Raw genomic sequence first — 64,288 nt, forward strand, 5'->3', positions numbered from 1 at the left:
TTTAACATTTTAGCTGTAGTATTATTACAAGTGATTTTTGAGACAGGATCTTACGGAGCCCAGGCTGACTTTGAACTCACAATGTAGTCACGGATGACCTCGAACCTCTGATTCTCTTGTTCCCTTTCCTAGGGCTAGGATTACAAGCATGGACCACCATGCTTGGTTTATGTAGTGCGAGGGATCCAGCTGAGGACCTTACGCATTGTAGGCAAACACTCTCCCAACTAAGCTAAATCCTCAATCGCAGACATTATTTTCAATGATCAACCACATGAAGATTTTAGCATATGCCCTAATATGCTTAAACAAATATAGAGATATGCTGTCATAAACTTCAATTTTATACTACAGTAGTTATTTCTCTACCTATGTCCATATACAAAAGAAAACTTTGTAGAATTTGTTGTTATCCCTCTGTAACTGTAGCACTAAGCTCTTCACCTAGGAATATATCCACAAAGCCTTATGTCATTAAAATAAATTTCCAGTAAAATTTCATTTTATTGAAAGTTTATTTTCTGGGTCCAGCAAGACTGCTCAGTAGGTGCAGTTGCTTCTTACCAAGCCTGATGACCTGAGTTCAACTCCCCGAAACTGCACAGCAGAAGAAAAGCATCAGCTTTTACGGTTGTCTTCTCACCTCCATGCACACACCATGGCACGTGTACACACAGGCGCGCGTGCGCACACACGCTAATAATAAATGCATTAGAATTATTTTAAAATCTGGACAGTTCAGATGTTTTGACGTCTTAATTTTGGAGTGCTCAGGACACTTGACTATTTTGTATAAAGTCAGTCTTTTCATTTCACCTCGTCATGGGTCATTACGTTCCTTTATTATGTGGACAACTTCTAAGTTTTACTCATACCCTTCCTTTGATCTACGGAACTGTGAAGCCAATGACCACGCCAATGTCCCCTGTGTGGGGGATGGCTTATGTTCCCAGGTCTGTCGGAAATCCTGCCCCACCAATGGTTCTTCCCATAGGTTGAGAGACGCCCTATCCTCCCGGTAACTTGACTTCCACACGTGCATGACTGTACATTTATACCCCGCGTCCACCCTGTCAAGGAATCCTATGAATCTGGCTTTTGGTTTACACCTAGAGACTGATGACTTCCCACTCGCTCCCTGCTGACAGCCAGTTCCATTTCCTACCTTTCTCGTCTGAATTAGTACAGTCATTTTTTGCCAGTGTCCCTGAAGCTGCGTCTGTTACTCCAGCTTGGCTTCATGCGGCAGCCAGAATCACGCAGTAGTTGACACTGCACAGTGCTGTTCCCCTTGGAATCCTGCAGGGCTTCATGTCACACAGCATCCTTCCCGGGCCACTGAGCCCAGAGAGTTGGCAAAATATTATTCCGGAGGTTTCCTTCAAGGTACTTTTAGATGAGATTAGTACTTAAATTGGTGCACTCAAGTAAGACAGAACTCATCTTCCTAATGTGGTAGGCCTGCAACAACCATGAAAGCTCTGACTAGAATAAGTCACGGGTTCTATCCAAGCAAGGGGGAATTCTGCCAGGATCTTCAGACTGGCCTTGCAACTCTGACTAGATCTTATCTCTAGACTGTGGGATTCCTCTGTCACTTGTCCGTCTGCCTGTCTGTTTTCATACTTAAGCAATATACATGCAATGTGCATATGCCGCATGTGTGTCTTAGGGTTTCTATTGCTGTGAAGAGACAACATGACCACGTGACCTGGGCAACTCTAATAAAGGAAAACATTTAATCGAGGCTGGCTTACAGTTTCAGAGATTTGCTCGGTGATCATCATGGAGGGAAGCATGGCAGTATCCAGAGCTGGAGAAGGAGCAGCTGAGAGTTCTACATCTTGATCCACAAGTAGCAGAAAGAGACTGTGTGCCACACTGGGCCTTGCTTGAGCATATTAGACTGTGAAGCCCACCTCCACAATGACATACTTCTAATAAGGCCTCATTCCCTATGGTCCAAGCATTCAAACATGTGTGTCTACAGGGGCCTCTCCTATTCGAACCACCACAATGTATGTACATAGCACATATACATGCATAATGATTATATATTTACATAAACATACCATATGCTGAGAATTTCATATATATGTATTATAGATTAAATAGATAGATGAAGAGAGGATTCTCTATACATATACATTTTATTGGTTCTATTTTTTTAGGTTATTATCTTTTTTTGCTTTTATATTTATTTATTTATTTAAACAGCTTTTGACATAGGTCTCTCTAATTAACCCTGGATGTCCTGACACCCTGACACTCATCATATAGACAAAGCTGGCCTCAAACTCACAGAGATCAACCTACCCTTGCCTCCTAAGTGCCTGAATAAAAGTGTGTGCCACTACACCTGGCTTTTTAAAAAATTTTATTAGTTCTTTGGAAAAAAAATGCACAGTGTGTTTTGATAATATTCAGCCCTCCCCAATCCAGATCTACTCTCCCTTCTCTGTACACTCAGTTTTATGTCCTCCCCCCCCCACTCCTTTCCATTAAGACCAATTTGGGCTGCCCAGATATTTTTGGATGCATGTCCTTCTCCAGAGCATAGTCAACTTACCAGTGCTATTTTCTTTCTTTCTTTTTTTTTTTTTTTTTGGCTATTTTCTTAGAGAAAATTTACTGTCCCTCTCCCAGCAACTAACAGCAACTAGCAGCTCAACAGCTAACGGGTGCGTTTCGTACTCTATTCTGCTCTCCATCTGATGTAGGCTTGTACAGGCCTTGTATATGCTATCACAACTACAGTGAGTTCATATGTGCAGGTGTCCTAAGGTGTCCAGAAGACACCATTTCCTTATTCTTATTCATCATGTTTGGCTCTTCTAGAGGCTAGGATCCCTATCATTTTATCATGTGTTTATTTATACAGTAAGATAAGGAAGAGATCTGTTAAAATGAATGTTTAGGTTTTTATTTTCTAGTGATGTTTGCTTGTATAAGTTTTTGAAATTATTGATATAAATATAAATTTTAATTTTCTATTGCCCCCCAAATTCTACCTCATCTTCTATTTGGGGGTAATCTATACATGATTTGTATTTATATTTTTCAGTATCTGGCTATGTAGCTCTCAAATGTACTAGTTATTAGCTATTGGGTTATTTGCATTGTTCCCTATCTGATAATATTAGCTTCTGGGTTTGTCTATATTTCCCCTACTATACACAGATCATTTATCTCATTACTTTCAAAGTTCTCACTAGTGTCATATTCCGATTGAAGCCCCCTCTCGCAACTCCTCTCATTCCCAGCCTCCCTCCCTCTTCCCCCCTAGTCCACTGTTGCCACCTGCCCATTGCTTGTTAAGTTTCATCAGGACTGCCTAGATCCTCTTCCTCCATGGCCTGGCAAGGGTACATCATCAGGAGCGAGTGATCAAAGAGCAGTCAACTGAGTTCATGATAGAGGCAGTCCCTGCTCCCCTTACTCAGAGATCCACATGGAGACTGAGCTGCCCATCAGCCATATCTGAGCAGGGGGTCTAGGTCCTCTTCATGCATGGTCTTCCGCTGGTGCATCAGTCTCTGCAGGACCCCCCGGGCTCAGATCTTTTAGTTTTGTTGTTCTCCTTGTGGGGCTCCTTCCCCCTCCATGTTCTTCTATTCCCATCCCTTTCTTCCTCCATAAGACTCCCTGTGCTCTGCCCAAAGACTAGCTATGAGTCTCAGCATCTGCTTCAATTCCCTGTTGGGTGAATCACTTCAGAGGACCCTCTATTGTAGGTTTCCATCTGGTTTCTTCCCTAACACCATTTCTGGTGTCTACCCTCTTTGCCATTCTGAATGTGATTTAAGTATCCTCCCTAAGGTCCTCCTTGTTTAGCTTCTTTAGGTCTGTCTATGGCTATCCTATATTATATGGCTAATATCTGTTTATAAGTGAGTATATACCAAGTCTGTCTTTCTGTTTCTGGGTTATCTCACTCAAGGTGATCTCTTCTAGTTCCATCCCTTTGCCTGCAAATTTTGTGATTTTCTTGTTTTTAATAGCTGAGTAGTATTCCATTGTGTAGATGTACCACAATTCCTGTATCCATTCCTCTGTTGAGTGACATCTAGGTTGTTTCCAGATTCTGGGTGTTACAAATAAAGGTGCTATGAACATAGTTGAGCAAATGTCCTTATTGAATGGTGGAACATCTTCTGGATCTATACCCAGGAGTGGTATACCTGGATCTTGAGGTAGTGCTATTCCCAATTTGATTTATATTTTGTAGTGAAGAAAGTTTATGTGTCATTCGTTAGGTTTATATGTAGGGAATTTGTGTTTTTAGATGCTATTTTAATTAGCACTGTCTAATATTTTAAAAGATTCCTTGCTACCATATAGAGATACAATGTAGAGTTTTATATTGATTTAATATCATACAATATTGTGAAATGACACTTATCAATTCTGGTGGTTCTTTCACAAATAACTTGGGAATTTTTACAACTACAAAAAATATTTTTAAAACTTTCTGTGATTATTTTCTTTTGTCTGGTTACACAATCCAGAAACTTCAGCATAAATTATCAATAAGAATATCTAGGATGGTCATCTTCATTCTGTTCTCAGTGTAAGAAAAATATAATTTAATTAATATTACATTTTGTTTCACATTTTCTCTCTAGTGTTTCCTGCAAAATAGTATAATTATGTCAAATGGCTTTTTTGTATGTATTGAAGTGCTCATAGAAATTTTCTGTAGTAAAATAATGTGAAAAGTTACTCTGAATATTTATATGTTAAATAACTGTTACATTCTGGTGCCAAACAAAATTCATTGTGGTGTTCTACACTTTTTACATATTTCTGGATTTAATTTGCTAATATTTCTCTAAGGGTAACAGTCACCTGGGCTGTCAGTCTTTTGAGAAACCTGTGAATTTCCAGATGGTTGTCATTAGATTACCTTGTGAAGTCAAATTTAGCTTTTACTTTTCTCATTTGTACTTACCATTTATATCTCAGCCCAATCATCATTTCCCTAGGGTTCTGCTAAATTTATAAATTATGAAATGTGTTTGTCTTTTCTGTCTACAGGTTTTTGCTCTCCTGTCATATTCATATTATCCATTCTGTTTATGCTTGTAAAATGTCTAAGGTTTCCAGAAGGCAGAGATTAAACCTGTTTCAGTCCACTGTTAGGCTCCCTAGCCCAGCAGTCTCTAACTTTAATCAGCACTCAAGGAAATGTTAGTGGAATTCTACCGAAATTCTTACTTGATAACCTGGGAGGTAGTTTTGGTTCCCTGTTGAGTGATAAAATGGAGATAATTTCATTTAAAATTTTAAGCGTATAAACCAAATCTTGATAGTGCCTCCAGAGTTGGAAAAAGTATTATCTCCTTCCCCCTAGGGTGTCTCTGAGAAGGCAATACTTCTTTGAACATGGGACTATGGTCTCTGACATTACAACTTGTCTTTCTTGTCATCTAACGGCTGACTGGCCACGGTCAGCTATAATAATATAATGTCTCGGGATTTCACATTCTTTATCCATTAAATGGGGTTAGTAAAACCTATGTTATTAGTTGCTATGGTCACTAATTGAATGAATGTATTTGGAGAGTTAGCATCTAGTACTCACTGAGTTCTAAAATGGGTTTTCATTTGCTTTTGTTGCTCTCTTTCCTCTTGTTTTCCAAGAATGGATGAGGAGGGTTAAGACAACAGGCAACTATGCATGTTCCCTTTCCAACAGTATGTTTTTGGATTGTTCCTTTTCCTTTTCTTTTCTCCTCTTGATCTCATTCTAACAACCCCAAGGTCACATACAAGTGTGTTGATATCAATCTCATGAAAATTAATCAGGACCATTCCATCCATGTTGTGGTTCTGCTATTTAAAAGGATTACAAATAACCCAGGGGCCTTAATTATTTATTTAGCTGGGCTTACATGTTCTGTGTGAGCCCTGGGAGAGGCTTGCTCGCCTCTGGACCCTGGAGATTTCACCTGAAAGCTGCACAATCTCTGTAAACCTCTGTAATATTGTTGGATGCTTTTCCTTTTCTCAGAATCTCACCATGGACCCTGGGGTACAGGTAAAGAGGGCTTCGAATTGACTATTTGCCTTGTGCCTATGACAATACACTTTGCAAAGGAAGCTTAAGGCAAGTCCAGTTACTTTGGCTCACAGTTTCCGAGGATGCAGGGATGTCATATGGGCAGGTGCAGCAGGCAGCTGGTCACATTGCATCCACAGTGAAAAGGTAGAAAGGCAACAGGAAGTGGGGATGGGATATAAAGCCATGAAGTCTCCCCGAAGTCACACACTTCTTGTAGCAATTCTCTAACTGGTAAAGGTTTCAAGTTTAGACTCTCCTGCTTTGCTACATTACCAGAGGACCTTCTCTTTAGTGGGCACAGAACTACCCACTCTGAAAAAGACCTAGCAGAAAAGAGCTATGACATCCCTGCTCTGCTTTTTATTTATTTATTTACTTATTTATTTATTTATCTATTTATCTATCTATTTATTTATTTATTTATATATCCTTCCATAGTTAGGAACGATGGTTTCCTGAAGAAGGACTACACTTCCCAGGACTGTGGAAGTCATTCCTGTCCCTTTAAGGCTGCATCTCCTCTTCGCCTGTAGGCATTTTGGCCATTGGTTTCACAGTCTCGAAAATGGTGCCAGCACATGGAGACCAAGTGTTCAAGCACGTGAGCTTATGAAGGATGTTTCACATTCAAACAATGGGCTCTGTTTGAATCCAAGGATGTCTACCTGTGATTTTCTTATCCTAGTAGATCCAGCTTTAATTTCTTCTTCGTCATCATTAGCACCTGATTTGACTTGTCCAGCGTAGTTTACCTGCAGAGACATGCTTAGTCACTTTTTAACAGCAGCTAATCAATACAGGCATGGTACTAATATGGGAGAAAAATGTGGACTGGGGCAGTACTGACAGAAATGGTGTCATGTATGGTGAACCAGAATCCTCAATCAACTAGGGTGACCCAACTTGGATAGCCATACTGGCCTGAGATAAACAAGTATCTGAGGAAGTAACAACTGGCAACAAATCGGAGGAAAGCCAAGAACACCGGGAATCAGATCAGGTTTCCAGGCCAAAGTTAGGAACATTAATGATAAGAGTCAAGTTGCAAAGGCAAGGGATAAGCACAGAAAATCAGAACAGAGGATGGCAGAGGAAGTAGCTTGTTCAGCTGAGGCCAGGAGTTCCTCAGCATCAGAGACAGGGAAAAATTGACTTAGATTTTCAGGGCTGCATAGCTTCAAAGAGGTAGATCACAAGTAAGAACAGGGGAGTTTTAAGATCTTCAATACGTGTTTATTTTTGGAAATAGTATCAGCATCCATCCCTTATTTTTCCTTACTTTCAATCTGCCTTTCTCCCTAACCTTTCTGGGAAAAAGAATAGAAGAAGTAACATTAAGTATCTGTCTGCCCAATTTAAGCAATTCCTACCTCAACCCTAAGTATCTTTTTATACTTATGAACTACATGGTTGCCTCTAGGAAGACTTTATATTAATTCTCACATCTTTGTATGAAGGTAGATACATCACAGTAGTAGAGAAAATGGTGCTTCACTAACCCACTTCATTTCTGCCCTTAGGCAATTCTTTTTAAATTTTAAAATGTCTTCTTTGACAATGTCATACATGTCTATAATGCATTTTGATTATATTTATACGCCATTACCCTCTCTTATTCCCCTTCTACTTTCTTTCTATGGGCCCTCTTTTCTTTTCTTTTTTTTTTTTTTTATGTTTGTAGCAGCTTTATTGTTTGTTTGTTTTTTTTTTTTACTTTCATGTCAAATCTGATTTAATCCAGACATTCAATTTATGAATGGTTTCCTTTTTTAATACATTTTTAAAATTATTTAAAATTATTTTTATTAATTAAATTGTATTCACTTTGTATCCCCCCTGTACCTCCCTCCGTCCTCCCCTCCAATCCCACCCTCCCTCTTCCCCACCCATGTCCCTCTTCCAGTCCACTGAAAAGGGAGGTCCTCCTCCCCTTCCCTCTGACTCTAGTCTATGAGGTTTCATCAGGACTGGCTGCATCGTCTTCTTCTGTGGCCTGTTAAGACTGCTACCCCCTCAGGAGGAGAGAGTAGTTTGTAACTGGTCCTTTTTCTACATTAATATCTTTTTTAAGTGACCCACTGAACTTAGAGATACTTGTATGAGCATGGGTGTGAGGTTGTTAATATTAACTGAAGCACGGGAAACTTACCAGTTGTTCTACTGAAGAACGATTCTCCATCACACCAGCAACCATGAACTCCCAGTAGATCCTCAGAGAAGGGCAGACCTTTGTAAGGCTCACTCTTATTCATAAGTAGGCTCAGTATCATGTAGGTCTTGTGGAGGTGACTAGAAGTCTAGGGACTTGTACAGCCGCACCATGTACAGAAGACGGTGTTTAAAGGAGTCCCCTCATTTTCTGGCTGTTACCTTCTTTCAGCCCCTTCTTCTGTGACGTTTCTGAGCCTTGCTTGGCGACCCAGAAGTCCCCGTTACCAGTGAATATTCAACAGTCATGTATTTGCAACCTTTTGGCTAGTTGTTAGTCTTTGCATTAACCACTGAGGACTACATATTGCCAAAAGAAACTTCTCTGATAAGGCTGTCTCAGAGTATCATTAGTCTTTGTGTATGAACATAAATATTTAGAAGGCAGTCTGACCCATGTCCTTAGCAAACAAACAAACAAACAAACAAACAAAGAACAGTAGTAGATAGATACCTCCCTGCTCAGAAGCCTGTGTTTACAGTGCTAGGCACAAGTCCCCTCTGATGGCACTTAAGGTCTACAGCTTTGTAAGACATAGTCACTTTTTCTTCCTAAAAGAGCTGCATGGCACCTTCTGGCACTATGAAAGCTGGGATAAGAAACTGTTTTCATTAGTTTTCCTGCACTTGCCTGCTTATTTATAAATAACAGGTTTCTTTTCCTACTCCTGGTTAATTTGCAGTTTGAGGTTCTATTAATATCCTTGTGTTGGTAGGTGAAGACAGTTTATTTACATCCCATCTTCTAGTCCCACTTCTATTTTCTCAAGATCTTACTCTGATTTTTAGTTCCATATTTGTAACAATGTGATTATTTAAACACTACTAATACCTGTACTGTGTGGTTATACAGAGAACGTTTTGTTTTGACTTAGTTTTTTCGAGACAGGGTTTCTGTAGTCCTGACTGTCCTTGAACTCACTCTGTAGACCAGGGCTGGCCTCGAGCTCAGAGATCTACCTGCCTCTACCTCCCCAGTGTTGGTATTAAAGCTGTGCACCACCACTACCTGGCTAAGGTAGCATTTAAAAACTCTTTTAAAACAGTTTTCACCGAAATCAATGTATACCTCCTGTGGTGATTTGTATGAGAATGACCCCCATATGCTTATATATTTGGATGCTTGCCTCCCAGTTGGTGGACTCTTCAGAAGGAATTAGGGGGTGTGTCCTTGTTGGAGGTGTGTTGTGGGAGTGGGATTGCCCCGGCCTGAGGGGCTTCAACGAGGTTCCTAAGGTGGAGAGATTGGAAGGAATGGGGGGAAAAGGAACAAGAGATGAAAGAAATGAAAGCCAAGTCTGTTCATCTGATCAAGGCTTCCGTTTATTAGAAATTTTTACCCAACTTATATAGGGAGAAGGCAGGAAAGGGGGAAGGTTAATCTACTGCTGCAGAAAATAGGAAGAGTGCTTTCATGGGTTAAATATTGAACCTGCAAGATGCCGTAAGGATGTTTTTTTAAGCTATCTCACGGATGCTCTAAAACGAACAGACGGATGTTCTCACAATCTATCACCCATGATTTCGGGTCCTAGGTAACTCTTTAACTAAATAGCTTTAGGTCACCACTAAATGACCTTTGCTCACTACTTGGCTTTGGCTTCAGTAACTACCTTTGTCTCCACTAGATAGTTTTGACTTTGGCTTCCGTAGATACCTTTGTCTTCACCAGATAACTTTGGCTTTGGCTTCCATAGATACCTTTGTCTTCACTAGATAACTTTGGCTTTGGCTTCTGTAGATAGCTTTGGCTCCCGGCATGGGATCAGAGTTTTCAAAAGCCCACACCAACACCAGTCTCACTTGCTTTCTGCCTACTGTCTGTGGATCAGATATAAGCTTTCAGCTACACCTCCAGTACCTGCCTGCCTGCTTGTGGTCATACTCTCCCCCACAATAACAGACACGCCCTTTGAAACTGTAAGCAAGCCCCAGTTCAACACTTTCTTTTATAAGCTGCCTAGTGACTCTTCTCAATAATAGAAACAATAGAAAAGTACCTCCCTTTTAATTTCTGGTATGCCTATCACAAACTCATCTCTACACTGCAGCATTTTATCCTCACTATATTTGATATTATTAATCTATGTGATTCCTCTTGTGGGACCCCTGATCCCTTTGCACCAAATTGGAACGTTACCTCTCTAGAAGTTCTGCATTCCTACCATTAGGAGGTTCTTCTCCTTAAGCCCTCTTCTGTGAGATCTTCGTTTCTTATTTGATGATTGACTCTCTGTTTTTCTGAATCCTGAAAATTAAAACACCATGTGTCCCACAGTTTATTTTAGAGCAATCACATTCTGCCTTTAATTTCCATTACATGAGCTTTGGCTTACAATAACCTGCTAATTATTTTTTTTTCCCCCTCAGTGCTGACTAATGGAATTCCAGTTCTTTGCTTTAAATACTTTTGGCTTTCCTAACTGCTGGTGAAAGAAATCTGAGGAAAATAAAAAGGGAAAAATGTTCTCTCATTCATCACAGTTGCCTAAAGTAGATACTTTTCTACATTATGAAACTCACTCTGATTAAATGATTGGAGGAAGTTTACAACAGCACAATTTCATCCTCTTCTCTATGATTAAGATTTGTATATAAATATGATTGCCCACTATGTTTTTTGCTTAAAAAAGCAGATACAAAGGAATTTAAATACCCTGACATGAAAATATGTGGTGAACCCTATGAACTATTATGCATTATTTCTAAAGTCTACAAGTATCACTGATTGTCTTGCAAATTTATTTTCCAGACAATAATATTCAAGTGGGCACATTATTTTGTGAAGTTATAAATACTTCAAAATGTGTGGCTATGAATGAAAAAAGTAAATGACTCGTGTTTCTTTTTCATTCTAACACATTATAAGATTTTTATCTTATTGAGGATTTACTCTCTGTCTCTTCTTGATTTATTTTTTCTTTTTGGTATTGCTTACTCAATAGGATCCTCTGAAGTGGTGCACATGAATTTCTTTTGCCTCTTCACGCCAAAAAGTCTTTATTCTTATACTCCACCATTGATCAGGTGCCTTAGTGGACACATATGCAATTTTATCTGAGAATTTTAAAAACCTCAATCGCCTCCCAGCTGCCAAAGTTAATTTTATTTTAATTCCATAACAGATAAGATATAAAATGAAATGACTCTTAATAGCTAATGCCAATGAAAATATTTTAATTGAATTTAATGTTTTTCAAAATAATTCATTTTTAATCTAAAAGCTTTAACTTAGAAAGCTTGAATATCATAGAGATAAAATATTTATTTCCATTCAACCTAGAGAAATGCCAACACACTCAAGTTTATGCCTATCAGTTAATACATAGAAATGTTTGTATGCATTGAAAAATAAACAAACTTATACTGTTCTTAGGAAATTGATTACTTGGCTCAGAACCTAGAATAATCTATGAAGCAGAAAAGAACCTTTTCAGATTGCCTTATTAAAAATTTTGGTAGTTTGTAAATAACCTTATACCCTTATGGATACCATATGTATGACATAACCTCCATTCATGTTTGGGTTTATATTTCTTAGTCCTTCATATCGGCTAGTATGGAGAACTTTTTTATGATTTTAAAAAATTATAATTACATCATTTTCCCCTTTCTCTTTCATCCTTCAAACCCTTCCATATAACCTTCCTTGCTCTCTTTCAAATTCATGGCCTCATTTTATTAATTTTAATATATATATATATTATAATATGTGTGTATGTGTGTGTGCATGCATGCATGCATATGCACATATATGTTCCTAAGTACATAAGTATAGTCTGCTCAGCCTGCATAATATTACTTGTATTCATGTTTCTAGGGAAGGCCACGTGGTATTGGATAACCCTGAGGAAGACCATTTCTTCTGCTCTCTACATTCCTTAGTTACCTAAAGCTCGCAAAGAAAATCTTGAAATATAGCAGTCCAGGAGAAAGTATAGAAGTCAGACGCTGACAGAATCTCCCTCATTTTAAGCACAAACTTGAAGGAGTAGAGGGGTCTTCCTTTCAGGGTTCTGGTGGAAAGAACACTAGCTAAGGAACAGTTAGCACAAAGTCTTTATGGTGCTGGGAAATCTGTTATGTCTGAGGAATCCTGTGGGGTTTGGTATGTCTGGACATATCCCAGAGAACTCACATGGCCTACAGTGTTCAAGGGCTTTGAAGGCCCCTGTGAGCCCCTATGAGACAACATGAGTTGTCCTGTAGTTGGAGAGAGGAGTAACTGTAGAAATTTTGTTTTTGTTGGTTTTGTTTTGGTTGTTGCTTTGTTTTTCAAGACAGTGTTTCTCTGTGTAGCCTTGGCTGTCCTAGACTCACTTTATCTAGGTTGGTCTTGAATTCTAGAGATTCTCCTACCTCTGTCTCCCTAAGTGCTGGGATTACAGGCATGCAATCATGCCTGGCTATTGCAGAGATTTGAATAGATGAGTGACATAGTTCGACCACTTGGCTAAAGTGTTGAAACCAGTTTATAGTCAGGCAAGAGTTGAAGAAAAGAGACCGTTTAGTATGCTCAGTTAGAACACAAGGAAGAGATGATGATGGCCCAGCTGCCAGCTTTGAACTTCTGAATGTCAATGTAGCTTGCAGACAATAGAGAAAAGCTGCAAGAGTCTGAGATAACATGGTCTGTCAATTTTGTCACTAGCATGGCCCCAGCACCGAAAATACTTCATAATTGGTGCATCTTCTATGCAATATGACAGAGAGCCTTTATTTTAGAAATATTTCTAATAGAGAAATTATGTAATAAAACTTTTCATAATTTTACTGCCTCCATCTGTTTTCCACATTATAGATAATCTTCCCAAATGTAAACCTGATGAGGTCAGCTCTTCTCCATCCCTCCTTCTCTGTATTTAAGACACCCCAACTGGCTGTTTTTGGAGTTAAGACGGAATTCTTTGACATGGTCTCTAAAGCATTTTGTGGATTACTTTTTGCGTAAACCATAGGGTCTTTTCATAAACACTTTTTCTCACTCTCTCCTTTTCTTATTTTTATTAATTACAGTTTATTCACTTTGTACCCCGTCTGTAGCTCCCTCCCTCTTCCCCTGCCAATCCCACTCTCCCTTGCTCTTCTCCATCAATGCCCCTCCCCCAGTCCATTATAGGGGAGACCTTCCTCCCTTTCCATCTGATCCTAGTCTATCAGGTCTCATCAGGAGTGGCTGCATTGTCTTCCTCTGTGGCCTGGTAAGGCTGCACCCTCTGAGGGGGAGGTGAACAAAGAGCAGGCAAATCCGTTCCTGTCAGAGACAGTCCCTGTTCCCATTACTATGGAACCCGCTTGGACACCAAGCCGCCATGGGCTACATCTGTGCAAGGGTTCTAGGTTATCTCCATGAATGGTCCTTGGTTGGGTATCAGTCTCAGAAAACACCCCTGTGCCCACATGTTTTGGTTCTGTTGCTCTCCTTGTGGAACTCCTGTCCCCTCCAGGTATTTAGAAGTCCAGAGCACTATCCATTGTGCCACAGAGCCAGGACGACTTCCTCTTCTTCTTCTTCTTCTTCTTCTTCTTCTTCTTCTTCTTCTTCTTCTTCTTCTTCTTCTTCTTCTTCTTCTTCTTCTCCTCCTCCTCCTCCTCCTCCTCCTCCTCCTCCTCCTCCTCCTCCCCCTCCTCCTCTCCTCCTCCTCTTCCTCCTCTTTATTTTCCTTCTCCTTCATCTTGTTTAATTAACTGCAGGAACAAAACCACATTCTGAGGGATTGGGAAGGGCATGGGGAAAAAGCCTGGAAAGAGCCTTATAAGACACTTGAGCAAGAATTTGTCAAGGAAATATCATTTTTTAAAATGGCCCTGCCTATCCACAGAGCTTTCTCTGTTCCCTTTTCATCCTTACTCTTAAATTTGCTAGTTAATCAATTATCTCTAAAAATCCTGAAACCGTGAGAAAATTACATGGATAAGAAGTTGCCTCCTCTCTGTCCAGCACTGGTTCACTCTTACCTGTTTCTCATGTTTGAGTTCTGCGGTCAACTTCTTAGGGCAGATATTTGGGTAGATCCTTACCAGTCTGGTAGGCTATCCATCCATTATGTGCCTCTCCTTAGAAGTAACTATAAAAACCTGTGTTTACACATGTTTGTACGATCTGGTTGATTTTGTTGCCCTCACTAGACCTCGTGCATATATGGATTCAAGGCTAGCCTTCTTCTCAACTTATTACCACTTCCTAGTGCAATATTCAAATCATAGGAGGTAATTATAAAGGAATTTTCATGAAGAGGCTATAGTGAAATAGACGAATGTAGCACCATCTCTCAGTAGATATTAATCCATGGACCACCGTTGCTGGTTCCTACTGCTTGAGGGCTTGCTCATTCTTCTTGAGTGGGTGCGTACTCTACTCTATAAAATTTTACCTGAATCATGCACACATCCTACCATAAGTCTTTTTCATGTTCTTAACAATTGCCAGCGTAACTCTTCAAATCTGAAATGTGTATTCCAATCAACATATTGAAATAGCTGTGTTATTTTGATATCATCTTAGTTAATATTGATATTAAACATGATATCTTATCCCTACCTACCCATTATCACTGTCTTCTGAAACTGTGTGTTATAAACTTTAGTTTAACAAAACTTTTCTGAGTACACGTAGAACTTTCATATTAGACAAAAGATCAACAAAAAATCTTCGGGGTCTAGGTAGGAGAGGAGGAGGAGGTGATGACAGGAATGGAGATGAGTGATGCCAAAACAACAAGGTAAGCAGGAGCCTTATAAGCAAATTAAGGCCAGGGCTTTTTATTCACCAGGGCTGTAAGCTTCATACTACAAAAATAGATAAAAGCAGAACAACAATGACCCTTTTCTGATAGCTGGCTTATGACATTTGGTTTCAGGATCCGTTTGACTTGAAATGGATATTTTTCTGTATAATGATCATTCTTCCAACTTAGTCGGCTAGCCCCGTCCTTTTTCCCAGCATAGGTGACAGGTCTGCTGTGTTTTAGTCATGCTTCAGTACTCATTCTGGCAGGCTTTATAGATTCAGTAGAGAGATATAAGGAACCCAGCTGACGGTTATGAAGAAGAAGGAGAAAAGAAAGTTACTAGATTTCATTTGGCCCAAGTGTAAATTGGCTGTGCCTATTTTCCAGGAACCCTGGGTGTATGCACAATCAAGCAGAGAAATGCATTACTTTAAATTATGACTCCCAATCCAGCCAGTGTTCATAATGGGACAAAACACATATGCTGGCCAAAGTACTCATAAAATCACCCTGAAAAGTGACTCCAGGGAGTCAAGGAGTTTATGACTTTGGCTGTCACTAGATATTTAATTCATCTGAAGCACACTTTATAAGTAGAAAGCTGGGAGATTGCACAGTAATCCCAGAGATCTGGCGGCAGTGAGGGTAAACTAGGGGTGGCTTTTCAGCCTCTCAGAGAGCCAGGGGTTGAGTGGCCCGTTGAGTCTGTGCTGGGAAGGACTAAAGGATGAAGTCTCAGGGTTGCTCAGGTCTGAGGATGGCCTGACCTGGGATATGTCCGCGCTGTTTGTGCAGCTTAATTGCTGATGTCACCAGTCACGAGAATGTACATAATGACTCATGTGGACATGGCAGAACCGAAGAAATACAAATACACCAGAACAAATAGGCTCTCACTTCCAGATGATCTAAAAACAACTGCAGATAAAAAACTAAAAACACAGAACACGCTTAGTAGTAAGTTATTCTGTGTGAGGAAGGAAGGACGTCCAAGATGTATAAATCACGGTGACTTTCCTCTGCAGTAACCACTTCCCCCAGCCCCAGAATTATCATTTTATAATCAGAAAAGCCCCAGAGTTTAAAGTATGCCTCGTACAAATGTCACTTCCAAGCTTCAGTGCTAATCCAGAGGAAATATTATCCTAGTGGTCTCCAAGGCCCAATGTCTAGGTGTTGGCTACATGATAAACTTACGTGGGGCTTTCTTAGTGAGATATAGTCCTCCAGAGGATTGAATTTTTCAAGGCTTAGTACAACCCAACCCTTTAAAATAAGATTTAAGCTTTCCTTGTCAAGTTCTTTTAAGAGCTTTTTAAATTTTTTTTATTTGCTGCTCTGACCAGGTTCTAATCCCTGGTCCCCGGCGTCAGCTTTGGATCATCTCAGGCACTTTGTGTCTGCCTTCCCGGAGAGCAGAGAGCAGAGCAGTTTGCACAATGAAAAGTGTTTTCTCTTCCCCCACAAAAGACCCTCGGGGAAATAACTTGAGACAGAAAACGAAACATTTTGTTGTTGTGGATGATGCTGTTGTTGGCTAAGAGAAGATATTTTTGCTACTTTACTGATACTATCATAGACCTTTAATTCTTTTACTGTCTTATAGACAACTTTCTTGAATAGGTTGAATAATGACTGAATAGCAGGTATTGGAAATACAGAATAATCTGCCAAGTTGGACATTCCGGGGGTTGACTAAAATGTAATTTTACTGAGCATGTACAAATGGCATCCAAAGATTTCTAGGAAGTCTAGCAAGAAATTGTAGGTAATTACACAGATGGTCATGGACTCGAAGAAATCAGGGCTGTGCACTTACTACCTCAGCAAATCACATTAGTTCCCTGAAAATGATATGCAATTCAATTAAACTGCCTTCAAATTGCTTATAATTGGGAAAATAATGACACAGTGACTCATGCTTTAGCTGGCAGGAAGTTCTTTTCTGTTCCCTGAGGAATCTGAAGCAGTCTGTACAGTGAAAGCGGGAAGTGGGTTTTCTTACAATAAAATCTCAGGTGCTCACTCTCTCTGTGCTGCTGGAATTAGTTGTATCTGGGATTCCTTTTCAGAGGGCCCTGAGTCCTGGGCCAGTACTGTCTGACCAAAGCATGTGTAGGGAAGGAAATAGTCTCTGTCCTGTCCATGACAGTAACCACGAGCCAAAGGAGCCTGTCAAGCCCTTGACAGGTGGCTAGGCGACTCTGAACCTGAACTGAACATTTTATTTAGCTTTAACTAAGTTAATTTGAAATTATTAGATACACAAAATGAGTTGGAAACAAGAAGTCTGCGTTTAAGTTTGGAATATTTTCCAGACGAGCTGCCTGTTCTTTAGGGAGGAGCCAGGTCCAACTCCATGCTGCAACAGCCCTTCCTTATGTCACTGCCTCACACTGGGGCACACCCAGAGCTGGCCGTGCATTGGGCCCCTCCCTTCTCTTCTCACTCAATCCCATTTCCTCACATCAGATGTGAGTCTGAGCTGACCGTCACACTTACTCACCAAGACAAATGGAAGCCCCTGATCAGATCCACAGTATCGAAGGGCTCAGAGGAGCCTACTAAAGTTTGGTCAAGAAGGTTGTCTTTCTATTGACACAAAAACTGCTTTTCTTAATATTCTTAAATTAACTGCTAAAATCATGCTACCTGTTGCACGTAATAGCTAAATATGAGTAAAAAAAAAAAATGCTTCGTGTGCTGTACTGTGTATATGGAAAACAGACTCATTTTGGCTAGTTCTAAATAACTTAAGCATCACAAATTTCAGCTGCTTTGAGTGTGTCGTTGAATGACTAACACATTGAGAACTGTGCTACTATAATCACAACCCTTAGTGAGTAATCGCTAAGTGTTTGTAACCTAAACTACAGTCCTCACGCTTGGAATCCGGGATTTTAGGTCATAGGCGTAGTGACAGTTTTCTCATGTTTGTATAATGTGTTCAATTATCAGGTTAAACATATTAAACATATCTCCTCAAACATTTGTTCACTGTTTTATTTTTAAAGCTTTTGTACATATACACACCACATATGTGTATGTGTCCACTCAGACCTCCTTAATATTCTAAGCTCAAACCACAGTTCACTGTTAAAATCACGCTGCCTGTCGCACAGAATAGCTAAATGTGATAGTTCGCGCTCTTTTCTCTCCCCTCCCACATTTACTAGTATTGTGTTTGTTTATTTTTATCTTATGTGTTTGAGTGTTTGCCCGCATGTATGTATGTGTGTACTGGCCTCCAAGACACAGTCCTGTGCTCACTTTTATGACCTGCTCTTGTCTTGTTCTTCAACTAGTGGAGTCCGACTCTGTCACCTGAAGGGATGATGGAGACACCCTGGCACCTGTCTTTTGCAGTTCCAGGAGGTTAGTCAGACACACTGTCCTGAAAACTAAGCCTAGTGGGGGCTTTTTCTAGCACTGGCTTTTATGGGTACTAGGTTTTATGTCTGAGTCATGGTCTTAATTCTCTTTCCCCTGGGAAGGTGGAAAAGCCTGTGCAGCTTAGATTTGGGGAGAAGTAAAGCTAACTCTCCTTTCCTACCTGCATTCTTCAACGTGTGTTTGTTTTGGTGCCTGGGAAGCAAGTGTTGTGGTTTCTCATCTGATTTCCTTAGCTCTTGTGGAGGTAGTCTGGCCTATGTACGGTTGTTTAACTAGGTGTGTTGTCTGGGAGGAGATGGTCTAGGCTCTTAGCTACCATCTTGTTTCATGTCCCAGTTCTTTTCATCCTCTTCCATTTTCTCTCCTCTTCCTTTCACCCTTCCGGGACAAATACCCAATCACCAAACTATTCCTTGGTCTATAAAATTTTATTTAATCCTTTGGTTTATTTAATTATTATTTAATTTAATTTTCTTTACTTAATTCTCCAGAGCACTTTCCATTCTAGCACAGAAAGAATTTTAAAACAAAGATTTTTGAAAGGGAACTGGACATAATCATACTTCTGCCACCATAGTTTCTTTGAGATGTGATAATAAGCTGTTTGCTTAATACATATAAGCTTTTTTTTCTGCATCTGTAGAGTGGGGATATTATTGATGCCTCTGGAACGCTAAAAGCATCAAGCATGCATCATGACTAAAAGTGTTTGCTATTGAAACGGCAGGGTCAGTAAAACTGACAGTGTGGCCTCATTAAGAAAATAACATTTGATTTTTTTTTTTTTTTTATACAGAGTCTGAGTAGTATGGTGTATGAGAGTGGCTCATAATTCTTTATAAAAAGAAGTAGTTCTATAGAAGAAAAAGCAATTCCATGGATTATATTAGTTGCAAACACAGGCCTAGAAATCTTAATATTAGTTACCAGTATTGAGTGAGTCCTGCAAACAATTTTATCTAAGGCCAGTTTTAAAGAAGTGGGTTTGCCAAGTGGAAGAACCTAGTTCTAGTTTCGTTCTGTTGTGACAAACACCATGATGAAAAGCAACCCAAGGGGCCTGGAGAGACGGCTCAATGGTTAAGAACACTGTCTGCTCTATCACAGGTCCTGAGTTCAACTCCCAGGAACTACATGGTGGCTCATAGGAAATTCTATAATGGGATCTGATGCTCTCACAAACCAAATAAATATATAAATCTTTAAAAAAGAAACGAAAAGCATCCAGAAGAGGAAAGGAATTGTTTCAGCTTACAGACTACCAACTACCATGCAGAGAACCCAAAGCAGGGCCTCAAGCAGGAACTTATAGGCAGGGCCTACTTGGTGTTCTATGCGGCAATACCTCTGACCAACGAACTCCCAGCCCAGGAAACACAGCAGAAACTCTGGAGGAAGGCTGCTTTCTGGCTTGTTCTAGGCCTGTGCTCAGCTCGCTTTCTTAGGCAGCCCAGGAAGTGCGGCTGCCACAGCGAGCTGGGCCCTCTTGGAACAATTAACAAGAAACATAATCCCCCACAGACCTGTGAGACTGCACTGCGGTCGCGGTGATTCCAGGCTGGGTGCCAAACTGACAAGTTAACTAGGACACACTGGGACCTCTGTGGCTTTCTGGGCTAAGCCAGTGACTACTAACACAGATAGGTTGTGAAGGTGCAGGTGTGTGGGAGGAGAAGAAAAAGAGGAGCTTCGCGTTACATATTTCCTCTGCAATGCCGAGCCACTGGACGAATTTCCATGAGGAATTAATTTCTTTTTGTTTATGGCTATTATAGACTGATAGTGCATAATAGCTTATAGAATATTAATGCTTATATATTTTATTATTAATTATTTATATTTGTAATTGATTCTTGGTTCTGGTTCAAGATACATCTCAAACCGGACTCCAAAAGAATCAACCTTTTGTTTTTTTTTTTTTTTTTTACTTAGTTATGTTTTTGAGTCAGGGTCCTGGAACAATCTACGTAGCCCAGGGTGACCTCAAATTTGCTGCCACCCTCCCGCTGCAGTTTCTTCAATGCTGGGATGTAAGCACGTGCCACAGTGCTTTTGACCCTAATGACTTCCACATAAGCTACCATGGCCCAGTTCTTAAGGTATCAGTCAAGTCCAGGCTTCGACCCATGGCCTTAGGCATGCTTTATGGCTGATGCCACAGCTGGCTTACTATATCACACATCTGCAATCACGAGATCTGCATCAAAGGCTTTCTGACTACGACCAGCGTCAAGGCTCTGTAACATCACATTCCCACCTTTGTCCTTGTCCTTGAAGACAGCATGGGCCGCTGCTTCCTCAAAGGCATTGGTGAAAAGTTCTCCACTAGAAATGTCACGGTGGCTCTCCAGAAAGTCACCAGCTCTGATAGGCGGCTCTGCTCTACACCTGCTCCCGACCCTCTTTTGGAGTGTTTGAGGAATAGGTTTTGTGCCCATTGGCCTTTGTTTGCATGACTATTTAACAAAAACAAAAACAATGCTTTCATGTAAGAGACTAACAAAGTCAATAATATATTTGTGTTTACAACTTAGCTGCAGGCTCAAGCATCGCCATGGCTATAATAAGTCCCTTAGCATTCTGTTCTGGCAGATCATCTGCCTTTAAGGCAGGGTCTGCATTGTGTTTATTTTCCTTTTAAAGTCACATTGCTCGGGCTGAGGGGCATGGCTTAGTCATGGAGCTAATTTGAAGGAGGCAGGGGGTTCAACACTTAGCTTGGCAGTAAATGAGTTAATTAATTAATCAAAATTGATAAATTATACTTTTGCATGTTTATACTTTATATGCTTAATAACTAACATGCAAGCATTATAACTTTGCAAATTGTAGTTCATGTAACGCTGTGGTTTTGAGATTCACCCACACACATGGACAGCAGTAGTGGTTATTACATACAGAAGGCAAGGCGACCTTGTCAGTCAGAAGGCTTGATTTAGTCACTTAAGATCCCTGAGCCATTTATAGATCCAGACAGTCTTTTTACTTGAGAGTGGCTGCGGAGGCCAAGCGCTGGTCTGTCCTACATGCCCATGCTGGTGCAGCACGAGGGGCTGGTGGGCTGCAGTACAAGTTACAGAGCATGTCACTAGGACGCAATTCTGGGATACAGCTAAGTGGTTTTGTAGCTGACAGTTACACCTCATGCTGCACTAGCTCCTGGGAAATGGCACAGACCTGCTCATGGTATTACCTTGTGGAAGAGAAGAGGCAAATGGGAGTGTACCCTCAGCCCCAAGCTACTCACCTTCTTTCCACAAGAGAGGGCCACAATATGCTACAGGATTCAGATGAGCTGTGACCCCAGCCCATGAGGCCTGTGTGGAGCCTGCAAGCGTTCCTGGATAGAGCAATTTAGCCATTCTCAACAGTGCCTTGCTAATTTTCATCACTATGCCTTGGCATGATATTCTGTAAATTTATGCTGTTTATCAGTTTAATGCTGTTCCATATCTGGGTTGCTATAATGTTTTTGTTTGTTCATTTATTTGATATTCTAAACAAAGCTATACAAAATGCTCTTACATTTTAAAAGTATAGTATTTATTTGTTTATTTCCTCGTGTGTGTGAGTGTGTGTGTGTGTGTGTGTGTGTGCATGTGTGTGAGTGTGTGTGTGTATAAAAAGACATGTGTACTACGGAATGTGTGAAAAGATGAGATGGAGTCAGTTTTCACTACCATGTGCAAGTATCAAACTCAACTCATCCGGTTTAGTGGCAAGTGCATTTATCTGCTGAACCATCTTACCAGCCTCATGCCCATCTTGTACTTATTTCCTGGTGCAGACATGTAAGGACTGTTTTAGGGACTGTACTCAGCCATGGGATTGTTTGGTCTAGGACATAGGCATCTCAAAGTTTGTAAGTGATGGTCCTGAATTTCTTGTATAAATTCTCACTGACTCTCAATTCATAACAGCGACTTCTGCTGCTCTATATTGTCACTTCACTGGGCATTTGGAGCCTTCATTTTTTTTGAAAACCTCTTGCTATGCCTTATTATGATTCAAATCTGTATATCTCAGGCAATCGGTAAGTAAAACATTTTTAATGTTTAAATGGCATTTATGTTTACTTCTCTGAAAGGTTATATAAGAATATTTTTTCTTTTCTATAGAATTTGTGTTATTCTTGTTTACTTGTAGGAGTTATTCACACATTTCAGGTTCTAAGTTTTGATTGATAGTGAGAGTAAAAATGCTGATTGTACATTTTTGGTTGGTTTCATTCCATCATTCCTTCTATCCTAATCTTGATGTAGTTACATGGCTATTATATTACAGAGCAAATATATTTCTTATATGGCTGTTGTGGGCATTAATATTTACTATTGATATATCTTTTAGTTAAGCAGTGGTTAGTCCTAAACCAGCTGTATACCCAAATCACCACACAGAGACTGGGATTTATTTAATTAATCTAGAGCACAATGCTGGGCAATAGTTATTTTGTCCTAAGCCTCCAAGCCCATATAGTTTCCTACTATTCAGATTTCACCCATTATACTTGCTTTTAGCCATATCTTAGGTCCAGTCCATCTCTCCATGTGGTTCTAAGACCTCTCCTGCGATTCTCTCTCCTCCTCCCTTTCCGGACCAGGATGTCCCACCCTATCCTCTCCACTGCACAACACTGTGGCTGGTTGTTTAATTGACAATATAGATAACAAATGGTGGCCTGTTACACAGACTTGAGACAGGTGATGCTTAGAATAAGCATCACAAGGCAATGTCCGAAAAGAAACCAGATAGTGGGGCAGAGAAATCAGCATTTGGATGAACAAGGACAACCTGGATACATTCCACAAGAACATTATACCAGCATATGGTTTGTCTTCTAGTTGTCCCTTCCAGGATGGTACCCCATGAGAGGAAAAGCAAGCAGATGGACTCACTTTCTTCCTTCTCTCTCTGAGACCATCTTTCTCTCTTCTACTTCATTGTTTTTCTTCCCTGCCTAGAAATTCGATGCCTGTGGCAGGCTTACATTGTAGAGCCATAACCTCACCCACTGGGTGTAAATGTAGCCGAGAATGGTGTGAGGTTGGCAACGAATAGAGTGTTTCAGCCGTAAGAGAAAAGTGATCACCGTAAGAAAGCAAATGTGATGAGGTGTAAACTCTGAGAAATAGTCACAACATCTAAGGTGACCGTAGACACAAACTAAGTTGTGTTAACCAGTCTTTCATCTCATTCAGAAACTACTGGCCTGAAATATAAAGATATTGGGATGTTTAACAATCCTGTCCAGATATAGAAAGTATGGAATTCCCAGAGGACAATTCATTCTGTAAACGCTGAAAAAACTTGCCAAGATTGATTGTCAAAAAAGCAATATGAAGAGCTGGAGCCAGCCAGTTCTCTCCTAAGACCAACATCTCACTGAGGATTAAGAATCAGCTTCCTTTTGGAGATACTAACACAAATGACAAAGGGATGCACACGCACTGGCCCTAGGAACTCAATGCATCATGATACAACTTGTCATATGCAATATTCACACTTAAGAATCACACAACTGAGTCACAACAGTCTATACATGCAATGTTAGTGTGTGTGTTCATATCCACACCAGTGCACACTTTCTAGCAGGTAGACTCTGAGACAACCTTCTTAGTCTTCTGCTTGGTTATCTAACAGAAAGATCCAAAGGACACAGGAATAAATGCCCATAGTACATTACATTTGGATTGCCCTTCAGTTTTTAACTGCATTGAATAGAACTCATCCCCTCAGTATGTGTGTGCTGAGTTTCTTGACTATAACCTAAGAATATCCAGATAGACAAGGTGTTTTGGAGGCCTGAAACTCATTCTTGGCTTTTTAACCAATGAACATAATGATAACGGTTAGTAGTTATTGAACATGTGTTCTAAGCACTCTCATGTTGTAGATGGAGTACTCATTTAGAACCCGTGTCACATATCGCTTACACCATTATCATTTATCTTGGAATTACAGAAGAGGGAGGCTCAGAGAGGCTACAGAATCAGTTTGTTAAGGTTACCTCATATGTGCGTCAGGAATAAAATTTCAGCTCAGCTGTATCTGGTTCATCCCAGTTAATTGACTTTCTTGGGGTTGGACAAATGGCCCAGCAGTTAAGAACACACACTTGAAGAAGGCTGGAGTTCAGATCCCAGCACCCACATCAGGCGGCTCAAAACTCAAAGAGTAGATGCAGGGGATTTGGTTCTCTTTTCTGAAATCCGTGGGCATCTGTCCTCTCACGTGCACATCCCTTTAATGTATACGCACACATGCACAAGGGCACACACGTAATCAAAACTAAAACACATCTTTCAAAAAAATTCTTTTTTGCGCATTGTAAAACAGTCCTTTTTGAAGTTCCCCTGCCCTGATTTGATTCTGCCAAGCATGTCCAGCATGCAGTCCACATGTAGCTGAGGATAGCTATAAATCTGAACTAACACAAAACTGTAAATCTGCTTAAAAGTCTTATGAGATACTTTTCCTTTTTTTTTGTAACTCTGTTGTACAGTTTTCAAGTGTGAACTTTGTTGATGTCAATTTTGTGTTGCAACATCAAAAAGTTAGACATGCTCTTAATCTTATGAGAATTTAATGAGTAAAAGTTATTCGTGATTGTGTTTTCACTAGACAAGATTTCATTTGGTAGCACAGAAAACCCTACCTTGCATGAACAGTGACAGACAACATGACTGTATTCTTGTGAAAAATACAGCCAAGAGAATGCCATCTCTCAAGAGGCCCAACCTTGAAAGAAGTACCTGCTCATGAACTGCAAACTGTGGGAAAGGAAAATTGTACCTTGACTTCATTATCACTGTCTCCTACAGCACTATCTATTGGATGAATCAGAGGTAATGGGGTCAACATAGGTTGGCCTCTAGAACACATAGTATCATGCAAAAAGCAGAGGAATTAGTTGGAGCGATAATCAGAAGTCAGTTCGTAACAGAAATGTGCTTGAAAGGAAAATTATATTCATAGAAGACAGAAAGGAATGAATGGACTTGCATAAGTAGGCACTGATCAGAACAGGTTAAGTGGAAGAGCTTGCTGATAGAGAAGGGTATTTAATTTCAAAAACAGGCTTTCCAATAATTGCCCCTCTGGAATAGCTTTAAACATTGGAAACACATACCCACCTCTATAAAATGATTTGGGGAAAACTGTACTGATGAAAGCAATGTGAGTGGCTAAGATGACTTTGAAGGGCCCTTGTAATTTGAGGATTCAGTGTTCCAGGAGCAATGGAAATCAGGGAATCGGACCTCCTGCAAAATATTCACAACTCTTTGAAATGGAAATTAGGCTGTTCCAATTTCAGAATCAAATTAAAGAGAGTATTCAGGGTGTTAGCAGGCAGTGCTTGAGCCTGTTTGAAGCAGCCTATAAAGAAGGGAAGCGTGCTTTTCCCTAGATGAAGCAGGATCTCTCTCAGCCTGTTTCCATCTTTACTTTTAGCACCTGCTGGCTTGGAGTGGTGTCGCGCAAGCAATCAGACGGTGGGTGGCTGTGCCAAGAGCCTGACCTCCCCATGTCTGCTACCCCTCCCCCCACAGCCCATGACAGCCTGTCCTGATATAGATGGACCTGGGACTGGTTTAAAATGACAGTCTCAAGTTCTTTGAGGAAGAGAAGACTAATTCAAAGCAACAGCCAGACGAGCTTCCTTTCTCTGCAGGAATCATTATTATACCCCTTCACCATGGCCCACCTGGGAGCCCATTTTGCCTTTAGATCCCGCTGGCAGAAGACTGATGATGAACTCTGTCGACATAGCATGTCCTTTATCCTTCACAAAGCCATCCGCAATGACTTCTTTCAGAGCTATCTCTACCTGCTGGAAAAAATTCCCCTGGGTAAGTGAGCCAGAGCTGCTCAACAAGGGACAAAAAGGGACTGGATAGGCTGTGTGAGAGAGGTTAGACACGGGTGCTTTTCAGCTAAGGGTGAATCCAGACAATGTCAGCGGGTGAAATGCTTCAATGACATTCTTCTATTGAGAGGGTAATAGCAAGTGCTGCCTGGCAAGGCCGAATGCTATTTTAGGGTTTTCGTGCCCCCTTAGGCATAGTGACTTGCTGTTCCAGGTGTGAGCGTGGTGACTATGAGGCTTAAAGAAACTCAATTCTTGGGTTGTCAGTGTTGTGTTTTCTAATTGCTCAAGGTGGAAAATGAGGTAACTTGGATTTGTGAATATTGATGGAATACTATGCTAAGCAAAAAAAAAAAAAAAATTCTAAAACAAAGATCACATAAGAAGGTTCAAAATGTGCTTGGGACACACGTGCAATGTGTCTGGGTGGTGGTGATGGTGATGATGAGCCGTGCGTGTGTCCGTGTATATACATTCTGTTCTGGCTTCACTAAGTCGCAAGTATCATCAGAGACCCAAAGAAAGCTGATTTTAGCTTGGACTTTTGATAGCAAGAGGTAGTAGTCTGCCCTTCATTTTTGTTCCCCCCCCCTCCAGTTTCAGGGAAATGGGACAGAAGAACAAGGAAAAGCTTATCAGGTATGCTCATGGCATGCTTCCTCAACCTCTGTGAAAGTAGCACGTGTTGACACTCCCACCAGCACTAAAGAGGAAGAAATTTAGGATTAAAAAGTGAAGTGCTCCCTTCCTGCCTCTTTGATTTATATTTTCTCCCAGTGAAAACAAGAATGCTATTTCTCAGCCTTGGTCTGTTTGCATAAGGTTGTCTGAAAGCCTCATTGTGCACTTGATTTGGCCCCAGTTTCCTGCCGTGGAGAGAACTGCATAGTCCTTTGAGTTACATTAAAAAAAAAAAAAAAAAAACAAACCCCTGGATGTTAGCAGCTATCAAAGTCTTGTTTTAGAAATTTCCTTCTGAGGGTTCTTTAATTTCATCCTACAGATACATTTGCATTATATTTAAATGGCTTTCACATGAGAATGTTTCTCATCTGTAACTTTGATCCTCACAGCTACAACTCATGGGTAAATATCACTATTCTTCCTCTCAATTTCCCACTTCCTCCCTACAATTTTATTTTTGAAGTGAAACAGGTAAAATTCAGAGATGCGTTATCTAATTTAGAGAGAGCAAGCAGAAGGCTTCTTCCATCATGACGTGTATCTACTTTACCTTAAGAGAAAAAAACTGGGGTGATCGTTTGGAAGGTTATCAGTCCCTGGTGCCTCCAGGCCTGGGCAAATCACTGACTTCTGAGAGACTGCCTGTGGGCTACAGCTCTGAAAGAGTCTTGAGCAACACTGTGTGATATAGACTGGAGAAAGCAATCAATTATCACAGCGGAGAAGGGAGTCATTAGCGGGCAAATGACTGACAGACTTTAAAATGCTTACAGACAGAAAAGGGGCTAATTTCCGAACTCAGCTGTCAGTCAGTTAAGAACTAAACACTCTCTGCTCAAAATCAGATGAAAATTAATTAAAACAAGTAGTCTCCAGTTACATTTGGCCTTAATCTTTTTTTGTTGTTGTTGGTTTTTTTTTTTCTTTCTTTCTTTCTTTCTTTCTTTCTTTCTTTCTTTCTTTCTTTCTTTCTTTCTTTCTTTCTTTCTTTCTTTTTTTTTTTTTTCTGTTGTTGTTTTTCAAGACAGGGTTTCTCTTTGTAGCTCTGGCTGTCCAGGAACTCTTTCTGTAGACCAGGCTGGCCTTGAAATCACAGAGATCTGCCTGCTTCTGCCTCCCAAGTGCTGGGATTAAAGGTGTGTGCCACCACCCACCCAGCTATCTTTTCTTAATCTAATGTAATCATTCTGATTTTACAGTGTTTTTTTTTTTAATTTTATCAATTTTTCTCCTTCAAGATTGTGAGAATGGTTAATTAATGATTTGCAAAAGCTGATATTTTAAACAAAATAGTCTGTGGGAACCCCAACTAAAATGAAAGAAGTGCAACTTCTATTCTTGCCTCACCTGTGGCTTCTGAGAGACTTAGAGGGTTCCCTTAGTGAGTGCCACTGGAATAGAATCAGCCTACTCCAGGCTGAAGCTGGCTTTATCATCACTTAACTTTCCACAAATAACACTCCTTATTTTTTCTATTCTGAGAATTCAGCCCAAACATTAGTTTTCCCTGAGAATTAGTAATACTGAGAGTTGCATCTACAATACCTGCATGACAGTGTTAACTGAGGATAATATTAGTTGGTGTGGGTTAAGTTCTGCTGCAGTAACAAACGGATTCTGAGATAGCATTGGTTGCACCCATGTATTTACTCTTGATATCACTTTTGACATGCCGTATAGGCATATGGGTATCTAGGGTGATACGGTCTCCATCAGCCAGCTAACACTGCTCACCAAGGCAAAGGGAAGATGTAGTTAGAGGCCTGTTTGGTAACTTTAAAGACATTAGCCCAGATGACATGCTTTACATTTGTTTAGACTTCATTGCCTAGAAGGATAAGATTATGGGGGATGGTGAGTGTCATTAAGTGCTTCTGCTATGAGGAAAAACCTTTTTTGGGAGGGGGTGGACAGTTTCTGATCAAGCCAGACATAGTTAGTGCAAGAGGCAGTTACAGAATTACATTTGAATATGTATTATGATCTTAGACTGCTCAAACTAGAGAAGTGATCTTTTTGCCAGCTAAATGCTTATGAGCATCATTTTCCTCAAAATGGTGACAGGAGGACTAGAAGAATTTACATGCGGCATACATGTAAAAGCCATCAGTTTTCAGTGGGTGTTAGGTTTTTCCTGTACTTTCCCTATGCCAGGCCTTGTCTAATGTCAGCATTTAACATTTTTTAAGAGCAGGCTTTACCAAAGACGATAAACTTAATATGTGCAAGTTTTCAGGCTCTAGCGGATATTATGCCTTTTTGGTTGGAAATAAAACAGCCAGCAGAGACGTTACCTCCCAGCTCCAAAGAAGTGTTTTAGTGTTTGGCTTCCCTTGTCCTTGATGACTTTAAGGCTTCATAAAAATGAAAATAAAGTCTCTCTTTTGAAAACATTAGGGAACCCTTCCTGTAGGGTCTGCACAGAGGGCCTAGTTGTTTAGGGGTAATTATGGAAAGAACCATGGTTAACCTGTCTTTGATTCCTTCTTCCCTTTCGGCGTCTCTCCAATGTCTGTGTAAGGCAGCCAGTTTTATTTCAGCTCACTCTGTGGTAAGGTCTGTCATGGAGAACGCCCCCCAAACATCCTTGACTAGCTTCAGAGATGTGTGGAAATGTTAAGACCCAGCGAACTGAAGTATGAAATGGAAGATGAAGCAATGCTGTTTACCTTAAGAGATTTTTCAGGAAAAAGGGAAACAAGCTTGCTACTTTTAGTGTTTTGCATTTTTAAAAACTGCAGTTCATTGTCACATCGTCCTATTAGGTGTGTTCTTACTTTCCATAACTTTTCTTTGTGGATCTAGGCACAGAGGGGGCCCAGATGGGTGGGCCACTGAGTAGACCCATATAGCTAAGTGATATCAACCTGTAAATTCATCTGGAGATTTGGGTTGAGAAGTTTTCTAAAGATGGCTATTTATGAACAAACAAAAACTAGTATAAGAAAGAAAATGTTACTGTAAGTCTTTAGTTTATCGGTTCTTACAGAACCTGTAAACAGCTTAGTTGGAGACGTTCAGCTAAGTTAACCATCAGTAAATAGTCTAGCACGACTGTATTTTTCAGTACGTGAGAGTCAGTATGTGCCCGTCAGTTGTTTTATTCAGAGTCTGCACCTCCTGGCCATTGTTACTTAGAAATGGTTTTGGGTGACTTAGCAGAAGGACAAAAGCTTTGTTCAGAGGGACTTGTCTTTTGACCTGCTGTGATACTTCTTTTGCTAAGAAGTGCTGTTCTTTTACCGCTCAGCTAAAAATCGATCACTCTAACTCCAGTCTTCTAAAATATTAAGAGTCAGTCTTAATGTAGGATTAAAAGAAATAATACAAAAATACCGAGGATAAGGCCATGCATGTAAGAAATACCCAACAGGTACTGTTCCCCTTCTGTCTTTGAGCCCTTCTAGAAGAATCCGTCTTTGAGGATGAGCTAAGAGCTGTGGTTACTTATTTACCACCTCAGTTAAAGAGACAGTTACTAAAAGCATTTCCACTAAAACACTTAGAATTCCCGCAATGAATTCCCCACTTCCTTATTTCTCTTTATTTTCTTCTATATAACATGTATCTTACATTGTCAGTGAGATGCATTTCTTGCCTCTATATAGATTTGATTAACTACAGATAATATGGGTCAAGAAATAAAGTGCCACTTTGACCTAGCTTCTTTTGCAAACTCTCTCAGAATTTACAGAGACATTACAATTCTGTGACAGATTACCACAACATGAACTTCTGCAGTAAAAAGACATAGGCTAGTGACTAGTTTGCCTTATTTAATCCAACATGAACGATGCAGGAGCCATTGAGGGGGCAGAACTGGGATTGGCCATGACACCTCATATATCTTTCTTAGAGAAATATATGTCAGTTAGGTGAAAATGAGCACACAAGCCTGTGACCATAAAAGCCCACCTAGTGGAGCTGAAACCTGCTGAGCTCTGCACTGACTTGAAACCGAACTGTTTCTGATGTAATGAACCATGCGCACTTCTAGAAGAAGGCTTTTAATACACCCTACCAACTCGGTGACTTAAGCATGTGATGATGACTGTGGCTAATTTGCTGTTTTACCTGGATCAAAAAACACTGAGGAGGGTCAGTGAGATGGCTAGGTAGGTGAGTAAAGATAACAGTTGCCAAACCCAATGGCCTGAGTTTGATCCCTGGACCCTCTGATCTCCATACATGCACAATTTCTCTCTAACAAGAAAGAGAGAGAGAGAGAGAGAGAGAGAGAGAGAGAGAGAGAGAGGTCCATGGCTCATTCACATTCCCAGAATGGCACTCATTACCGAGAAGACTCTCAGAATTGTGATTTTCTAGCTTGACGTTTTGAGGAGTCCAGAAGAATTTAGAAGCATCATAATGTTGGAGTGATGGTGCATGAATTTTCCATCTCTGTTCAATTTGGAAGAATTTGTTTATCTACTTGGATTTTATATAAGACTTTACCTGGGGAACTGAGGGAAGTGGAAGGTCAGCAGTTCCTTTTGCTTTGGAGCATGAGGTCCATTCTTTCTCTATATTAACAGCTTTAAAAGATTTGTATTTTAAAATGAACATACATGTAAAACAGTTAATATACATTGAGGAGACCATATATAATACTGTTTGTCTCCAATCGATTTAGAAACTGACTCCTGAAAGCCTTTCAGAAAATCCATGGTCATTTGTGACGTAAACATTAGTTCTGGGGTCTACACGTTGGAAAATCTTGATGTAGCTCCACAATGAGGTGCATATTCTTAGTCATATGCTGTCTATTGCAGTTTTAACTTTTAGGATAAAAATTTGGGAGTGTGTTCTCATTGACTTTAGAGTTGAGTAGTGTCCTGCTTTAATGTTACAGTCTTTGCAGTTATCGGAAGAAAAGTAAACGTTCCTAGTGAAGGCTAAATACTATTTTTTTCTTTGACTTTTTCTATTTAAAATTATGCCATATTTTGGTATAATAATAGCAGTTTTGAGCCATTGTATATTTTACTTAGAGCTTTCAACTATATTTCATTTCTGGTGACTGAACCAAAACATGTCTGTTTTTGGAACTTCACCAACATGTCCTAGATTCTTGGCCACCTTCTCTATTGGCCAAACTCCAGCCTATAATTTCTCTTGCAGTATGAACAGCTTTATTCCAGATCTGATAAACTGTTGTCAGTTACAGATTTCTTTCCATTATTTTCATTCCTGTGTTAATGACATCATTTCTCTGCATACATTTTCTCTTGATTTTAACATTTGCTGGGTTGAAATACAGCTTCAAAATACTTCTGAAAAATAAGTCCATAGGAAATGAACACTTACAATCACAGTTAACTGGATGTTAAATTTAGCTTCAAAATAAATGGTCCTCAGAATACTAATGCCCCTAAACCATTGCTTTCAAGTGTTTCTTTTTCTTTCCAGATAACATTAGGGTCATTTTCTTATTCTTTCTGTTTTAAAAAAATTAAACTTATCTGTAAATCTGCATTTAAAAAAAAGTCTATCCTTCCTAGCACTGGTTAGATCTTACATTCTTTTTCAGCTCTAGGATTTTTTTTCTGTTGTTTCTTTAATAGTTCCCCACACATACACTTGTATTACTTTAGAAATTTTTAGCTTTCTAATTGGTTTGTTTGGAGACCTTATGAATTAAGGCATTTTTAAATTTAAATTTTAAAAATGTTTTGAGAATTTCATACATTAGTACTACATTTAAAATAGAGCATACCCATATTTATTACTTTAAAAGAAGTGAAAATAGAGATTGGCAGCAAGAATTAATGAGAAAATTTCCATAAAGCACTCATAGCTAGGAGTTAATGGTGTGATGAGGTTTATTTTTCTATTGTGCAAAATACTGTAAGACTTTTTTAATAAGATGGTAAGTCAGGTTTATGAAACTAGCCATTCAATTACAAATTCAAGTAACTGTGATTTATAGATAACATTCTTGAAAACTGTAGGGTTTAAATAGTTTTCTCAATGTTATATTGCATGCAAACCTCTGGGCTAGAACTCAAATGCAGATTTTCTGATTTAAAACCTAGAACCCCTACACAGATGTAGCCCATGGCAACTCAGCCTCTAAATGGGTTCCCCAGTAAGGGGAACAAGGACTGTCTCTGACATGAACTCAGTGGCTTTTGATCACCATCCCCTGAAGGGGAGACAGCCTTACCAGGCCGCAGAGGAAGACAATGCAGTCAGTCCTGATGAGACCTGATAGGCTAGGGTCAGATGGAAGGGGAGGAGGACCTCCCCTATCAGTGGACTAGGGGAGGGGCATTGGAGGAGAAGAGGAAGGGAGGGTGAGATTGGGAGGGGATGAAGGAGGGGGCTATATCTGAGACACAAAATGAATAAATTGTTATAGTAATTAAAAAAAAAAAAACCTGCACAGGTGTAGCCCATGGCAGTTCAGTGTCCAAGTGGGTTACATAGTAATGGGAAGAGGGACTGCCTCTGACATAATCTGATTGGCCTGCTCGTTAATCACTTCCCCCTGAGGGGGGAGCAGCCTTATCAGGCCACAGTAGAGGACAATGCAGCCACTTTTGATGAGAACTGATAGACTAAGATCAGAAAGAAGAGGAGAACCTCCCCTATCAGTGGACTTGGGGAGTGGCATGCATGCAGAAAGGGGAGGGAGGGTGGGATCGGGAGGGGAGGAGGGAGGGGCTTATGGGGGATACAAAATGAATAAAGTGTAATTAATATAAAAATTAAAAAAAAAACCAAAACCTGCCATGTAGCTTCTCTGGGTCCTCCTCTCTGATCCACTGTGCTGGTGACAGTGGAGAGACAGAGCTTAAGCCTTAATCAAGCTCTTGAAATAAATAAATAAATAAATAAATAAATAAATAAATAAATAAATAATAAATGAAAGTTCACTTATTTGTGTAAAAAAAAATTGTCAGTGCTGGGCATTGCCTTGCATGCCTTTAATCCCAGTACTTGGGAGGCAGAGACAGGCAGATCTCTGTGAGTTTGAGTCTAGCTGGTCTATATAGCAAGTTCCAAAACAGCCAAAGCCACATAGTGAGACCTTGTCTAAAATAAATTAAGCCAAATCAAATCAATGCCCTTTCTTCTACAGACAAACACATGGAGTTTAAGAAAGCCATACTTTTTTAAAATGAGCTTGTTACATCCTATACATTTTAATAACTTTTGATAATATTTTCTTTGCAGTAAAATTGTATGCTTTAACAAGCCAAGTCATTGATGGTGAAATGCAGTTTTATGCCAGAGCCAAACTTTTCTACCAAGAAGTACCTGCCACAGAAGAAGGCATGATGGGAAATTTCATTGAACTATCTAACCCAGATATCCAGGCCTCTCGTGAATTCCTTAGGAAATTTGTTGGGGTGAGTTTTCTGACTGTCACTTGAGGAGGGAAGGACAAGTCCTTGCAAACTCAGAGCTCGCATGGTCCTGTGACCTAGCTGAGAGGTCAGCCAGAAAGCCTATCTTAAGATGGTCAGAGTGATGGAGTTGAGCAAACCTGGGGCTTATCCCACTTGGCGCTGCACTGCCATGGCACCAGCTAATCTTGCGTGCTTGGGGGAAGGGGGACGAAAAGCGCAGACATTTCTGTGTGAGGATTACAGAGGCATCTCCTTCAGCAGCTCAGAGGCAAACAGCTGACACCCAGAAGACTGCTGAGAATCCGTGCCTCATAGAATTTCAGACTGATTTATGAAGTCTCTAACATACGAATGAAATGCATGCTTATGTTCAGTTTAAAACAAAAACAAGAATGATAGAATCTCTTTATGATTTTTATACATAGTTCATCTTGCTACTTGAAAATATGTGATTCTTTTGTTGCTCTGGATTTGATTAAACATCTTCCTTTTTGTGGAAGAAATTTCCAGGTCAGATAGAGACAAGATGGTAGAATGTAAAAGCCAAAATTCTATGACTTTTAAAGCATTGTGGTTCTTCTACCTAATGTATAAACACCTCCAGGCATGCTATTTACCTGTATTTAGCTTTAGTTTTCTAGTCCATAGCTCAAGAGTAACAACAGAATTTGTCTGACAGAAGAAAGCAAAGATGAAAGAAGACTAGAGATGTTGAACACTTGCTTTGGTGAACAAAATGAACATAACATAGTGGATATTAGTAATAATACCATGATGTCTTATCATATATTCATCTCATATCATAAACTTTATCTAGTTTTCATACTATCTTAAGCCAGACAATAAAGCTTCTGTTGATCTTATTCAAGATAAATCTCCTAATTGCAAGCAAAATTTGTTGCAATTCAAAACAATGTCATTTGATTAAAATGCGGGTACTGTTTTATTTCGATAAAGGAAGTATTATCAACATTAAGTTTTAGAATTGAGCTGTCGACTTACTCAGAAGGGAAACATGAAGACCATCCTTGGTGTTGAGGTGAAGTTCTGTTCATTATAAGCTTCTTGCAGCACCCAGGATCTGAGTCATGAGTCTGGCTAAGTCATGCGGTCAGCATGAGATGTCTACCAGACCAAATGTCTATCCGATGTAATTTACAGCCACAAAGGTCTGGAGCATGTAGGGTTTGTTGCCATGGATGTTTACATGTCAGAGTAATCTGCAACATTTCTAAACTAGTATCAATGGCTGATTTCATGGTATGCTTATTATAAGTAGCTCAGTTATTTTGCTAAGCCTTCTAGGAACACTTTTTACTCTTGACAATTCTTAAAGGTAAGAACTGTTGTCAGTTCTCTTTTTATAGTTGTGGAAACTGAGGCTCAAAGGGATGAAATAAATCATTAAGATTACACACACTGAGATATTAGTCCAGCCAGGTCAGTCTTATACCAAATTCCTTACTCTCAACCACAACATTTTTCCCCATTTGTTTCATGAAGAAGAAAAATTCCTTTTCTTTCCCTTTTTTTTTCTTTTGCTCATAGACTATAGATCTCAACTCTATTCTGGTCTTTGCCTCATGGTGAGGCTGACTTTGATCCCAAGGCATTTCAGAAGCCTAGCTAGTAATCCAGCTGTCTTGTCACTCCGTGAGGAATGCCAAGCTGACCACAGGGATTCTACTCAGACAGAGCCCAGAAGCACGCCTCTGGACCTGGGAAAGGAAACACTGCATGCTGGCATATTTATGTTGGAAAAGAGGCAGGCTTCCCTTTTCAAACAAATACAAGATCCCTTCTTAGTAGACAAGGCTCATTGTAAAGCTGTGACCTTGAACTAAGAACAAGCAGTCTGCTTAAAGGAATGATATTTTAGCACTTTGACCTTAATAATCTGCTAAATTAGTATCTAGGTCAAGAAACAAGGACTTAGGGGATATGAGTATCTGACATGATTTATTCTTGTGTCAACTGGGAAAAGGCAGACTGTTTAATTTAAAGCTTTGCTTTCCTTTCAACACTTGGTGACAGGGGACAGTAGGAAAAACTGTTTAATCTAGTTGTAAATGTATTTGCTTTAGACAGTCCACAAATGGTACCAAGATGATGGCGGCATACCTGATAACTAATAGGGTAAAGTTGTAGTACATAAGAAGGATTTGCTATTTGACGCATTTGTTTCTTGGATATTTGTCAGAGATTGGGTGACTAACATGGTAAGTTTTGATTCATGTGTCATGGCTTACATACAGTGCCATTAAACACATTTTAGTTTTCAACTTCATTAAATGGCTTAAGATAATGCTGTGCAAAATAAAACAATTAGATGGGTAAAACAAACAAACAAACAAACCAAAACCAGAAATAATTAGAAGTGTTTTTACTATTTTGTATGAATCCATAGACACACAATGATAACACAATGAATGAAAATGAAAATAAAAATCACCTAGTTCTGAAATCACACATTGTACGAGATTGGACTCACATCTGTCAAGGGCATCCAATTTCAATCCAGTCACAGCTTCTCCAGTCAGTGAGCCCAAGACGTGAGAGCAGATTCTGATTGCGGTCTTTAAATATCTCTTCTCAGAGGTGCTGCCTGTGAGTGACAGAACGGAAGAGAATAGCAGTGCCACGACAGGGGGGCGGGGCAGTGCCAACTACCTAGGGTGAAACAGAACAGAGCAACTATGCAATGGTCGGAGAGGCTGGAGCTTAGGGCTTGAGTGAAAGAAACATTTGTGTCTGATTAACAACAGTTTCAAGGATAGGTGCGGCCAAACATCACACACTTGAATTGACCAGACATAACTGAAGAGGGTGAGAATCATCCAGAACACTGGTTCTCAACTTGTGGGTCGTGACCCCTCTGGAGAGGGTGGGGGTTGCATATCAGATATCCTGTATATCAGATATTTGCATTACGATTCACAACAGTAGCAAAATCACCGTAATGAAGTAACAATGGATCATTTGTCATGGCTGGGGTTTATTACAACATGAGGATTTGTACTAAAGGATCACACACACAGCATTAGGAAAGTTGAGAACCACTGTTCCAGGGAGTTCTAGTTCGAACCTCCTTGGCCTCAGTTTATTTGTATAAGATGCAAAGGGATTAAATATTACTTACTTAAAAGCTCGAGGCTTTTGCTGACATCCTTTAAGGGTTTCCGTAAAAAGTGATGGGAAGGCTGAGAGGGCAAGACCCCTTCACTTACCAGCTCTATGTTATCTGTTCATTGAACAAAAACGCCTTCAACAAGTTCAGTCTTAAGGTCTCTTGGCTCTGTTGTTCCATGGTTCTACTTCTAAAGCCACTTGTTACACTAATGAGAGCAGCATGACCAATAGAGCTGCTTAGAGCCAAGCAATTGGCAGGAAACACTTTAAATGAGAATCTATCATTTGAACAGACCAATTTCTACTGAAGTCATTGCTGACAGCTTACAATAACAACTCCATATTTTCTCCTTTCCTTTATATAAAAGATTACAGCTTTCACAAGACTTTATATCAGTCAGTATTTATGCTGCAATTGACTTGACCAAGGGAGGCAACCATAGTGAAGGTGGAGATGGTAAGCATACGGCAGGGTCCTACTGCTTCTCTTCTTGGACTCAAGGCAGAAATCACCCATCAATCATAAACCCCTTTTCTTTGGAGTCTGAATGAAGCCTATGAATCCCTTTGAATATATCACTTTAGGTGGCCCCGAATCGAAGGGGTCAGAGTCAGCGCTGTGCATGCCATTCCTAACGCGGACTGGCTCTGCCTCTGATGGTTCCCGCTCCGATTCTAGTTCTGCTATCAGCTGTGTAATACGAGGAACTAGAGGTTTCTCACCTACAAAATGGGAACCATCATCATCGTCTTATGGAGGTTTTCCTGATCGTTGTAATTGTTGTGGCTATAAAGAACGTGCAACATATAAATGCTCATGCATTTACTCCATTTGGAAAGACATTGAAATTGCCCCTCCCTCCTTGTCACTGTACCTTCCTAGCAAAAGGGAAGCCCTTTGGACATACTGGAAGGCACATTTTTTTGATGTTCCCTTCTGCTCATGCTTACCTTTGATCCTTAGCCAACTGTACTTTTCATCCTCAGTTCCTGAGAAATCAAGAGTAGGCTTTCTCCATAAGATCTTGATTGTCAACCCCCAGTATCCTATTACTGTAATTTCTAGCACAAACCTACGCAGCAGCCATCCCAATCACGACTAACTAATTTAGACCAGCTGAGTCTTTCTTCATAAATCCAAAGCTCTTCTTTAATTGTGTGGAAGCAAGTTTGAGAATGTTTATATTAACTAATTTCTCCATCTCCACCACCTCCCCATCCCCTTTTCTAGTTAATTTAATGCATAGCCTTACTTAAAGTTTTTTTTTTTCTTCAGTAAATATGAAATTTCTGGCACACACACACACACACACACACACACACACACACACACATTCTTTTAGCATTAAAGGAGACAAAGAGACTGAAGAAACTATCCTCAATCTGAAAGGATGGGTTGTATGTCCCCAGAACTCTATTTACAATACAATCCTGGTGAGACAGACAATGGGACAATGTCTATGGACAATGTCTATTCCTCAACTCGGGTCTCAAAGTTTACCATCCACAGAAAAGGAGTAGATGATTAACAGCACCCCCAATTTCAGCTTAGAAAAGCTAAAATTTCAATCACCCCAATATGAATTTGAATGTTTCATGAAGGACATGTTTAGTGTAGTTTTGAAACTCATCAAAACTCAGCGATGGGCCCTACCCCACCTCCCCATTTTTTTCAAAGTAATAACCTATTGGCCAAGTTCTCCCAGCCACTGTGGTCATCAAAGTTATAGCTTCATAGAGCTCTCCATAGCTCATTTCTGGGAGAAACTTACCCTGTATTGGAAGCAAAGATAATAGTTTGCGATTCTTTTTAAAGAATTAAATTTGGCAGAACAAAGTAGAACTATAATTTTGGGGAAAAAAATCATTAAAGGTTTTATATATTGATGTGGTGATAGATACTTACCAATGAGCATTTGTATAAACACAGTGAATCACACACATAAATGAAACATCTTATAGTGGAAAATGGAGCCAATTAAACTTGACTTAAAGACATGAGCATAATGCCCGGGCCTCAGTCTGCGTCTCTGTACTTGAAGTGGTCCACAAGGTATCTCTCTGCAGGGGCCGGGGAGAGCGGGAACTGGCTGCGCGTTGGACTGCGGTTCTGGAATAGGAAGGGTCAGCAAGCACGTCTTGTTGCCTGTTTTCAGCAGTGTCGAGTTGGTGGACATGATGGAACCCTTCCTCCTGGAAGCCCAGAGCTACTTGCGGGTTAACGAAGACAAAGTTGAGAATTACCACTGCTCCAGTCTGCAGGAGTTCACGCCCCGCTTCGGGAGTTATGACGTCATCTGGATCCAGTGGGTCTCAGGTCAGGCTCCGTGTCATAGCTTCTGCCCTTCCTCCTTTGCAAGCTAGGAAAGATGGCGTAGGGACCAGCAAGATCACAAGCAGGAAAATGGAGCTGTTAGGTGCACTTATAGCACTTTTTGCTAGCTTTAGCTGTCATGTGAATCCCAACAACTCTGTCCCACCAGAGTTCTAACGTTGCTGTACAAGCCTCCCAGTTCTTACCCCTAGGGATAAACCAAGTGCTTGGGAACAACCTACGTCTTTGCAGAAACATAAATACTTAAAAAGACTTAAAAAAATGGGCCCATAAATGGTTAATCCTCATTATTTATTGGTGGAACTAAATGTTCTGAGACTTAAATCCTTAGGAAATGAAACAGCAATGAATTATATTGTGGTGGCACACACACACACACACACACACACACACACACACACACACACACAGAAATTATTGTTGTACAAGAACATGAAATGGCTCCTGGGAAGGGCGGTCATGTCTCGTGCCTCTCAGGTACAAGGTCCAGTTAGCATGATAGAAAGACAAGGAGTTAAAATCCCTGAAAGAGGACTGTATCTTTTTGGTTTCATCTAAATTCTCAAAGTTTTTTGCAACTAAGACAATTCAAGCTATTAAGCAGTTTGTGTGAGTGGACAGGTGGCAGCATCTTGATTCTTAGCCTGGTTTTCCTTTCCAACTCACCTCCCTCCTGCATTCGTTTTCTCTACCAACCTGGCCCCACTTGCAGGGTACCTGACTGATAAGGACCTTCTTGCCTTTCTTTCCCGGTGCCGAGATGGCCTGAAAGAAAATGGTGTGATCATACTGAAGGACAATGTCGCACGGGAGGGCTGTATCTTCGACCTGTCTGACAGCAGCGTGACTCGGGATATGGACATCCTTCGAAGCCTGATTAGGAAGAGTGGACTGGTGGTTCTGGGCCAGGAGAAACAAGAGGGCTTCCCAGAGCAGTGCGTTCCAGTGTGGATGTTTGCGCTGCACAGCGACAGACACTCCTGATCAGCAGTGGGAATGAACGGCCGGGCTGCAGAGTGGTGCTTCAGGACTGTGTGTATCTCCAACGTGCCCTATGTGACACAGAGAGACATGGGAAGAAGGGATACAATGCATGTCTAGAATGGTTGATGATGTAGTGTGTACGATCTGCTGCTGAGGAGCACACTGTGATGTGAGAATCTTTGGATTTATAATTGCTGTAATGAGACAGTCATGGATGCTGTAGATTTTCCGAGACATGGAGTGAAACACCAGGAAGGTACCTTAACAATGTGCTTGTTTGCACCTGCACCGCACACGTGTGTATATGTGAAGACCTGAAAATGAAACAATGCTCACAAATTGTAGTCTGTGTTGGTCACTGATGATTTGTGTTTGCAAATCTATCACAGCATGGGGTAGAAAGTCCTCACTCTTTTCCCTGTCTCCGTATCAGCTACGTTACACTTTTCTTTTTCTTTGCTGCTACAGCTTCTCTCCTCCTAACTACAATGGTACTGGTGTAATAATCCTATGAAAACAAGGCTATTAATTTTGTCTTTAGCCCTTCTTTTGGCAGAAAAAGTATATGGTTTCCCTCTCTATTTTGGGTCAGTTTTACTACCAATGATGTAATACGAATGTAATCTGATAACTGACGCTTGAATTACCATGAGGTAGAAGTGTCTCCTTTCAGGAGAAAATGTTTTACACTGAAATTTCACCTCAACCATATAAGTAAATGTTGTCAATGATCTAATTTTAGCCACTGGCTTTCAACAGCGCCTGCTTCTTTTCCTCTTTGCATATGGTCTTCATTTCTTGAATGAAATGATTGTACCTTGAGAGAGAATTACCAAAAGAAATAGGCAAGCAAATTGGTACTTAAATACTGACTTAGCTGGGTTTAGAAAAGGCATTGGTTTAAATAAAATAATCTATAATTTTAAAAAATAGAAATGAAATTTAGTTTTTATTAGCACAATGTTTAAATATGACTACTTTGTCTTCAAAACACTTTAGCATCTTCATGTTGAAGCACAGTGATGATTTTGACCCTAAAATTGAAAGAATCAATTTAAATGAAGAAGACCTACTGCATGGCTGTGGTACATTGCAAAAGCCTTATTTTAAAAGTCATAGCTCTAGAATAATAGAAAATTGTTATAATATTCTCATAAATGCATCATTGCCTTGGTAGTTTTTATTTTGTACTCAGAAAATTACATCACTTCTGTCCTTGATACCTTATCCATTCATGCACTTAGAATGATGTAGAAGAAAATGAGTCAGAGAACAGAACGAAATCAAGGAGCAAAACTATTACAGAGTACAACAAAACTCAGGTTTCACACTCCAAAAGTTTTGGAACAAATTAGCAATACCTTTATTTGAGGCTGATTTAGGGGATTCCTTTACACCAGCATCTTTTAATTGCTTTATCTCTTAACTTCTACTTTTCCATGATTGACATTTGCCAATCTTCTTTGTGCTTAGTCTTCAGAGCTTATTGTATAAAGATGATTGATTGGCCTATGGTTACCTCTGTTGAGCCTTTGACATTGATAATAAACCTTATCTTGCTGAATCAAATCATTATACATTCTACTTAAAAAATCTTCAGATTTGTATTACCCTGCAAACATTCCTGAATTCTTTGTGCCCTTAATTTAACCAACAAAAAGAAAAAAAAACAAAAAACAAAAAACAAAACAAAAACAAAAATTGAAGGCAAACATTGTCATTAGCAGCCTTGTGTATTGTTAGTAACAGGTACAAGATAAAAACAAGAAAACAGCAGCAACAACAACAACAAAAATAAAAAAGAAAAAGAAACCTAAGAAACCAAAAATAGTAGCATCATGAGACTGCAAGCCAGATGAAGAAGTCTTAACAGGTTGTGTTAAAGTTTGGATATGTTTCTAAAAGAAATAAGCAGAAGATTTTGGAAGTTATAGGCAAGAGTTGAGGCTTGCTTCATCTTTTTGCATAACTTTAGCACCTCTGTTGAGACCTACTTTAGTTTTTAGCATAATTGTAGCTCCTCTGTTGACACCTGCATTCCTCTTTAGCTTAACTGGAGTCATTTTCTCCTTAGTCTGCATTTTGATCATAAGGTAAAACTGAGATCAAGTTCTCAGGCTCTGCCTGCCTGACACAAGAATAGCTTTTATTTACAATTCAATAATTCAGTACTTGCTGCCTAGACTAAAACAGTAGATGATAAGTGCATGTTCTGCTTGAGTTAAAGATAAATGTATGTTCTGTTAGAGTTAAACCACAGCACCTTGCTATGCTCCTTCCTCCTGGAAAGCTGGAAAGTCCCCAAAAGTTCTCCTATCCTGAACCCCAACCAATCAGCTTAAAATGCTTTGCCTAGCTACCTAGATACTATGTACTTGGAACAAAGTTGATTTTCTTGCTTGGCTAGATACGATATATCTAGAATAGAATTGATTCTTCCTGCTTGTTTTTTTGTTTGTTTGTTTTTGTTTTTGTTTTTGTTTTCCTATAAAAACTCCCTTTGAGATTGGCTCACTGTCACAGTCGTGGTTCCTGAATCCAAACTGTGTTTCTGACCAGTCTTTGCTAAGCATTCAATAAAATTCTATTAACCTGAGTCTGGTGCCAGAGTGGTCAGAGTGCCGTTATCCTGAACCTCAACCCATGGAATTTCTTTTTTTGGTCTTGTCAGTTAAATGGAACCAAAGGAAGGAAGACATTTCCAGTGACACCCAGGTCAGCTCCTTCAGTCAAAGAAAGCAATCTAAACAGGCTGCTTGTGTTTATCAGCACATCTGGAACCCAGTGGTCTAATTGGCAGTTTACTTTAGTTCCCAAATACGGATGCATAGGCCAGCTGCCTCCAAATCAAGTGGAGAAATTCATCAGTAGAGGGTTTCCAGCTTCCTCTCCATCAGAGTTTGTTTCTACGACATGGATCAGCTTATTTGCAACTATTTCATAAGTTATTTTAAGTTATTCTAGGAATCGGTTTTGTTTGAGAGCACTGACAGGAAAGGATTCATGAAGCTGGGTTTTTTTTTCACATCGATGCCAATTATCCTGAAATATAATCAGATGATTCCACATATAATCTTTCCATGATACCCCATTACACTCACAACATGGATTTCCAGCTCTTGAGAATGCCATATAATAGCTTCATAATCTTGCATTGGCTTCCATCTCTAGCCCATTTTATCACTCCTCCACAGTTGCACCTATTTGCAATCCCCTGGACCATGATGTATGGCGTAGGGTGTTTGCAGACGTCTCTTCTTTAACATAGAATAGATTGCTTTAATTTTCATCTGTCCCTAAATGCTTGGATGTTGTTGATTTAAAAAACAAAACAAAACAACAGCAACAAAATTTTGTCCACACCTCTCACAGCTGTTGGGCTGTCTTCTCTTCTGTGCTCTACTGTATTTACCATATTGCATCAAGGTGGCATTCACAGTTAGCTGTCTGCTTAGCTTTTTGTCTTAGAGCCTGAGCTCTTTGAGGGGATATTCATAACTAGAGCCTCAGTCTCCGCCAAAGACCCTTCTACACTGCAGAAATGCAAAGCTCTTACGGAAAGCATGTAAGCTGATGTGAAAAAGAAGAGTCAAGGCAGTCTAGGTTTCTGGAAATAACAAACAGGAATTAGAACAAAAAAAAATCAGAGACAATTAAGGCCCTCTGAAATTCCAAAAGAGAAGGTGTACAAGGCTAGTCAAAGCACTGATTAAATAATGCAAGAACCAGAAAGTGCCCACAGATAAGAAAGCCTGGAGCTTGGGAATCAGGCGAAGGGGAAACAATAGTAAGATTAGATCCTGAGACAAATACGCTGCCTAATCAGGGCAGTTTCTGTGTCTGTGTCTCCGAGTGTTCAACCTAAAGATATCCCACAGTTTCATTAGTGAGTAAGGCCTGATAAGAAAGAGATGTGCTAAAATTGTGTGCAGGCTGTAATAAAGCAACCGCCTAATCCTCACTGGTTTCCACTAAGAACATGGCCAAGAAAATGAGGTTATAGATGAAGTTAATGCAGCCCTGAATATTGAATGGAAGTAGAAGGTGCTTGCCTGCACTCCATAAATGAATTAATTTCAAACATGTTTGCCATTCTGAATGAACTTTGGAGGACCCCTCAGTTTATATGGTGATCCATGAAAGGGTGTAATCGTCACCTGCTTCCTCTTTTGAGAGCCTGAAGGACCACTGTTAAGTAACAGCCTAGAAGAGCACCATGTTTTAGGAGCCAGCCATGTTAACGATTTCATACTACCATAAAAAAGAAAAAGGAAATGAAGAGGGTCACCTGTGTAAAAGGTGATCTGCTTTGTATTAGGGGCAAATTTTACTCCCATTTTCATTTTCTCTCGCCATCATTTTCTCTAACTGGCCTTTTTGAGTGATGTGTTGAGGAGAAGCCCTGTGTCTGATATATTCAGCTGCTTGTCATGAGTAATTAAAACCAGTTGTGTTATTGCTTGCCTTAGCTTCAGCTGACTCTTTGATGCTTTGGTGTCCACGCCAAAAAAACTACCTCTTATAATCATCACAGGCCAGGGTTTCTACAGAGGTCACTGCAGGCTAATTAAGCAAATATGTGAAAAAATGGTTTCAAATTATCTCAATTAGTGAGTGTTTATATACAGATACTTAGGGTAGAGGTTGATGACTTTTGAAATAATAACTAATTTGCAGAGCTGGTAACTTGATGTCAGAGAAATCTATGTACTCAGCACCTCTGTGCTGGCATGGTTTGATCTTTGGCTACATAAAAGACATTAGACTTATCTCCACCAAGAAACATGTAAAAGTGTCTAAAGAGATCATAGCTTAGGGGTGAGAAAGACTGAGACACACATAATAATTATTTACGACAAAAAACATTGAACAGTGTGGACAAAGAGTTAATACAGAGAAAAAGATGAACTCGCTCTGTCTCTGGGACTTTAAAAAGTCTACAAAGACTCACTGAACACATTTTTGAATGCCTACCATGTGCAGTCACTGCTCTAAAATCTCAGGCTAAAGTAAGTCCCTTGACTGTGGAGCTTAAACTCTTGGTGACATTGAGAGGCGATGAATAAGCGAACTCTATCATTTCAATGCTGGCATGTGGCAGGTTTTTGCGAAAACAGAGCGGAACAAAGGACAGTGAAGCACAGTGGGGAAGGATCGTAATTTCAAACAGTGGTCAGTACTGGCCTCGCTGAAGGACGCGTGAGGCAAGGGGTAAAGATAAGCATATAAACTCTGCAGATATCTGGGAAAAGGGAAGAGCCAGTGCAAGCTTGAGAAACAGTCTTGAGAAACAGCAAGTAGGTGAGGGCAGAGCAGCCCATTGCACAAAGGAGAGGATGCAGTAAAATACAAGATTGCAGGATGCCCTGGGGTGGTAACATAAAGTCACAGAGATTACTTTTATTCTGAGTGAGAACGAGAGGTGCTGTGGTTTTGAGACAGGGATTGATGTGATGGGACTTCTGTTTTAAAAGGCATCCCCTGGCTGCTGTGCTGAGAAAAGAATACTCGATAGAGGCGGAAGCGAGGAAAGCAATAATTAGGGGTTGGCAAGGCTGCTAGCTTGTGATCCACATGTTTTCTTGCTCTTTGTAAGTAGAGTCAGATTGGAACGTCATGGCCATTTCATTAGAGTAACAGAGAGGTGTCTAAAAAGTAGAAAATATCTACGAATGGCTCTCTACAAAACTTTAATCAACTACTATAATAGAATATTGTAGTAATTCTGGAGAAAGGTGATAGTAGCTTGACCTGGAGAGGTGGCAATGAAGGTGCTAAGAAGCATCTAGAGTATGAATATATAAAAATGACAATTGCATTTGTCGACTTGGGGAGAGTAAATAGGAGTCAGTAAAGTGGAGATATTTAGTCTGAAATAGAAGACGATGTAGTTTCTGCGATTGATGCAGGGAAAGTCGATAATGAAACACTTTTCATATCCAGGGATGAGGAATTAGAAAACACAAAACTCCAAAATGTTAGTTTTGAGATGCCATCAAGTAAAATATTGAGGAGCCTAGTGACCATGAAAGTTTAAAGTCTAAGAGAAAAGTCTGGGCTGAGATAGAAGATTAGACGCACACGTGCAGATTCAGTCTTTAAGACTGTGGTTCTGGATGAAATTACCAATCGAGTGAGTGAAAACAGAGACGGGGACAAAGGATGAGCCTTGAAGACAAAGGATGTGCCCTGGAATACTTGACTGTTGACTTAAGAAGAAATGGCAACATCAGCCAAAAAGACTGAGGTGAGGCCATTATAGTAAGGCAAGGGTGGGGCTCGTACTAGCTACTTTCAAATCACTGGAACAAACCTGACAGAAACAGCTTTGGCACAGGGCTTCTGAAATCTCATCTATCCTGTTAAGGAAGGTGAAGCACGTAACAGCAGGAATGGGGATGGAGGATTCTCACGTCATGTTGGACCAGGAAACATATGAGGCAGCTGGAATTGGAACTGGACAAGGATCTGCAAAGGCCTGGTCCTAGTCAAGGTCTTCCTCCAGCTGGGCTACAGCTCACAGGCATAGCTGGGTAAAAGAATAAAGGTTTAGCATTTGGACGCAAGAGTGACTTAAGACTGAAGGTCAAATATGCAGCTAGGTCTTGGGAGGGAAAACAAATAACATCCTTTGAACACTCACATATGTAAGAACATATTGATTCTTCTTGAGGGGAATGAACTTGGAAGAAGGCTATGTTTCCAGCTGAATGCCGAGGTCATCCAACTACAGCAGACTTCCGGTTTGGAGAGCTAGACTTCATGAAAAGGTAAACCCAGGGTGGCTGGTTCTCAAGTGCTCTAGAGGAGGCCAAATGGAAACTCCTACCATGCAAAAGAATTTTCCAAAAAGACTTGCTGACCCTCTTGTCAGGAGCCGTGACTCCAAGCGGCCGGCTTTGATATTTAAATCTCGGTGGAGAGCTGGTTTTTAGCAGGCCTTTACTAATGGCAGAGAACTTGCAAGTCTATCTCCTTTTGTTTGTGACAGCAGGTAGGATAGCTTGTGAGGATCACACCTCTTCCTCTAGCTCCTTGTGCAAATTAACCTATTGTTCTGAGATGTTTCTACTCTGGCTCAAAAACTCTACAATAAAAGACAGGCCTACAGTTATGGCAAGAGAAGGCTGGAGACAGAGGAGAAGGCTGGAGACGAAGAAGGCAGAGGAGGCAGGCAGGCCGAGACTAGAGACTTGCTGCTGGCACTGCTTTCTGCAGCAGTCTGCCTTTTGCCATGGCTGTCGAGTCTGGACCTTTAAAAAGTTTCCTGTGTGCTGTGTGTTTACTTTATTAATTTTAATCCTCACGCCCAACTCAAGAACCGTTCGACTCTGCCCGGCTGGCCCCGGCACCCTCTGTTGTTAAAGTTCGGACCTTCTCCTGGTTTAGCTCTGTCTGCTTGCTTTGTCAAGGTTTACCTCCTTTCTTTTCTAAGATATCTTGTTAAGCCATTTCTCATAAATCTCTACTAACGAGGTATTTCAGTATTTATTACAATGGCAAAGCTATCACAATTTACATTGCTTTTTTTGAAATCTGTGACATTCTCTCACTTTGTAAATGAAATATTTATTAGAAGAAAACTTGGGTTATTGACTCCCAGAACTGGAGTTTGTTTTGGAAAGACTTTTTTAATTAAAAAATTTTAATTGATTTTTTACTTATGGGTCCATACATGTATATAATGAATTTCCATTGTCTTCACCCCATCTCTCTCTTACCCTGTCCCACTGACATGGTTTCCCAACGTCTCCCCCTTCTACTTTGATGTCTTTCTGCTTTTTTGTGTGTGACCTATCACCATTCAGATTTCTAATGTTCTATATTAGTAGTAACAATAAAACATTTGCTGATATATGCAAAGCACTTCTATGAATGCTCTAAATGCATTAACTTCCTAAGCCCTCACAATATTTTTTGAGGCAGGTACCATTTTGATTCTCATATTACAAGACAGCAAACTGTAGTATAAAGCATATAGCCAGAGTTGAACCTGAACAATGTGACTCTCCAGGTTCTTTTTAAAAATTATTAAAAATTTTAGTTTAATGTATTTTAACATAGTTTAAAATTTTAACATTTTGATCACATTCTTTATCTTTCTCCAAGTCCTCTGATTTTTCCTACCTCCCTACTTAATTTTATGCTCTCTCCCCTTCTAAAAATACAGACATGAAGAAAAAGAAAATCAAAACAAACAAAACAACTGAATAAGAGAAAAATCACCAAAACACAAGATACTTTGCATGCTACCAGAAAAATAATCATCAATATTACTCATCTGCAAAACCTTCAACCTACTCCAGTGAAATGCCTGCAAGACATTGGTACAAGAGAGACATAAATGTGCTGAGAGTAACCAACCACTTTTTGATTGGAATTAAGGTTCACTGTATGAATTTGGAACTCATACCTGACACTACTAAAGTGGCCAAGAGCCTAAGGTTTCATAGGTCACGGGTTCTAGGGAAAAACCTACTACTATTATTCTGCTAAAGAAACATAAAGATAGAATGACTTCTAACGACATAGTTGTATACCTATAGATCAGCACACTGATCAACCCTCATCAGAGAAGTTTCTATTTGGAGTGGAGAGACCCACAACAGGACAATGTTCTGGGAATGAACTCCTTTGAGGGTGTTCAGACCTAAATGGAAATCTTTATCAAATCTCTCTCCTCGAGGCTCAGAGATAGATGTGGAAAGATTGTAAGAGCCAGGGCTGGTGGAAGATTCCAAGGAAACGCTCTGATCTCTTAATGCCTAATGCGAAAGCACTCTGCCAAAGACTTTCTTGATAAAGTTACCTCTCTGCTCGCTAGCTCTCTGACACATGTTGTCTCTAGATCTTTCCTCATAGTCCCACATTCCAGTCTAGACAGCTCTTCTTATCTTTATAATCAAACCCGAGAATATGGAGTTCCAAAAATACATATTGAGCACAACAGGGAAGGCAAAACAAATTTGTGACAAATTGGATCTTTTCCAGGCCCTGTAATTTTCATCCTGGGAAAAAGAGTCTCAATTTTGTGATAAGAACCCATAGTCCTTTTTCTTCTTCTTTCCAGGAGAGTGCTCTCCTGGTGCCAAGTATGGCCAGAGATGTCAAACTGTGCTAGCAGGAACCCTTCCCATACCTGGAGTGAGAGATGATTTATTGGTGGTGGGAATGTCAGAATGTCTTCCCCGATTCATCACAGGATGCCTGGAAGAGATGAGAAGTCAGGACAGCTGTTCTCAGAAATGCAGAACTTCTTTGGCTCATCTTTGGATAGGTCAGGGCCTTTATTCCTCACCATAGGGATTGCATTTCTGTGGTTGCTAATCCAAGGACAGAGTGCAGACAGAGATCAGTGAAGAACTCCAGCCCTTTCTGGAATGTGTGCAGAGCCTGCAGCCTTAAAGGTTGGCTGCAGAAGAAATAGCCTAAGAAGCCAGGATCCCAAGATGTCTAACGCAAGATACTAGACTCTTGGCAAAGAAGAGATGAGTACTCTTAGCATAGGCTCCAGGATTCAGCTTACCATGCAATGCTTAAATCAGTCTCTCACTTTCCAGATGCAACACCATGATGTTCAGAAAGAAGGCGCAGGACACAAAGTATCATTTAACTTTCCTTTGAAATTTAGGATTGGTTATCTATCTGTCTGTCTGCCTGTCTGTCTATCTTAGAATTTGTTACTTAGGCAGATATATTTTATTTTGTTTATACCCTTTAATAAAATACAATTACATCAGTTTCCCCCTTCCATTTCCTTCCTCCTATCTGGTTGTCCAAGACTTCTCCCTCCATCCTTTCCATGTCTCCCTACTCTCAAATTATCGTCTTTTTTTCTTTGATTATTAGTGTTACCCATATATGTAAAAGCATGCATAAGTACATAAATACAACCTACTGAGTCCATCCTTGTTGCTTATGTGTTTAATGGCTTCAGGTCTAACCACTTTGTAATCAGCATCTTCTAGAAATGGCAGCAAAAACAAGGCAATTTTTAAAAAAATAACCTTCATATATTCGTGTTCTCATTTAAATATTACCTCTGTGTTTGGGCCTACCTTCTTGTCTGTTGGAAGTCACTATATTCCAAATGATTTCTTCTTCTAGTAAGGAGCTTGGTCATAATAGCTGTATTCTGTTGAGAGTGGTAGCCTAACCCTGAGATAGCAGCACGCTGGGGTGGGGAGGGGGAAAGAGTTGGGAGGAACGTACCGAGTTCAAGACCAGCCTATTTTACATAGTAAGCCCCGTGTTGTCTTGTCTGAATGAATTATTTTTAACTTAGACAATGATGACTATGACCCCTCCACCAGAGAAGTGCATGGGAAGGCAAATTCTTATAACAAGAGTGATATGATTCATTGGCTCAAATTCTTCTTCAGTGCACTAAACTTACAAGTATTTACCTGCTTGCTACTATATACCTAGCATTGTGTTTGGTCCTGGGAACATAAGGGACAAGACAGATTTAAGGAATTCTCAGATCTGGTAAGTTTAGACATGAAATGAATTTTCACTCAAGGAAATACATAATTTTCATTGTGGTAATGCCACAACCAAACACACAAGGAAATGGGGATAGTGAGAAAATGTTTATTTTATATGTGCACACTTAGGAAGTTCTTTCTCCTTGGTTTTAAAATCTTAGACATTTTAGACATTCCACTCAGAGTTGACCTATAAAGACTACAATTTTCTATATATGATCTCTATAAGTATCAAGGGTTGAAGTTGAACTTATAAGAAGTAGAAATTTATTTTTTTATATTATTTTTTTGCTCTTTATAGAGCTTTCTGCCTGCATGTACATCCGCAGGTCAGGAGAGGGCGCCAGATATCACTGTAGATGGTTGTGAGACACAATGTGGCTGCTGGGAATTGAACTCAGGACCTCTGGAAGAACAGCCAGTGCTCTTAAACTCCGAGCTATCGCTCCAGCTTGCCAGACCACAGAGGAAGATGATGCAGCCAGCCCTGATAAGATCTTATAGGGAAGGTTCAGATACAAGGGGAGGAGGACATCCCCTATCAGGGGACTAGGGAAAAGGCATAATGGGAAATGAGAGAGGGAGGGTGGGGCTAGGAGGAGATGAGGGAGGAGGCTGCAGCTGGGATACAAATTGAATAAATTATAATAAATAAATAAGTAGAAATTTCTTTCTACTTATATCCTTATATAAGGATATGCCTGTATATCCTTCCATATAATGCAAAAGCCAGATGTGTATCATTCCTATTTTCATTCCCAAATTTAGGTACAATGGCTAGCAGGGATTAGGTATTCTAAAGTATTGGTTGAATGAATTGACAAAAGCTGTCACTCTGTGGTTTCTGGAGGGACTGAAGATCTAATTCAGTGGCAGAGGACTTGCCTGGCAGGCTCAGGCCACGCTCAACCCCCAGTCATCTTCTGTGCTATCTTTTCTCTGTTCTATTTTAACTGTTCCGGTTAAAACTGGAAAAGGCAAAAACCACTTCAAGTTCAGACATAAAAAAGGAGACCCAAAGGTTATCTTAGTCATCAAAGCAAGTCCTGACCTTACAAGCATGAGGACTTGAGTTTGAGCTCAGAACGCACATGAGTAGAAGCTAGGCGAGTGCCGTAGTCTTGTAATCCCAGCTTTGTGAAGGTGGAGAAAAATGCTCAGGGCTTGCCTAGTCTAGGCTACTTGGGAAGTTCCAGGCTAATGAGTGGCTTGGTCACAAAAAAAGATAACTACATACAAACTTAGATGGTGCTTGACATTGTTTTTAGCCTCCACACTCAAAAGCATACACACACACACACACACACACACACACACACACACACTCATACAAACATACATACCACACACAACACACTCACCTACATATAAACATATATATGTATATATATATATATATATATATATATATATATATATACACACATACATACCACACACACAATACATAAACATACATACACACACTCATATACTCGTACACACTCACACACATATAAACACACATACACATAACTACACACACTCACATAAGCACACATATATCACACATACACAAACATACACGCTCACAGGCATATACTCACTCACTCCCATACCTTATAATTTTGGATTTCTCCAGCAGAATTTCTTCTGTTCTTTGAAGAATAACATAAAAATTCAAGCGGAGGAAGCAGCTTCTGTTATCCCACCCTAAACTTTCACAAGCATCAGAGGCCAGGACCTGTTAGATGTTCAAGAGAGATCTATTTACTTTGCACTGAAAAATCATCTTCTGTTTACCAGCCAGCTTTCGTGTTTCCTGATGACCTGAAGGGCTACTGCTTCTCCAGGGGCAGTCCCAGGTCATTCTTGTCAAGGGCAGAGACCAGAAAGACTGGTAATTTTATTTCACAGCGTTTTCTCCCTTGTTTTTAAATCAAAGAAGACAAATGGTTCTGATCTGTTTAGCAATACCTTTGAGTCTGAATTACTCCATTGCCCTGCCTGGCCAGAGAGGTTAAAGCCATATCAAAGTAAAGGAGACACACAAAGAAAATAAACAAAACCAAAATCTGAAACCAACTTAGCATGAACAACCTTTCCTTATTCAGGAAAGGTAGAGTCAGGAGAAGGTAGTGTTCCCATTCATATATCCATCAAGAATGTGATACAATAATTTAGTTGCTTACCTACTGGGGGGCTGGAGTGGATGGGTGGCAGGGGAGGGTAATCATTACATGTATTTTTCAGCTCACCATGTACACTTTCACCTTGTTATTGTTGGGTGGCTGTTCACCTCTAACAAGCAAGGGATCCTTATTTCTTCTCGCCTCACAATGTCTAGCATCGAGATCTCTTCCAGCAGCTGTCCTTGGACCCTCTAGACCTCAGCCATTTCCTTTCTCCCTGGAAGTATTTCTAGAGTTCCAAATACTCTATTGATGAAGCGCAGGGTCATTTCCTACCCATTTCTCTCCCTCTCCAATTAAGTAGAAACATTCCCTCCATCTTTACTGAGTTATAAAACCATCCCTGGATTTTCTATGCACAAACTCAAATACTGAACTTTGGTTGTCTTGAAGTCTCTTTGGCACAGCCACATCTTCACCACCAGGTCCTCTGCCAACTACTGCCCATCAAACACCACCTAATTCAATGGTCCCTTTTCTGTTTACCATTCACTCTTGCATCAAATATACCCTTTGTTGCTGTCTCATAGCCCCCAAGCCCTCCTGGTGCCAATGTGGTCTACTTGTTGAGTGAGCCTGTCAGTCAATGCTGGTTCATTACAAACTGAGTGTTGTGCCAACCTCACACTTCCATATGGCCTTATGATATTATTGTAATTGCATTCCCTTCTACAGTAGGCAAAATGAAACACATGCTGGGCAATTGGCTGTGCTTTATGTTGGTTCCCAGGACAGGCTTTAAAAGAAAATGAATGAGGTCCTTGTAGAGGCCTTTCCACCAATGTTTTTTTCTGCAAATGGTGCTTCCTGATACTGTTTCTTGGTCAGTTTGCACAAAATGCTAGCTTCTACATCTTGTTAGTATGTCTTTAGACTTTATAGATGATAGATATTATATGGGGACTGTAATAAAACAGTAGAGCACTTGGAAGTTTGTGGGAAGTTGAGGACACAAGTAAGGGAACAGACAGAGATGGGTTTTGTTGGTGATCGTGTTTGTTATTTTGGAGGAACTACTTTGAGTCAAGCATCAATTATTTTACGCATGTTCTGTTATTTACATCTATCTATCTATCTATCTCTCTATCTATCTATCATCTGTTTAGTATGCATGTGTGTGGATATATGGATGCATGCCACACGGAGATGAGAAAAAAACACCTTGTAGGAGTTTTTTCTCTTCTCCTAAGTTGGAAATATTGAAATCTGGTCATCAGGCTTTGCAGCAAGCATCTTTTCTTGCTGTACTATCTTGCTATCTCATGTTCTGTTAATTAAACATGGAAACTGACTTAAAGTCAAGTTATTATTAATTCAAACCTTCCAGTTTATTTCCATGGTTGCTAGTTTTTTATTTTTATTGGTTTTTTTTTTTTGTATTTGATATCATGAATTTACAAAACTTGAAAACATGAACTCAAATTGTTCCCTTTTCCTGGAAGCAAAAAAGCTTTTAACTGTCATAAGATAGAAAACATTAGCTTTTTTGGAAAATGTAGGACTGATAAGGAACTATTGATGGGGTTGATTAGAGAATCAGATAAAACCTAGATGAACTGTTCATTGCGGTGAGTATGGACAGTCAGAGGATGCTAGTGGCAGACAGACATGCTCTTGTTTATGCTGTTGGTTTTAGACAAGCACACACGCACTCACACTCAGTGTATACACACACACACACACACACACACACACACACACACACACACACCCCTTCAGATATGACCTTTAAAGGTAAACCAGGGTTCACTTATGGAGCTCCTATAACAAAGAGCACCTGGTGAACATTTGACAGAGGGAAACACATCCCTCAAGAAAGAGCTCAAGTTCCTTGGAATTCAGGAAGAATAGAGAAAATGTCATTAAAATGAGAAGTCAGGACACCGGAGAGATGCTTGGTGGTGTACCCTTTGTTAAATTCGCAACCTACGGGTTTACATCCACATGTAGACCTCTGAGCTAAAACGCATTTCATGCTGCAACCTGGAAAACACAGATCTATTTGCCCTTTAATCCTAGACCACTGCAGATCAAGTTACCTCTTTGAAATAGTTTTTCCCCCTTTCGGGCCAAGCAAATGAATTGAAATTGATGTACTTAATTGTTTTCTAAATTGCAATTTTTTTTTCCCCCACAGATGTTTTTTATCAGTGTTGAGCCCAATGGGCTCTGTCAGTCACACGGGGAGATGAAGTCATGTGGTAATAAAAGAGAAGGAGCTAAGGAAGGAAGGGAGATGCCATACAGTATACTGTCTAACTGAAAAATGTGCCACATAAATGCTGATCTTGGAATCTCTCCTTCCCTAGGGGCTACTCACAACAAACAATGCACACATCTTCTGTACTGCAAAGATTGGATGTCTCCACTTTCTCAATTCAGGCCAAAGCAATAGTTTCCATCCTTTGTCTGTCTTGGGTGAAGTCACCCTGCTGGAATTGTGATGCAAAGTATCGAGGTCCCAAGGTTGAAAGTTGCAATGTGGAAGGTAATGACATCAGGACTAAAGAATGGGGATTAGGGTAACGTGATGGAGGGCAGCATTAGCTGAACTCTAGTTTTATACAGAGAAGAATGAGTGTGAGAAACAGTTGCTAGTGATGAGTCATAAGACATGTAGGACAGGGCGGGACGGCTGCATGTGTCTCTCATAGCTATGGATGCAGGACCAAATCCAAAAAAGAGTTACTGCTCACCCTCCAACAAACCTACGAAACAAAGGAGCAGGACCCTCTCTATTCCCTGCCACGTCAATCGTGGAAAACAGTTCAGGACAAGCTGCAGTGAAGGCAGCGACCAAGACAGATCCTTGAGGACTCTTTGCAGTTCACTTTTCTTCATTTACATTGTTCTTTAACCCACAACTGGGTGCATAAATCAGTCTGTTTTTTGGGTGCTCTGTAGAGAATCTAACCAGTTGGATTCTCTGTAGAGAATCTAGCAAATGAGAGGCTTTCATAGCCCTTTGTGTCAAGACCTCCTTCTTATGTAAGAACAAAAGGCTCTCTTTCCTTGTCTAGGATCACTCAACAAGAGCTCCAGACCATTAGAGGAGAAATCCAATAAATCACTCATTTTTCTACTTGCTTAACTTATCTGTGACACATTTGAATAAGCATACTCCAGTGATGTCTCCAAGTTCTGCAGTTGCAAAAGACTCATAATGAGTCAATCATTCCTTTGAAATATGAGGATTATTGTCCAAGGATTAAAAACATTTCATGAAGGACTCATTTTCTTTGTAGTGATCTTTGGGGTGACAAGACTCAAGCTGCATGAGAGATTGTCAGTCATTTAGAACATGGAAGCTTTGGGCAGGGCAGTCCACACTGTGCTGAAGAACTGACACAGGGTTGTCTGGGATCTCAAATGTAATGGAAGCAGTTTATCTCTTAGTGTTCTCCTCTAGACAACAATCTGTCTCTCTGCTCACAGTCATTAGTACCATCATCGCTTTCTCTTCCTTATATTTCTCTTCTTCCTCGTATTCCCTTTGTCTTCCTTCTATGGCCTCCTCCTTTTTCTTCTTGGTCTATTTCTTTTTCAACCTTTGATGTTTGCCCTCCTCTGTATTTTTCTCTTTCCCTTCTCCCTTCTTTACTTTTAAACATTCTACTTTCATTTCCTCCGGTACTCTACCCCTCATGTGTTTTGAGAGCATATTCTGTGCTAAGGTTCATTGATGCGTTTTCTCATTTCATCTTTGTAGCAGAGGTAGATATTGTATTTTAGGTGAGAAAATGAAGTGATATGAAAATAGTTTACCCAATCATATGGTGGGTAAATAGACTCTGGGTCTTTCTGGTTCTGAATTCATGCTTTAAATCAAAGTCTCTCTAGGAAAGGATGATAATTATGGGTAAGGACATGAAAAATAAAACAGAGTTCCAATTAAACTTAACTTTGTGATTTGAGAGACTAAAACAAATTTTGCTTGTGAAAATTTGAAGTTAACTGGCATAGGATAATCATAACATTTAGTAATCAAATAAGTTAAACAGAACAAAATAAGATTTATTGGAAGTCTGGTCCATAAGGAAGAAATAAGATAGGGGCGTGATGCTCTGAAGGTCTTTGCACTAAATCATTGTTTATTAGACGTATTTATCTGACATCACGGGGACTGTTGAAGGATGAATAAATGTGCTGTTGCAAAGGAGCCTGCATGCCCTGCACAATGCATACTTGTGTTAGTTAGAATCAGCTATCATATAAAAAAAAGAATTACGCTAGCTTTGTGTTTTACGAAAACAAACAAACTAGAGATAGATTGTCCCACTTTAGCAACAGTGTCTTGATGGCCACCAGCACTCCCATTCTTTCTTTCTACTCTACCATTCTCAGCACATTGGCTTTTGTTTCTTAGACATGTGTCGCATTATGCTGGAGGCCTGAGGCAGCTCCTACCATTGCATACTCGTCAAATTACATTTGGAGACAGAAAGAAAAGTTTTGTGCTATTCTTTTTCATAAAGAAAGAAGACACTTTTTAGAAACTCCTCCTGCTTGCTTCTCAGCAGACTTTCTTTCAGGAAAGTTTATTAGCCAACATTGTGTCAAAGGCCTGGCCATTAGGATAACCACCTCTGATCACTGGCAAAGAGAAATGTTCATGCCAGGCTGTGCTTTGCTGTGGAGGCTCCATTCTACAAGCATTGCTGGACCCTGTTTTGAGTTGAAATGCAGAAGCAGGAAGACTTTGCTCCTTGGTGGACACATGAATAGCACCATCTATCCATCACTACTCGGAAGACACAGACTGATAATCGATTTCTAGAAGCCAATAGAGTACCATCCTATAGACTTACCAAAGTCAACAGAGTACCATCCTATAGACTTACCAAAGCCAACTGGAACCATATAAGCACATAGATAAATTAAAATCCTATCAGGAAAATCAGGCTCAAGGTAAATATAAAGAAGAGTATAATACCCTCAAGAGTATAATTCCGTCAAGAGGAAGACAATGATCTGTCATCTGACCACCCACCTAACCACATCCATGGCCTCAAACCTCACATTTCCATGGCTCAGTTTAAACCTGAGCCTTGTGATCCTGCAGATTGGATCTGCAGCCTGCATCTCCAATGATTCCCTAGGAGAGTTCATTATACACATTTCTTTTTAAATTAAGGCCTCTATGAATTCTTTGAATGCTGCTGAATTAGCTCCCCTCAACAGAAAGCAAATCTGCATGAGATATTTTGCCAGGAAATGGTTAAAAAGCTACCATCCCAGGGAAGACCATAGCCTTCTCTTTCTTTCAAGACTACAGATATCTTGTTAGTATTCTAACTTAGACACCAGGAACTGTTTGCACAGGAAACTTGAGGAGACTGACAAAAAGTTAATGAACAAGAAAAGCTTTATTTTTTTCCCACTGAGAAATAGAAAGTTATACAAGTACATAAACAGGTGTTGCTAAAGATGGATGAAACTTTACAAGTGCCACAGAGCTAACTTATAGTCATGAAAAGGCATAAAATCCAGGGTCCTGAAAGCTCTGAAAGATCCAGACACCACTCAGTTCAGGATAGCAATGGTCTTAAGGATAGTCTACCACTTCAGATATTCAATACTGGTAGTAATAACAACATTATTATTATAATACTGTGTGACACAGTGTCAATCATAGTTTCTGCCATTTCTAGCTACACTAATTCATGTAACCATTGTCACTGCCCAAAGACAGAGTCTGTTACTATTATATGTTTTTTAAGAGAAGAAATTGTGGCAATGATAGTCAAAAACTTTCCCCAAGATTATATGGCTAGCAAAAGGCAGACCTGTAATTTTTGTTTTGGTCATTTTTTTATAGTCCCAAAAATGTTACTTGTGTATTTCTGCTTTATGTTCAGTGATTGGGTAATTTATATTAATTATGTTAACAGTTCAAATGATATATTTTACCTTAAAGTAGGTTTAACAATGCCATGGTTAATCCTGGTTATTAATTTGATGGGAGGGGTTCCCGTGGGCTCAATGAAGCACACCTCTAGCTATGTCTGCACGGGAATTTCCAGAGAAAGTCACGGGGTCTCTGACACACTTGGTGATTTACTCTATCACTGGATTCAAATCTCAAGCACACTTTGGGCAGGTTGTGTTGCTATGGAAGGTAGAGCTTAGTTGGATGAAAGCTCGTCGGGTGTGAATTTGAATGACACCTCATCTGTTTCCTGTATACCATGAGGGGAGAAACTGCTCCCCCATACACTCCCACAGTTATGCTCTGTGTCCCCTCTGGCCCAGAAACAAGGGAAGCAAGAGCCTTGGATGGTAGACCTCTGAGTTGTGAACCCAAGCAACTCTTTTCTCCTGTTAAGCTGTTCTCTTAGGTATTTTTCACAGCAACAACTAGTTTAACAGGAAGTATACTTGGAGATGTATTTTTTCACTCTCACATGTAAGCACTATTTGGGGATCACTACTGACTTTCTCAAGGAACTGTCTTCCTTGAGAAAGGAGAACAATATAAAGGAAATATAAGTAAATCCAAAACAAGGAGTCTGGGATACATCATAGAGTTCTGAATAATTAACCTGTGTAGCACTTATGTTACAGCAAAAATCTGAATAGATATCAGATCCCTAATTACATCACAGGTTGCTTATAAACATTTGAGATGATTGTGGAGCAGGCTTGGTCCAGTGGAGGCTTCTCCTCTTATTTGCTTCTGTGTCTTTTCTCTTTTGGAATCTCTTTTCAGTCTATATCATTGTAGGGCTCATGTGATGACATGGTCGGCTGCACAGAGCAGTGTGGCTTCCTGGGAAAGATAGCTTCCTGTCAATATTTGTAATTCAATGCCTGGGAGTTTTCAGCCACTTTTCCTTGACCCACTGACTGGACAGTGACCTTAAATCAATTTCGGCACCACAGTCCAGTATTTAAAACCTGGCCGCCATATGTTTTCTGTTTTCATCCATTTGAATCTATAATTTCATTACATTGCTACCAGCTGCAGCCTCTTCCAATCCAGTTCAAACATTCTTGAATGTCTTGTCTAAGACCTTTTACTGTTAGAATTGTCTGAATGATTGGCAGCCTTATGATGAAGAAGTCTTCTTATGATGCAAGAGTTCCTCACTGGGGAAGTATAGGCTCATGAACAGGTCCAAAGCCACTGGACACTGAATGACCCAGCTATACACACACACACCTGTTTTGTCATAGTCAGAGCTAGAACGCACCTCGAGATAATAGCTCCAAGGATCGTATTCATAGAACCTAGGCCATCTTAGCTCTCCAGAGTCTGTTCTCACTGCTCCACTGAAATAGAGCACTGAAGTCATGGCAAAGTTACATGTTTTCAAAGAATAGTTAATATGAAAGGGCAATCAAACACCGTGCAATGAAGTTGAGGATGGAAGGACACAGTATAGCAGGGATATATGAATTATGAACTATTCTTCAAAAGCAACACGGATTTTTATTTTAAGAAGTCCAAAGAATAAAAACAAATTTTATAGCGACAAAAAAAAAATAATAATCCATCTGAATTTTGATTCTCAGCCTTCCAAGGAAAACACCTCAAGTAAGCATCTCTTGTCCTATACTGTGCTTATTTAGTTTTACATACTATTTAGACCCTCATTTTACATACTGGCTGCACTTATTTCGCCACGTTGTACCTTTGCTCTTTCATTTACCAAGTGCTCTCCAGAGGAAGTCAGGATGACATCCAAGAATAGCCATTACAGCTCCCAGCAACTGAGTTATTCGCTTTTCCCACCTGGAAGAAGAGTGGATTGATGCTTGATACTGTCCTTGAAGGTCATTGCTTATTTCTGTCTCTGGACTAGCTTGTCCCCACGAGCTAGGACAACACTCCCAGGCTCTTGAAGGCTGTTGTGCCTTTCAGTAAATATGCTTACAGTCTTTTAAAGCAGCTTTACATTTAAGAGATTCGCTAAACGAGTTCTGGTTCAACATCCCAATCCCTGTCATGTGGTCAAATCCCGAGAGACGAGTTTAGCATAGATCACAGTGAGGCCTGCTGTTTCCAGGACAAGAATTCAGAGGCTCCTCTCTCCCCCGTGACTTTCCCGGGTGAAGTCACTGTCAAGGCCCGACTCACAGAGGACCGCCTTAGTGCGGCTCCAGGAGCAGGCTAACGGGGTCCTGAGAAAGCACCCTGACCTCTCTTCTTGGCAGCCGGCTGAGGTATTCACTACACTGCAACGCTGGGACTTCTCCAGTGGTTTTCCTGGCAGGCAACGCGTCGGGCTACTCAGTGGAATGTCTCTGGTCTGTCCCTTCAGGAGGAGACGAGAGGCTATCCTCCCAAGCCAAGGGAAACACTACTTCAGCCTCAGTGCCTGGGCTTGGCGGGGACTAGACAGTTTGTTGGAGTTCAGCAACAGGGTCGCTTATACTCCTTACTCACTAGCCAGTGGCTTGCAACCTTCCTAAGGCTGTGACCCCTTAACACAGTTCCTCAGGTCGTGGTGACCCTCAACCGTAAAATTCTTTTCATTGCTACTTTATAACTGTGATTTTGATACTGTTATGAATGATAATGTAAATATCTGTGCTTTCCCATGGTCTTAGGCAACCCCAGGGAAAGGGTCGTTTGACCCTGGACGCCAAGGGGTCACGACCCATGGCTTAAGTACCCCTGCTGCACTAGGCTCTCCTTGGAGGAAGATGGAGAGACACTAGAAATCTGGTTTATTCACTAGTACACAGCCACTGCCTGGGTGAAATGCGGTTCATTCCAATTTTGCTACGCTAAGGACTGCAAAATGCCCCTTTCCCTATCAGGGAAGGAAGCAGAAGGAAGCTGGAGTCCGAATCAGACATCTTAAATCTCAGCAGCCGTCTTGGTCTGTGCTTAGACAAATAATCTCCAGGCGACCCAAATCCCCTGTTCATTGTGAAAACAGACAGTGCGGGAGGAAAACAGAATTAAATTGTTTCTCTTTCGTGGCAGCTGAAGTGTAAAAACCATTCTATTCCGACCTTGTGGTCAGAATATCCTGACACCTCATAAATTATCCTAAGGGCCGGAGGCCTTGGAGGGCTGAGGAAGGATGAAGGCCTCACCACAGCCGTGGTCCCCTCAGCAGCAAGGCTTCTGGTCTGGTCTGTGGGATGTGGAGAAATGAGGTTTAATCCAAGTCTCTTTTTTTCTCCATCAGGACAAGAGTTCTCCGTCCCTTTACTGTTTTAGAATGTGTGTGACCACTTTCCTGGAAGGTTCAGGAAGCGGGAAGCAGTGATACATGTGACAGAACTTTTGACATGGTTTTGTCCTAGAAAGAAGAGGAAGAGGAAGGATAGGTAGACAGGAAGAGAAGAAACACCACAAAAGATTGAGGAGATTGAGGAGATTGAGCATGCACGAGAGAGAGAGATGAGAGAGAGAGAGAGAGAGAGAGAGAGAGAGAGAGAGCTAAACAAAAAGCTGTGTTTGTGGGTGGCATGCTTGAGAATAGGAAATGGTCTCAGTTTGATTCTCTATCTCATCCTTCTTCCCTGCCTTGGTCTCTGTCTTCAGTCTGTCTCTAATTCTGTCTGTCTCTGTCTCCCCCCACCCACCTGGTTACCAGGAAACAAAGGAGTTTCCTCAGCACAGGGAGCTCTTGGGTTGCTCTTCCCCCTGGTGAGTTTCCTTTTGCCCCTGCTTCCATCTGTGCCTTACACACAGTAGGTGCTCTATAAATGTTTGCCTAGTGGTAAGACCCTTGGATTGATCCCCAGAGAGGAAAACAGATTTATTTGAGGGGAATTCCAAGTGTGTAAAGCATCATTCAGAGCGAACTGCATTCTGGTTATCCCTAGCCACCATGAGACTTGAAAGAATTTGAGTCTTTGTGGGTGTGTCTGGGCATATTGTGTGTGGGAAAGTGGGTGGGTGGTCTGGGCTAGTGGATAATAAGTGACAAGAGGGCCCTTGAAAATATAAAGGGCTCCATAACTACTGTAAAAATAAAACCGGGACCAGCGTGCCCAGACCTCCAGCCAGGCGGTGGCCAAATCTGGCCCTGGCAGAGATAAATAATACGGTGGGGAATGGATTCAAGAATTATTAGTCAATGTTTTTGGTCCCTGTGGGTATCTCTCTCTCTCTCTTTCCCTTTATTCCAAGATATTATAAAGAATTACTGGGTGGGTTTTTGGCTAGGCAAATGATTACAGCAGATTGTAGAATTCCAGAGCCTTTCCAAGCTCTTTCTAGACTCTTCTATATTAATAATTTTTATTCTTTAATGGAATGTGTCTTCTGGTTTCCCTTTTGGACAAAGGATATGATTTCTTCTTTTCCTCTGGTTACTTTCTCCTTTACTTGGAAAAACATCTTGAGTCTTCATCACAAGTAGATAATTATGATTCCTCTGGCCCTCAAGAAACAGAACAGAATACCCCAGGGAGCATACAGCTAAAATCCTGTTCCTAGTTGGTAGGTCACAAGATCCTGTCTTCTGGAGCTGTCCCAGTATACAAATATATGTTGTCGGGCAATGATGAAGGGAGGCAGGGAAAAAGACATTTATGGGCTGCAGAGGGAAATCTTATACCACCCACACCATAGCTGTGGATATATGTATTTACTGGCACAGCCTAGCAAGCTGCACGATACTGAATTTAATACTTTTAATAGAAGCAGACAGTGATACATACATACCTAAACTTTGAAGTTACTTTGGGTGCCTGAGAGTATGTCTTAGATGTTGGAGATTACATGTTGTGGGATTAAGTGTCAAATATCAGAAAACCAACATTTTTCCCTGAAAGAAATTCAACCATGACCCCAAACCCTGAATCTCTATTTCCTTTACCCATCTTTTTGAAGTTTATTTAACTGTTCACCAAATTCTTGCTATTATGAACTAACTAACTAACTAACTAACTAACTAACTAACTAACTAACTAAC

General features: G+C 40.3%; 1 protein-coding gene across 1 annotated transcript; it reads left to right on the forward strand.

Annotated features, from left to right (window-relative positions):
• The first annotated feature begins 26,092 nt into the window (after positions 1 to 26,092).
• On the forward strand, positions 26,093 to 40,750 carry Ntmt2 (N-terminal Xaa-Pro-Lys N-methyltransferase 2). Its single transcript, XM_055624364.1, has 4 exons — positions 26,093 to 26,246; positions 34,127 to 34,302; positions 39,499 to 39,748; positions 40,479 to 40,750. The coding sequence occupies exons 1-4, from the start codon at positions 26,093 to 26,095 to the stop codon at positions 40,748 to 40,750; spliced, it is 852 nt and encodes a 283-aa protein (XP_055480339.1).
• The last annotated feature ends 23,538 nt before the right edge of the window (positions 40,751 to 64,288 follow it).

The sequence above is a fragment of the Psammomys obesus genome, unplaced genomic scaffold (genome assembly GCF_907164565.1).
Source record: "Psammomys obesus unplaced genomic scaffold, mPsaObe1.curated_primary_1811, whole genome shotgun sequence".
NCBI lineage: Eukaryota > Metazoa > Chordata > Mammalia > Rodentia > Muridae > Psammomys > Psammomys obesus.

Coding starts and splice junctions, on each gene's coding strand:
- Ntmt2 (XM_055624364.1), top strand. CDS start 26,093: ATGGCCCACCTGGGAGCCCATTTTGCCTTTAGATCCCGCTGGCAGAAG. Junction 34,303..39,498: donor TCCTTAGGAAATTTGTTGGG/GTGAGTTTTCTG, acceptor ATCTCTCTGCAG/GGGCCGGGGAGAGCGGGAAC. Junction 39,749..40,478: donor CTGGATCCAGTGGGTCTCAG/GTCAGGCTCCGT, acceptor CCCCACTTGCAG/GGTACCTGACTGATAAGGAC.